The sequence below is a fragment of the Amblyomma maculatum genome, chromosome 8, assembly GCF_055883805.1.
Source record: "Amblyomma maculatum isolate TAMU_Amacu chromosome 8, ASM5588380v1, whole genome shotgun sequence".
Classification (NCBI taxonomy): Eukaryota; Metazoa; Arthropoda; class Arachnida; order Ixodida; family Ixodidae; genus Amblyomma; species Amblyomma maculatum.
The window spans coordinates 8,206,340-8,278,428 of NC_139351.1; the positions used below are offsets into that span (position 1 = coordinate 8,206,340).

At 46.5% G+C, this 72,089-nt stretch overlaps 1 long non-coding RNA gene across 1 annotated transcript; it reads right to left on the reverse strand.

Moving 5' to 3' along the window:
- Positions 1-27,136: 27,136 nt before the first annotated feature.
- LOC146180496 (uncharacterized) lies at positions 27,137-46,551 on the reverse strand. Its single transcript, XR_014700367.1, has 3 exons — positions 46,431-46,551; positions 42,380-42,497; positions 27,137-27,336 (listed from the first exon to the last, which is right to left on the reverse strand). It is a non-coding gene; the product is annotated as an uncharacterized LOC146180496 (long non-coding RNA).
- Between the last annotated feature and the right edge of the window lie 25,538 nt (positions 46,552-72,089).

Below are 72,089 nucleotides of genomic sequence, written 5' to 3' on the forward strand. Positions count from 1 at the left end.
CTTTGGGACAGTAAGGTGTATTGGGATCACTTCTCACAAGAGACTGTTGTACAGAGGTGTACTATGCAAGACAACCAATAGAAGTATGTGCACATTTCATATGTAATGCCCTACTATATGATTTATTGGTGTGCACTGTCTGTACGTACCTGTCTGTTCTCCGTTATGACCGTCTGAAGTGCGGTCAGCACCTGTTGTTGAAACTGAGCCTCCTGCTGAGTCCTGGCCTCGGTGAGGGAAGCCGATCGCTCGGCTTCCCTCAGCAGCTGGTCCAGGATCTCGGCGTCATCAACTGGGCTCGGGTGTGGAGGGGCCGCAACGGTCGGCTGCTCCTCGGCTAACATAGAGGAAAGTGCACTTATCATACAATGCAATCAGCAAACTGTTTGTTGTAATATCTTTGATATTTAGTGAAGTGCGTAGGGACAGTAGCAACACACAGACACAATTAATGGCGAAACAATAGTGCAATTCTTCTAGAATGTTCATTGTGGCAATTCATTGAACCATTTCGACACATCACTAACGCTACTGCAAGAGAAAAAACTGGAACACGGTGCAAATGCCAGGGATGAATAGTTTCATGGCCACTGTAAACTGCTTGTCACTCTACTGTCCCTCTTTGAAATGTTTTTATATTCTTTTTGCACCTTGCAAAAGAGTGAAGCGGAGCATAGGTAATCAAATGCACACTCACGGGTCGCGCCACTGGCACTCTCCTGTAGCTCCTCCTGCTCCTCACTGAAGGGGCTTCCGATAGAGGGGCTCGTCAGGGTGTCCTCTGGATGAAATTATTTCACAGGACATGACTACTTAGATAACTGCAATAAGTATGCATTACAGCAGGATTATACGTAACAGACAATGTAAAGAGAACCATCACGGCTATTACTTGGCAACAAAAGGGGATGTACACATTGTCAGGGAGCATTCCTTCACCTTACAAATAAAACCATAAACGAACATAACAAAGTGTACAAGTTTTAAGACACACAAATCGCCTGGTTAAATGGTCTACCTACCCGCTGCCGAGCTCGCCTCCATCTGAGTTCCACTTGGCCCAGGAACTGCTGCTGGTCCGGGCTGCTGTGATGGGCCAGCTTGCTCTAGCGGGCCAGGCTGGGACACAGTGACACAGCGCAGGGCGCTCATTATAGATCTGTTCATTTTTTGCATGAAGGAATATTTTCAACTACCTACAACGCGACCACAGTGTATAAATGGCAATGTGTACCCACCTCCTGGCGGGTCCTCGGAAAGAATTCCGTGGGCCCCACGCCAGTCGCGCTGGCTGCCCCAAGCAGAGCCACGACCCTGCCAGACAGCCCGGACAGCTCGCCACCGCCGGTCCCCCTGCGACAGAATAAAAAGCAGCATGAATAATTTGCACTATACGGTCACATACTGAAAGACTAACCTCGCCTCGGCTCTGAGGCGCGCCGCCTCGGCTCTTTTCCGGCTACACATCATATGCCAAGTGTGGCGCCACTTCTCCTCTGTTTTTACTGCCGGTCCTTCTCTGTTGAGAGCTGCGGCAAGCTGCTGCCACAGCTCTCGTTTCTTGGCCGCTGTCTGCTGCGGCGTCAGCTCCGTAGAGGCCCGCGCCAAGATGGGGTGCTGTTCCATGAACTGGACCAGCATCTCCTCTTGGGCGCGGGACATGCGGGGTGCCTTGCCAGACATTGTTTTGACCGAATAACTGATTTGTCCGTTATTTTCCTCATATTTATAGCAGATTTGAAACTGCATCAGGGAACTACAGGGAATTAGGTCTAATAACGGGGATTTATAGGAGTTGATTTCACTAGGTTGGGCTCTGGCTGGTTGGTACACCATAAGGAGGTGCATAGGCATTCGTTGCACTGAAGGAGATTACAGTTAGGACCGAATAAGAATGATAAAGACTGTTGCCAATGTGTATTTCTTTTCTGCTCGTCCTAGTTTCTTCACGCGATACTTAGTTCCTAACTACCCAGCTGCATAGGAACTCGTACATACAAACAAGAAGTGAGTACGCGTTCACACTTCTTACACACGCTGCATGCTTTACGGTCCTCTTTTATTTCCTTAAGGTAAGCTAGCAAAGCCACAGTCACGCTCTAATATGAGTTCTTTTCTTTCAATAGTAAGCGACAATGAAAAACACTCACCTCCACAAGTTGTCTTCGTCCATTTATGTGTCAAGCGCTCCATGAAATTTTATCACTGTAGGTCCAGAACTTCGGCTACTTTCTATTAGATATTTAGCATGCTTATGGCACTCGCGCAGTTCTTCGATTTCAGACGACGCTAAAAAAAATACAGCACCTTGCTTGGGAATCAGCTGTTTTCTGCAGGCCGCCATGTGCACGCCATGACGCCTCCGGCGCACCCTCGCGGCAACAAAAGTTACCTAATAGCAAGTATAACTACAAAACTAAGAACGCTTCAACTTGAGCTCAATGTTAATCAATACTAAAAATAGTATCTTGCCAAAATAAAGCTTTGTTTGTTTTATTCATTGCCTATTAGTTGCGTCGTGCCAGAAAAAGTTAGGAGACGGTCCCTGCTCAGTTTTGTGCCACACTGTGGCATCAACGTTTGCCGAGGATTCGGGACTACCGGGGCGGAGCCACGCTAAACGTCGCTGGTAATTGGACGATTTCGCATACTCGTCACGATTGACGTCTCAAGGCTGCGTCACAGCTTCGTAATTTTGACGTCACGCTCACAAACTTGTGAGCGGAGTCCGTAATTCGGCCCCAGGACAGGCTGGAACATTGTAGAAAGATACATGAGTGACCGGAATCTTCGGGATAGATCTCGGTGCATCTTGCGCTACAACGAAACCTGATAAAGGTGTGACTCGCGACATCGAGCATTAACAAACAAAGAATACGGAACTGCTACGCGATCCAGAATCAGAGTGATAAGGCCGTATGCCGGCGGCTGTTAAGAGCAACAAATACAGTTTTGAAGATTTCGCGGCATTACTCCCCCCTTAAAAAAACATCGCCTCGATGTTCCAAAACAAAGCAACTTAAACATAAACACTGCGAAGTTTAAACACCACGACTAACGAGCGCGCTTGCTGCTATCGCCGGCACCAACTCATTTGCTGTAGGTGTCAGCGACGCAAAACGCTTCCGATCAGACCAGCTGGACTACTGAACCCCATACGTCCCCCGACGATGCCTTTTCAACAAATTTGGATGGATTTGCTCGGCCCCTTTCCATAATCATTTATGGCTAGCAAATGGATCATCGTGGTCATTGACTGCCTTACCCCTTATGCCGAAGCTAAAACACTGCCCAATGCTGCCGTGGCAGTAGTCGCCAAGTTTTTTGTCGAAGAAATGTTTTTGCGATACGGCGCCCCAGAAGTACTCATCACGGACAGGAGGCGGCATTTACGGTGGAGCTGTCGAAAGCCAACCTGGAATACAATCATGCACGCCGTCGACGAACAGCTGCTACCAACCTCAGACAAACGGACTTACGAACCACCTGAGCAAAACGATTGCGGACATGATGGTCGTACACGTCGACGCCGAACACAAGACATGGAACACCATTATACGTTACGTCATCTTCGCTTATAACACCGCCGTCCAGGAGAAAACGAGGTCGATCCCATTCGACCTTGCGTACGGCATGGAGCCCACGACGGCGCTCGACGCGATTCTGCGGCACCTAACCGACGAGAACCTGCACAGACACCTGACGTCTCGCCCGGCTGTGCAATAGGATCAGCAAAGCACCGACGGCCGAAGATACAACTTGCGGCGACGCGACCGAGAGCACAGGCTCGGAGACCAAGTGTGGGTTTCGACGCCAATACGCCGCCTCGGACTAAGTGAAGATCCATTGCGGCGGTACTTCGGCCCACAGAGTGCCCTTGGAGCATCGGGCAGCTTGACTACGAGGGCATACCCGACGGCACAACCACATGCATGTGGCGCCGGGCGCGGCCAGGAATCGCACATGTTGTACGTCTGAAGGCGTACAAGGCGCATTAAAGTATACGTGATGTTTAAACTTTCTAAACTGTATGTTTAACTTTCTCTGCTTATTTTGGAACATTGAGCGGGTGTTTTTAATAATGAAGTAATGCCGCGAGCCATTCAAATCTCTGTGTGTTGTTTTTTAACAGCCGCAGGCATGGGTCCTTATCAATTATGCATACTATGTGTCTATTCATGCTCGTTGTCGCGAGACCTGGCTTCATCACTTTCTTTGTTGCGAAACATGTTTCGAGATGTATCTCGGAAGATTCTAGCCACGCGTGTGCTTCTACAATATTCCAGAATATGCTAGTTACCATTTGTGGTTTTATCTATATCTTTCTTCGCCGCCTCTAAATTGAGCTTGACGAAAGAAACGAGCTTCGTACTTCGACGAGAGCGCTTCCTGGTATTAAAGGGGTCGTGAACCGTTTTCCGGAAATTTTGCACGGCTTGGTTAAATGGAATCCTTGTCCGGCATCATATAATATACAGCGATTCGTTTCATCGCCCGCGTTGATTTAATAGCGACAAAAACAGTTCAGTTCAGTTCAGTCGTTCAGTTGTGTCCGACTCTTCGTGACCCTATGGACCATGTCACGCCACGCTTTCCGGTCTCTCACTATCTTCCTAACATCACATAACTTCATCTGCAGTGCCTCGAGGATGCCATCTAACCATCGCGTTCGCTGCCTACCCCTTCTCCGGTTACCCTCAACCTTTCCCAACATCAAATCTTTCTCCAGCGACTCCTCTCTTCTCATCAGATGACCTAAGTAGCTGAGCTTTAACTTTACAATTTGACCCTCCAATGAGCAGTCAGGGTTTATGGTCGACAATATCGACTGATTTGATCTTCTGGCAGTCCAATGAACTCTCAAGAGTCTTCGCCAGCACCACAATTCAAACGCGTCAATTCTTCAGCGGTCAGCCTTTTTCACAGTCCAACTCTCGCATCCATACATCACAACTGGAAAGACCATAGCACGAGTTATACGGATCTTGGTTGGCAGACTAATGTCTCTGCTCTTTACTAGGCGGTCAAGGCTAACCATTGCTCTCTTTCCCAGAAGCAGGCGTCTCCTAATTTCATGGCTGCAGTCTCCTTCTGAGGTAATCTTGGAGCCCAAGAACAGAAAATCTGTCACAACTTCCACTTCTTCTCCATTGATGATCTAGGCCCTGATAGGGCAAGATGCCATAATCTTTGTCTTTTTAATGTTCAGTTTAAGCCCAAACTTCTCACTCTCTTCTTGTACGCGCATCAGAAGTCTCTTGAGTTCCACTTCACTTTCTGCCATTAAAGTGGTATCATCCGCATATCTAAGGTTGTTGATACGTTTTCCAGCAATCTTCACTCCAGCTGAAGACTCGTCCAGACCGGCCTTCCTCATGATGCACTCTGCATATAGGTTAAATAGGCAGGGCGACAGTATGCAGCCTTGCCTCACTCTTTTCTCGATCGGAAACCAATCAGTAAGACCATGCCCAGTTCTGACAAAAACAGAATTTCGGTTTCCTAGCGCGCGTCCTCCTCAACTCAACAGATATGTCATAGCGCTAAGCCAATGAGAAGCTGTCATCGCTGGAGCCTGCTGAACTAAAGTTGACCGAGCTCGGTGTATTTTAGAGGTTCTAATTGTGCCCTACTGTACGCTCTCACAGGGTTTCTTTAATATGGCCGACGCCTAGGTTCCTCTGTGGGTTCCAGCGTCGCTGTGCTGCTATAGTGAACTAGAATATAGTCGCTACTGTTAAAACATGGTTACATCGTGGGCTTTGAGCCTTACGCCGACGCAACTTTTCGGGTGCCAGGTCGGCGAAGATGGAGCCTGCGAGCGACCGGTACAGTAACACTTGCGTCGAGAGGCCGCGGTAACCGCGGCACAACTCCGGCTTGCAGAAGCCCCAACCGTCAGCCTCCCGATCCCAGCCGTTTCGGAACTACGCATTGGTATGTATGTCCGAGTCTTGCAGCCTAGCCTACGTTTGACCGTTGCGAGAGTGCGCAATCGCTAACCGAAGCTTTCGAATAGGTGCAGCTGCGGGCGGTGCGTGCCGATACCGACTGCTCTTGAGAGCATCTGGCGAGATCCCGGCGGCGACTACGTAGTTGAAGCAGCCGTCTGGGTGTTACAGATCATCCGCATTTACTCCAAATGCTTCTTGATCATGGACTGCTAGTCGAGAACACAAGGTAAGAATCTTGAGCGAAAGGCGACATAACTTGAACAAGCGGCCACCTGTTTTTCATTTTCTCGAGCAAGAAATGCTGTAATGAAAGCTATTGCGGAAGGCAGTGTTAATAAAAGAAAGCTTCCCCTTTAACGTTACTTACTTGCGATCATCTACACTGTCTACAGTGTCGATATTGAAAGAAAGCTTCCCCTTTAACGTTACTTACTTGCGATCATCTACACTGTCTACAGTGTCGATATTGCGCCACGTTAGCGCGAACACAACATCGCTGGTTTTCATAATTTTCTTGTTTTCCTAGAAGGTGCGCATGAGCATGACGTTTCACCATGCAAATTACTGGTTTGCTTAATTCCATGCACGAGTGAATGAGAAAACACGCATCATCTGATAGTGTGAACTTGCTAAATGGAAAGGGCATGCACATTGATGTGAAGTAACGGCAAAAAAAAAAAAAAAAGCTCTGTCCGGACACATTTGCTTGTTTTATTAGCCACGTATGACCTTCAGCAAGTGCAGCACTTCAAAACATGAATACATCAGGAATGCCACAAGAAATGCAGTAAATAAGTACAAAAACAATCTAATTTCGGAGGACTCTGTGCTAAGTGAAATTGCATGCAGTGAAGTAGCCTGTCTCCTGCAGAAGCCGTGGGAAAATGCACTAAAAAACGACACAGAAGAGAAAAACACACAGAGCAGGACGTGCTTCTGCAGACGATCACTAACTTGCCCGACAACTCTTGTTATAGCCTGTCCCCACTTGCTGCCAGAACAATCACCATACCAGCACTCAAAGTTTTATTTGCTAGTTTTTTTTTACCCACTTACATTAGGTGAGTGTTGTATAGTGTGCAAATATAATTTAAAAAATTGTCCGACTTCACTGATACCATCATCAACACCTCCACACAGTAAACCCCTCCAAAATGTTTTGACACTGACATTTTACATGTGCTGGAATGTGACAACCAAAAAAAAAGAAAGACGGTCTTCCAAAGGCCAGTACACCGAAACTTCCACAGCCTGAGTAAGTGTTGGAAATTTTACAGTCAGCAAATGAAGTTATAGAGTAGTTTTGCGGCACTTGCAGAAAGTTTGGCACGTGGCGTGTTCTGGGAAAACAACTGAGAGCCGTGGACAGAAGTGGACTTATGCCTCCTTCGAATAGAATGACTCCATGCACAGAGCTGCCTAATGCATAAGTCGCATATTTAACATCTTCGTGCTATGCAGATGATATCAGCGTGGACATTGACATCGGCCACGGCACTAGTATAAAGGGTTTAAGACGACTACCAGGTTTTGTCAGTCAAACGCTGCATTGCCTTCAGGCATTATTTTGCTGCAGTAGCAAATTGTGATTGCACTGGAGTTCCAATATTGGGTGGGTCTCATTCTCTCTCAATCACCTGCAGCAGAATTCAAAGTTTGCCATACTTCCAGGGAGAATAAATTGACAGTGAAAGCTACACTGTTCAGCTTCTGTTAGACGGGAATTAATTGTACAGATGCATGAATAACTTTCAAATTTGTAAAAGACCTAAACCATATTTTCATTTTGCTATGCTGAAAAGTGAATATTTCTTTTTCTCTTGTCAACAGCAGGCACCGCTACATCTGCTACAGCCAGCTTGCGCACTGGCTTTGGGGATGCCTCGGCAGACATCACAGTAAAGCCCTCCCTATTTGTGATGCAAGCCAAATAAGGGAAAGGTTTCTATCTGACAGTTACACTGGTTTCCAGTTTGCACAAGGTTTGTAGAGTCATCACCTTATTCATTGTGAAACCTGCCAGAAAACATGAGAAGAGAGAATTGCAGGACAGCTGGACTAATAACTAGAAATTTACTAAGGGATAGAGGCAAAAGAAGACTTGCACAGAGATGCACATGTAAAAAAGGCTCCAAAAGACTGTTGACTGATTTCTTAGCCACACACACGTCCTTAGCCTTTGCAGTATAGTGTGCCTTTGGATTTGAATCTGTGGCTTCCCTTTTGTAACGAGTGGTTCTTGACCATAAGGAATTTGCTTTTTTTAGATGATTTTTTAGACCCTTTCTGCTTTCCACGCTTTCACTGCTTTGGGGGTTTTCCGTGCACGTGCATTTCTGTGCGAATCATCTTTTGCCTCTTTCCTTCAGTAACATTTCAGTTGTTAGCCAAACTTTGTCTTGCGCTCCTCTCACGTGTTTCGTCTTCTGGCTGGTTTTAAGATTTATCAGTACCAACTCATCCAGTTGTTAGTCTTGTTGATATCACTAGCCTGACTGCACCCACTGCTGGGTAAATGCCTCTCCCATATCTATCCGAATAACCCGATCCAGTGCCAGGTGCATGATTCTCGCAAACTTCCTAATTTCATTTGCTTGCCCGAGTTTCTGCCGCCCCCTGCTAAACTTGCCTTCCCTTGGAATCTAAAAGACATATATAGGCTCACTTAGAATGAATTTTGTGTACTCACTCCCTTCCTTTACCTTTGACGGGTAGAATTTTTCTTCTTTTGGAACTGACCGCAGATACATCATAATGGGGAAGGGATTATAATAGATGTCTCTCCCATATCCATTCAAATAAACTGATCCTCTGTCAGCTGCATTCATATGATCCCCGCAGACTTCCTAATCTCATCTGTCTGCCCGAATTTCTGCCGCCCCTGCTACGCTTGCCTTCCCTTGGAATCTACAAGACATATATAGGCTCACTTAGAATGAATTTTGTGTACTCACTCCCCACCTATACCTTTGATGGGTGGAATTTTTTTTAGCACTGACCGCAAATGCATCATAATTGTGCAGTTGTGTATATACCTGCTTGTATAGATGCCTCTCCCATATCTATCCAAATAACCCGATCCTGTGTCAGCTGCATCCATCTGATCCCCGCAAACTTTTTAGTCTCACCTGCCTGCCTGAGTTTCTGCTGCCCCCTGCTATACTTGCCTTCCCTTGGAATCTACAAGACATATATATTTTGGATTCCCATCCGGCACAGATTAACCGGGAAATCATTGAGGCCAGGCATATCATACGATTGGGTGCAAATTGCGTTAGTGAACCGTCAATCGCTTTGACAGATAATGAGGTTGAATTTCTTGAACATGGTGTGTGTGGGGGGTTATCATGATTCTCTTGTTTAAGTGCGGTTTGGTGTTCCTTGGCTGGGTTATATATCTGTGTTTTTTTTTTCAATAAACTTCAGTTGTGAGTTCAGCGCTTGTCCTGTCCGTTCTTCTCCTCCGTGCACGTCTTTTGCGCTGTTTTTCTATCATGACATATATAGGCTCACTTAGAATGAATTTTGTGTACTCAATCTCTAACTATACCTTTGTCGGATGCATTTTTTTGTGAAGCTATATATACACATTTGTATATTTAGGAGAGAGGAAGACAGCGAAGAAGCATGAATAAAAGATGTCTTGCTCTAGGTCAACTTCCTTCTAGCCTAAAAATTTTGTGTGCACTGATGAACCTGCGGCCAACCAATAAATTATTTTGAAAGCAACATGTCTCTCTTTAACACTCATTTGGTAACATTAGATTATGCCCAAATGTACTACAAAGTGGTGGTCCTTGTGGCACTAACAAACCTAGATTTTCTAGTTGCCGCGTTCACCTTTACACGGCCTCGAAAAATAGTGGCTAATGGGGAATAGAAAAATCAAACGGTTTTCTGCAAAAGCTGCTTTGAAAGGTGGCCACTGTTTCCAGCATTTTGCAGTCTCATTCAGAAGCAAGCCAACATAATCTGCAATCTGTAGACATGCATACAATAATATGTGTCTTATACTTTGAAATGTACCAGACTTTAACCAGTCATAAAACAGCGTGCTGAAAAGGTATGTATAGCAAAGTCTCCTTCGTTGATGATACCCATAGTTTGCATGGAAACATCTGCACTACAACCTGCATGACGTTGAGTTAACTGGCCTGCTGGTTGAATATGCCACCAAAATGCTGGTAATACAATGAACTTCGTCGGTGCTGGGGTCAAGTCTGGAAATATAAAGTTGGGATGATTTAATTGTGAAATCTTTTGCTGCTGAATACACTGCAGGCTAGAATGTAACAGGATTAAAGGGCAGCTGTAGACGTAAGGGCAGCCCACATTGTCACGGCATCTTATGCGTCCTAGTGCACATATCTACATACCGTGCATGTTTTGCTAGTAAACAATGTAACCACAGATTTGCGAAGCTCCAACAATGCTACACTGATGCTGTCTGAGTAGCTGCTTGTGTCGCTGAATATTGTGAAAGCCTTTTGATGGAACGAAAACTGCTTGGTGAATACTTATGCAGAGTGAGGTTGGTCAGGAGAGCAGGTGATATGTACACCTTCGCAATTTAACCATACGAGCACAGACCGTATGATACTCATACAAATTGAAAAATATAAGGGAAGGAATTGAACTGAGGACTTCGCGGTTCGACAGTCCAAACTTCTACTACATGTGCTTTGGGCTGTGTGTGCTAGCCCGCCTGCAATCTGATTGCCCGAGCCAGGAAAATGGTACACACCCATATGAGCACCACTCCCAGTACTCTTTAACATGTACATAGAAGTGCAGGGGCTTGGGATAAACCTTGGCTGCCGCAATGCACCTCAAACAATGGCATGCTAGCCAGAATAGCAGTTTGGGCTTGCTGGTTTTCCATCCTGAGGTAACAGCGCAAAATGTGGACTGGAGCACAAGATGAGAAGACGATGAGACATTGTGTCGTCTTCTCGTCTTGTGCTCCCATCCACGTTTTGCGCTGTTACCTCAGAATGTCACGTGCCTGCCCAATATCTACATAATTGTCACACGAACCACTTTGTGTGTATTTACGACTGCTTGCACAACACCGTTGCCACCTACTGATGACGAGCAGCTGAACAGCAGTTTTTCACGTACACTCCGCTGCCATTAATTACAAATGCTATCACGCTACGGCTTCCCATACCACCCCACCCAACCTCTGTGTGTAATGACTCAACCTTTGGTGCGTTTGCATGTTCTCGGGATACTGAAGAAATCCATGGTACCAATTAGTAGATTCAAGCAACTTAATCTGACATACATCTGGTGAGAATATTACAACTCTATCCATGTATACACAGATCTGTATCACCACAAGCGTCGCCTACAATTGTGGTGATGCCACTCAGAACATGACTCATTTTTTTTTAGGGCATAGTTCTCCACAAACCGCTGCTGAGCTTTTGGTCCCATGGTAAGAGGCTTTCCACATCTGTGGGAAACCACTTCAGAAGTGGTGTGCATTCACAGTTTCAAAACCTGCATTACAAATTTTTGCAAGTTTTCAACACCACACCCTTACCAGCCTTTGGCCTTTGGCACTACACATCACCGAGTTCCTTATATCTACTTGTGCTCAAGGCCACAAGGTAGTGCTTTAGTGGATCCATACCCTTTACCAATTATATGCCATTATGCATGCTTTCTCCATAGACTGCATCTAAATGTGGTTTCACACACAAATATTTATACTTAACTGGACAGGCGGACTGCCCAGAATGTTCCACATGTGACATTACGGAGACTGTGGAGCGTGTACTAGTGGTGCGTCCCAGTATATGCGTGCAAAACAATAACTCGAGTTACTTCTTTGAAGTGTTTTGGCAACAGGCCTCTCTCAGAGGACTTATTGGCCGGTTGGTCAGAAATGGAAAGCTCTACAGGCAGTGCAGGCTTTCTGCTGCTTCTTGCATGACACAAGACTTGACTCGTGACTGTGGTGCAAGTTACTATACCTGTATATATTTTAATCAAGTCACGACCCTCTTTATTCTTCTCTTTCTCTTTCCCTGTACAGAGTAGCAGGTCAGATATTAAACTTTTAAGCCAATCTATCCGCCTTTCCAATCAGTAACACTTGCGTGAATGCATTTCTCCTGGATGGTTGATCTGGTAATCACACCATCGTAATGCAAGGACATGGGGTGTATGAGCTTTTGAGGTGAGCAATTTTTACCCTAGAAATGTTTTTTGAATGATGTGAAGGATTCTGAGCTCTGCTCAATATGATCCTCCTCTTTGGAGTCTTCATCAGGTTCTATGGGACTAGATGAGTGCTGTGGAAAGAACGTGATCAAAGTGGAACCAAGGGGCCTGTTCTGGGTGTACGATATGCTGGTAGGGGCACCTGTTGTGCTGGCCTCACGGTATCGTTTAAAATAAAAAAAAATCCAAAATGCGCATATTTACTGCTATGAGGGCAGTCTGGCAGGAAACAATCAAATAGAACTGGTGGCTTCTGCGAGTCGAGTAGTTCTCAAATAGGCATATATGTAAGGCTACAAATCTCAACTACTTTTACTGCCTTTATCACGCGAGCTACACTTTTTTTGCCAATGCACTCGCCCAGCGGTTTTGCGTCGGTACGACGCATCGTTTGAGGTGAGCTTTCTTTGTGTCCGGTCCATGCCGAGGCTTCGAATGACGCCGAGGATCATTTAGGACTTCCAGTAGAAAGTAGTACGAACACATGAACCCAATCGGTGTGCGAAAACTTGTAAAAGCGAGAGTTACTTCCACTCGGAGAAGCCGTGCTGCAATCTCGCGACGTACACGGTTGGCATAGCGAGCACTCAAACCCGCAAAACACGCCTAAATCCAGAACCTAACGTTGTCAGGAAAAATAGGCGAAGTCTGAGCACTGTAGACGTTCTAGAAAGTATGTTTCCTCTTCTTTTTCTTTTTTTAACGGTTACGAAAGAGGCGTCGGGAAGGTGGGGGAGCAAAAGCTGCGACAACGCGTTGGGTGAAAGGGCCACCCAAGTACATTGTACCAACTTTTTTTTTTTTCTGTTTCCGGCTCTCCGTGTAGAGCCATAGTTCAGGTCATCCAGCCGAAATAAAGGAAGCGAAGCTCGACACGCTATTCTCAATGATGCAGCGCGGAGGCGAGCAATTAATATACGAGTACGCGCCGCGGCGCCCGCTCCTGAAACACTCCACCCACCACTCGGATTGAACACACTTGTCGATTTCTTTGACCTGAAACCGTATTTACATCGAATCTTTAATGACGCCAAGAATAAAAAAAAATTTACAGCAGCGGCCGCACAACCAAGTTGTACCGGTGGTATGAGACTGTTCAAGACGTGCTCCATCACGAATGTTCACAAAAAAAAGAAGAAGAAAAGAAAACAACGACAAATAAGATTGGAACCATTGTCATTTGGAGTACCCGGTGGAGCGAGGTATAGTCGTCGTTACGGAAAACCTGAACTTGAGCGTCACCTCTCGCCCTGTTCCAGAGCGCAGCGAGAAGCATAAGCAGACACCACCCGTCCTCCTCCGCCGCCGCCGACCGCGCGTCACGTGACAGTAACGAGGGGTTGCCCTGGTACAGATTGTTGAAGAAATGCGTTTGCGCGAGCGAATACTTGATAGACTATATTTTTATTTGCTAACTTTAACAGGAACCTATTACTTTATGGGAAATAATGACTATTTCTGCGTTTCCAAACGGCTAAACATGACGTAGGCGACTACTTCTAATTCCTGCTTACAGGGTCGCATGGTCGCTTCAGGAACGCAAAAATGCTGTGATTTCAGAATGGTAGTATTAAATGCAGAAGCAATATTTCGACGAGGTATTTTGAATCGGCATGCTTAATGTTTACTGAAGCAAGGGAAATTGCAACTGGGCAGCTACATTTTCGTTTCACGACCCCTTTAAGGTGGCAGTCTGTGCTTATGGGTAACACATGTCAACAAAATAGCGCAGATATAGAACAAAGACAAGCAAAAAGGACAAGGTGTGAAAATGTGCCTGTAAGCATTTATTTAAGTAGTCACTAAGAGGATATATGCGTCTTAAAAGGGGTGCTTCTGTCTTATCCACAATAATCAAGAATGCACATAGGTTTGGTTCACCCTAGTCGGTAATACATTGTAATAATACTCTCAGTCAGGTATTCGAGAGTTCATAACCACCTCTATGTGTAGCCTCCATACATTAAATGAAAGCATATATGACTGAGTTGAATGCTAAGATGTCATGCAGATATTGGTAACCAGAGTCCTACACAGTCATAAAACTGGTTTTCACAACACTTACGCATATGTGCAGTGCTTTGTCTGTTTGCTTTGTCACTACTACTCGTTCTAAATAAAAAAATTATAATTTTTGCTCCAAAAGGAATTTTAAACACATTCTACTGGGCATCTTCTTGGGTCTATACCAGCCGGCTCTACTATTAGGTAAATAATGTAAGGGGTTTTCCTTTCTTTCTGAACATAGACTAAACTTCAGCGAGAAATCAAATTTATTGGGGCTAGGAGCCGTCTTCAGGCAACCGGTAACTATACCCTGCCGTTCTGTTGCATTGGACACGATAGCTTCAATAACTCCAATCTCTATAAAAATGCGGTATTGTTGGTGTCGGCGTTACGAGCGAAAAATCAGGATCGTGACTGGTAGGCGATAGTTTGCTGGTACATGGCTGTGCGCTGGGTGGTCTCATAGTGTGGCGTTATACAGCAGAGCGTGGGACATAGCGGAGTTGGATTGTGCAGCCAGCTTGGGCGTTGTGTTTGAGATGTAGTGTTGAGAAGAATCTAGCTTTCCAGGAGCCTTTGAAGAAAGGAGAATTATGTATTTTGTTCTGTATTTCCTTCAGTGTGTCATGCTCGTGCTTCATTTATCCGACGTTGCTTTTCATTTTGACGTTTCTTCTCACGGTTTGTCTTATGCATTGTATCAACTGGCTGCGTAAATATTGTATTGCCAAAGGAGTCCTGCATTTGGAAGTTCTATTTTATCCGCGTGTGTAGTGCGCGTTTTAGCTTAATGCATTGATTTTTTCATTTCTGGTTTTCCTCTCATATGTCCTCTTTTCATGAGTACATCGCATCATCCACAAAAAATATTTAATGTGCCTGCGTTGTTTTCCTTTTCCCCCTTACATCAATGCCACAGTGGGGGGGGGGGGGGGGGGGGGGTCACTGTCCTCATGCCACGCAGGCACACTCATTTTGCTTTGTGAAAGCTGGCATTTATATCTATTGCGGGTGGTGTCTTGTGCACTGTGGTACCTCAAAACTGTTTGCTTCTGACGCTATAGGTGATGTAAAATCCTCAAGAGGAGCCATGCAACGACATCTAGTTGCTATGCCGTATTTCGTTGCAAAAGTGGAGCTGAAGCAACCGCGAAATTTCTTTACTATGTTGCTTACGATGAATCAGTAGTAACACGTTTTCCTTCCATTCGCAGCCACTGGTGTAAAGTTCCAGAATTGCTTTGAACAAAACGCTATGGTGAAACTCAATTGTTCGCGACTCTTGCTAGAGCATTCGGTTATGTGACAAGCTTTCTGCATTGCGATATGAACGGGAAATCAAGGATTTAATTGCGCAACTATGTAGATGCTGCAAACACTAACATACGAGTATCGCATTCGTAATCCATGGCCAATGACAACGCACTCATTTCGTATGTATTTACATTTACCAATCGAGGGTCGGTGCCAGCATCACCGCCTGCGAAGTTCACGCATGCGCAGTTGTGCCATTAGCGTTTTACTGGAAAATCATGTAACGTATATATATGAAGTGTAGAGCGCAGAGGGTCCGCCTCTTATACTCTTCTTGCGGCTTGTAATACATTTTAATTGTTACAAATGTTAATAGCAAAATATTTTTTCCTGCCCCCTTCAATGGGAAGGGCCTTCACTGATGCTAATCAACGCCACTACACGGTTCAGAAGCAGACCTCCTTGACTTTACATTTTTGACGAAGGCTGCACATGCCTTGCGGTTGGGTACCTAATAAGTAGAGGGCGCCGCCACTGCAAGCATGAGTGTTGTCGGAGTCGCTAGACAGACAGCATGAGGTGCCGCCTAATACTCCTTATAAGACTAACCCCAAGGTGATGTAGCTGTATAAAGCATCTTGGAAGACGACAAAAGAGAGAGTTTACACGATGCACGAAGGACACGTACTACTGCATTTTTAACGCCATTAATAGCCCCGTGTCGCAGACATGCCGGTGTCAGCGTTGCGGCTGTAACGCGAAAATCTGAAGAAAGTAAAGAGACAATAAAAGTTTTTCGGAAACCGGCAGACTCGAACACGGTTCCTTCGCAGTGCGAGGGTAGCACGCAGCCCCTCCGCTACAGAACTGCATTGCTTCTCTCCAAATGAAAGGGGACTTAATTGTATGCATTGCCTTAACACTGCCAGCTAATGTTTAGGTTATCATTACGAAGAAACTAATTACCAGAGTAATAGTTAAGCGAGTAGCAAATAACATTTACGCTTTTCTGACCTGCGACGCGGCGCTCACTGGAAACTTTCCTTCGATTGCACGGTGCTGCCGTTGCCGTGAAATGATTGTTGGGGTTTAAGGGCAGCGGAGCTACCGCGTTGAACACTTGAAGGGCCTACGAAAAGTTTTTTACTAAAATTATAAACCGGCACGAGCAATAGGTATTCCATCAATCCTCTCTGCAGGGCTACAATGTTATGCTATACCTTTATTCGCACCGAACATATGGGCGATCGATAATGATGCGTCTCCCCCTTAACTCAACCCATGCCACCGCGCAAGATAAAAAGAAGAAAACGAAGTCGAAACGGGTCTTCACCCATCCCCGTCCTGCCCACGTAACTTTGGACCGTCCAGTGAGTCCCACGGACGTCAGTGGGGAGGTTTGCGCGGGGAGATGTATTGCTCCAATAGGTTACCACTGCTCTCCAGGAGCACGTTTTAAGAATTATTTAGAAATTATCTGCTCAGCTCCACGCAAAGTTGTGAAATTTGGCTCGAATATTCCCAAAGACCGCCTCTGTGGATTTCTTGCATTAGAAGTTTACCACATGTAGTATTTCAGGGGTTTTTAAAGGCGAGGCTTAAACTTTCTCAAACTTTATTTCTGTCTTCGGAGCTGTGGGATAGGATACGACTTAAACATGAGATCCATCGGCAACAATGCACAGCATGCGTACTACTGCATTGGTTTCTTAGCTTCTCGTTTAGGTGCCCACAATTGTTTTATAACAAACGAGCCCATCTCAGATGTTAATGTTGTGCATAGTCACTCAGCATGGCCCTTATCTCTGGAACTAGGCACCAGCGCATTGGGGTTATGCGCTATTGAAGTCCTGGATGTGTGAAGTTGTGTTGGGCCAAAACAACGAAAACCTTTAAACTATTGAGACTGTTTAATTGCCGTTCCACACTAGCAGAATTACGGGCGGTGCGAATAAAGCAATTGGGACATTCTGCACGTCTATGAAGCCTTCACAGGAGGACTATTTGCAACGTTCAAAGCGCTTATTAAGTTTAGAAAATCTATTAATTGCAAGTTCCGCAGGTTTTCTTGCATGTTTCATTGATTTATGGTTGGTTAGCCAATTGATCGGGCTTTGTTAGTGATAATGAAGCACCTTTGAATGTAAAATATCTGCGCTTCAGCTTGGTCAGACCAAAGGTTGAGCCATACCTTTTCGTGAAAATGCTACACGCTTTCCTTTCGTGGACGCCATAAGATTTTTGGCCGTTGGCTTAAGCAATAGCTTCTGCAGCACATTTCGTGGGCCATTGTGTCCGGGTATGTTCCCCGTTAGTTGTGTGTCGTGCTTTTCGTTGTTCTGTAGTGTCGCAATGTTTACTAGCTTGCTTTCGCACTCATTGCTTCGCTAATTTGTTTTATTGATGGGATTTGTCTGGTGGATGAACTGAAGCGACAAAGGTAGGTGACGCTGAGGTTTAGCACCATTGTGTGCTTCACAATCTACGTGCTGGGCTCCTGATCTATAATTGGCGAGGAAGATGCTTGCCAGCACCTTTGAAAAAGTGATAACGCAATCTTGTGAATTTAGCATAAGGCCATCATCTACAAATCATAAGCGACCCCCAGACAGAGATATAACGCCCCGCTTTAACCAAGTCGTAAGAATGTGCAGATGTGCATGGCCAAGGAGTAAGGTGCCTAACCCGGATCCCAAGAACCCTGCAATATCAACTCCTACCGCATCGTCCCGCCAACAATGAGCAAAACAAGTTGTGGGTTTCTCCCAAATTTGTGGGAACATGTGGCATTGTTACATTACAGAACTCATCGACTCCCAATGTTTGGTTATTCATGTAGCTGCAACTTGACAAGTAACTTCAATGAAAAGTTGAAATCATACAGTCACAAGCATAGATTAAAGTTATGAGTCCTCACTAATGTTACTTCCATTTTGTTTTGATGGCATGCGCTTTAGGTTGGCTGAAGATCAAATGCCTGGTACGGCATGAAACTCGGCTTTTGCGTTAAGCTCAAAATGAGGAGAGGCTTAGCTGTGTTATAGAAACGGCGGTGTCCTGTTGTCACGAAATTGGCGCACATTTTCATCAAGCCAGCACGGCGCGAGGCCCGCGCGGCGTCGCGTCAAAAAAGGAAAACAGGTGAGCGGCTCGGGTAGGGTTGCCTCCTCCTCCCACCCCCCTTCTCCTCACGCTCGCTCGGCGGCCGACGCCGAGCTTCATAACCTGGTAGCTTCTCTCCGGGTCCAAAACGAGATGCTACTTGCCAAAATTGAAGCCCTAGAAACTAAATTTGATCCTCCCCCACAACCTGCCCCCCAAGCAGAAGCCATGGAGAGCGATGCGGCAGCACCGGTGACCTCGGACTCCTCCGTGGCCATTTTTGAGTCCCGCCTTAACGCGAAATTCGAAACCCTTATCGGGAAGGCAATGGAGCGTATCATTGCCAAAGTCATGGAGGCCCTTCCTACCATGATCGCTCAACATGTCGCGAATCTCGCCCGCACGTCTCGCCGGGCCGCTCCTCTCAAAAACGTATCCAGCCGGCCCTCAAAATTTTCACGTCGAGAAATTGACATCGAAAATGAGGAAGATAGCTGCCCCCTCCCAGGAGCTGATATTCAGCCCCGGGTTGATGGCTCCGGAGCATCTACCTTCCCTCCTCTAACCCCAAAACCTGAACATGGCGGGAAAACCTCGGTGTAAGCGTTCCCCCTTATCTAAATTGGCCTCCCCCATCACTGTAACTCAATGGAATTGCCGAGGGCTACGGTCTCGCACTAAGCGGGCCGACCTTCGGCTTTTCCTCTCAACTTTCGAGCATATGACCGCCGTGGTGGCCCTTCAGGAGCCAGGAAGAGGCGCCACCCTAACAAACTATGCGACGTTTCAGCAGGACCCCTCGTCTTGTCTATGCGTTCATAAAAATTACATAGCAAATATGGTCGACTTGAACCTTCAACTTGGCTATTCCCATGTAATGGTGACTCTCCTCCCCCTCCGCAAGCAGGACCCACCACTGCACATTCTAAATGTCTACTGCCCACCTAAACTGCCGAATGTATCATTCTCGGACCTTTCCAGCCGTGCGCTGAAAGCTGCGGGTCGGGACCCCCTCTTGATTGTGGGCGATTTTAACGCCCCCAGTCGAGGCTGGGGGTACCGCCGTGAAGAGAAACGGCGACGCAAGTTGGCGGAGTTTGCGTCTACGTTGGGCCTCACTCTTCACACAGACCCCGTCCACCCAACACGTATAGGTAACTCCGTGACTCGGGATACGTGTCCGGATTTAACCTTTACCCGCAACATTCAGTATGCTGACTGGGTCAACACTGAGGAAACACTCGGTAGCGACCACTGTATACTAAACACTACAATTCGGACAGACCATTAGCAAAACCCACAACACAGGCTCGACTCCCAGACTGGTCCAAATTTAGGAAAAATTACAACACAGCTACATTCTATACTCGAGCAAGGCTACCAGTCATGGTCCGAACAATTGGTTTCTAGCCTTCGCTCTACCGAAACTAAAATTCAGCTTTCCGAGGCGGTATCAGACGTGGATAACCACCTCCTCCACCTCTGGGAAGCGCGGCATTGCCTTGTCCGCCGGTGGCGCCGACAAAAGCATAACCGTAAACTTAAGGCTCGAATTTCCGAGCTCACCCAGCAGGCGGCCGAGTATGCGGCCCAGCTCGCAGACGCCAACTGGGTGGATCGTTGCAACACGGCGGCGCGGGAGATGTCCAGCAAGAACACCTGACGGCTCTTCCGCGCTCTTATCGACCCAACGCAGACACACACAGAAACTCAGAAACATTTACAACGTGCCATACACAGCTTTCAGGGCAACACAACTCAGCTAGCGCACAAGTTGCGGGACCAATACGTGTGCACTACCCAGGACCCCCTCGGACCGGCGCACTCTTATGCAGGTTCGGAGAACGCTGAGCTGGATCAGCCGTTCCAGCTCCACGATCTGCGGGCGGCCCTGGCGAAAATGAAACGTGGCACAGCCCCGGGTCGGGACAAAATTACAGTCAAATTACTAGCTAACTTACCCGACCCGGCCTACCAATCCTTATTGGATTACATCAATTCAATTTGGCTTGGGGACGCGCCACTCCCCATCGATTGGAAGACTGCTCTGGTAACTTTGATTCCAAAAGCTGGCAAGGCTATCAACACGGACAACCTTCGACCCATCTCTCTAACCTCATGTGCGGGCAAACTAATGGAGACGATAGTGCGTGACAGGTTGTCCGAGTTCATGGAAAATCAACACATCTTCGCAGACTCCATGTTCGGATTTCGCCCGTACAGGTCCGCACAGGATGTTTTGCTACAACTTAATCGGGACGTTCTTGACCCGGTCGAATGCTCTCTCAACGACAGGGTCATACTCGCCTTAGACTTGAAAGGAGCCTTCGACAATGTTACTCATGAGGTAATACTCACTCATCTTTCATAAACCGGTTGCGGACGCAACGCGTTCAGATACATTCGGCAATTTTTGACAGATCGTCAATCCTACATTAAAATCCAGGACACCGAACATGGCCCGGTCCAACTTGGAACCAGAGGAACACCACAGGGTGCAGTGCTGTCTCCTCTCTAATTCAATCTGGCTGTGATGCACCTGCCGGCCCAGTTGGGTGCTGTCGCTGGTGTGCAGCATGCGCTGTATGCCGATGACATCACCCTGTGGGCCACGCAAGGTTCTCTTGGAGATATTGAGGCCAACCTGCAGCAAGCGGCAACCATAGTGGACAGTTATGCTCGCCGCTGCGGCCTTCAATGCTCCCCTCAAAAATCTGAATTTGTACACATACGCCCCTCACCAAAGTGTACGGCCAAAATTGAGCTCTTTTTAGAGACAGGATCAATTCCTGAACGCACAGAAGTCCGGGTACTGGGGCGCTTTATTCATCAACATAGACGGTCGGACACTACCTTGGCGAAACTCCATAAGGTGGGGGACCAGGTGGGCCGCATGGTCCGCCGGGTTTCTAACAAACGTGGGGGGTTGCGGTGCAAAGACGCCTTGCGGCTGGCGCATGCATTCGTGACCAGTCGAATCTTGTATTCGACTCCTTACCTCCACCTTCGGAAACAAGACGAGGATGCACTCGAAGTCGTCCTGCGCAAAATTTTTAAGAGAGCCCTCGATCTCCCCGTGAACACCTCCAACCAGCGTCTACTGGGCCTGGGCATGGTGAATACGTTCCGGGAAATCCGAGAGGCTCACTTAACCAACCAATACACACGTCTTTCTAAGACACTGTCGGGTCGCCGCCTCCTTGCGCCCGGCTACACTCCAACATACCACCCTTATGGAAGATCGTGTACGCCTCCCTTTCGAGTGGAGATGCGCCCTCCACGTACGCCCTCTTCCTAAAAACATGACACGTGAAGACCACAATGGGCGGCGCCTGGCGCGGGCGGAAGCCCTGGGCCGCCATTATGGGTAGAAACCCGGCATTTACTACGTGGACGCCTCCGGCCCCCACCATGGGGGATGGTACACGGCCGCAGTGGTCCACCAGTCTAAAACGGTTGACGGGCTTACATTTCGCGCCCGTGACATAACCGACGCGGAGGAGGTCGCCATTGCGCTGGCAGCTACCCACACTGATTCTAAAACAATTATCTCCGACTCGCGAGGGGCCTGTCGGAACGTCGAGCAAGGCTGGGCGCCATACCTAGCCTACCGACTACTTCAAAACTGCACCTACACCGGCGACCCCGCTTACCGGAAAATAGTATGGGCTCCTGCTCATATGGGTCTCGAGGGGAATGAGGCAGCCGACGCCGCCGCCAGCGCGCTCTCTTTCCGGGCTTCCCATCTCGACCCCCTAGATCAGGATCTCGAATTCGAAACCGCGTATTCTTTTAAAGACATTGTTCTTTATTATCAATCTTGTCATAGCCTTTACCCTCGCCCACGTAAAGGTCCATCTAAGACGGAGGAGCGGCTTCTACTCCGTCTTTATACCAACACTCTGCTGTGCCCGGCAGCACTAAAACATTTTAATCCCTCCTTCAAGGGCAGTTGTCCGCACTGTGCGGAGATGGTGTGGGCTTGCCCATCCAACCCAGCTATTCCTCCTCACCCCAACCCCACTCGGGAGGACTGGGAGGCGACCCTGCTCGGCTGCTATGACCTGCAGGCCCAAAAGGCCTTGGTCGAGCACGCCCGGGCAGCGGCCGACGCCACTGGGGTCCCGTACTAGGGACCCCACCCAGTATCTGTAAGGGCTGGATGTTCATAGATCCGGCCGATGCATACATCTACCCCTTTTTGATTCAATAAACGTTTGTCACCACCACCACCATCGCGTGGAAAGCTCGAGGAAAACCTCCTTCCCCGCGCAAGCTCCTTTTATTCTCTTTCCACTTTCACTCCCACCTTACTCCCTTCCCTTACGGCGCGGTTGCGGTGTCCACAGAAATCAAGTGAGACAGTTACCGCGCCTTTCCCTTCCTATAAATAAATCAGTCGCCGTCGCCCTCTTTCTCATCACCCGGCGATGATGCGGAGTTATCAGCCTGGAATACGCTAGAAAAATCGAGAATCTTCTATGGGACCTGGCCAATGACGACGCGCGGCTCGACGGGAGGAGGAGAGAGCGCTATAACCAGCGAAGCTAAATGTGTGGGCGCGCTGGCTTAGACACGTGCTAACAGACAGACGCGGCGCGCCCTATTTAAAGAGACCGCGCCGCTTGTGGAGTCAGTCAGTCAGTCAGTCAGTGGTTGCAGCGTGTTCGCCAGTGCTCCGACTGGACTCCCGGGAATCACCCGCTGCTGGCAAGCCAACGGACCTGCAAGGGAGTGGCGCTCGTCTCGTATGGTGGCCACATCGTGACTCTTGAGGCGTCGGACTGCAACAGTGCGCGGTGAACAATTTGGTGTTTGTTTATGTAGATCTCTCGTGTTTCATCTGTGTTGTAAAGCCTCTATGTTATTCAATACCTCTGTAATTGCATGCTTGGGGTTTGTTAATTCTGTGAACCTCTCGTCTGTGCAATTTTAGTGTTTGTATATTCCTGTGTATCGTCTCTTGCTGTGTATAAAGTTTGTTTGTTTGTTACTTCTGGCTCCGACCCTTACTCTGTCTTGAACCGGGGAAAGCTGGGCACCAAACGACCACCCCCTTCTGTCACTACAAGATAGTTGAATTCCGGCTGAGCTTGCCACGCAGGTCGAGGGTATCTCCTTTGCGACCGGAACAGCTACCCCCACTCACTCTAAGGGTGTCTGGGAGTGTGCGCACCGTTAAGGGCGCATCGTTAATAATACCCTCTAATTATTAACGGGTGACAACTGTGTAGTTGTTTGACGTTTGATTTAGGGTAAAGGTAAACGTTTAATGAAAGTTCACGGTAACCTTAAATAATATATTATGACTTGTTATATGTAACTGATGAGTAGAGCAATAAAAGACTTCGGGATAAATCGCGCGAGGCTCCGTGGTTATGACGCCACTAAGCAGCTTAGCCAATCCCAGGCATGAAACGAGATGTTTGACGGTGTTCGATTCTCACCTCACACTGCCATAAGAAATAGCTTCCCAAACTAGAGCGCATTTAATATCGATCATGCCACTGGGTCGCGTGATGCGCCCAACTTGCCCACCAGTTGGTTCCTGGCCTTGTCACCTGCCAACTAGCACCTGCCAGGCTATTCTGGTTCTTGTACGCATATGTTATTTGCTGTCACGTAATTTCAATTCCATGAGTTTTGCCTTTAATATCTGACATTCTTCGCCATACATTCGTAACCTGCCCACATTATGTCAAAAACCGCCTGACATAATATAGTTTCTTTAACCATGCCATGCGAGCGGGTCTTCGTGACATGGGAGTTGCATGTCTTACTCGCAAGCCAAGGGTACACCAGAAGGTTGAATTCTCTTCCGCCTCCCATCTAAATTCAGGAGCCTGTGTCGCCCCTCCTGCGAACACAGCCATGTCAAGTACGTCACAGCACCCTACCATTAATCACTGCCCTGCCATGTCAACTCTCTGCGGTCATCTGCCGCAGCCAGGCCTCTAGTTTTTCGATCACAACGCCCACGCCGAATTTGGGGAAGAGAAAAATGAAGAACATGCCTGCGGGCTCATACACTTTTGAATTTAGGCGCCACAGAGCTGTCGCTGATGCCCTGACAATCCTATATGTTTCTCGTATTCTTACCGGTCAGGGCGCTAAAAAGACACCCTTTCAAAATGAAACGCCAAGCAACAATGTCATTCTGTCCCCTACGCTGCCTGGCGGAATAGCCGCCTTCTGTGATGTGCACAGCTGTCACCCTTTAATAATTAGGAGGTATTATTAACGATGCGCCCTTAACGGTGCGCACACTCCCAGACACCCTTTGAGTGAGTGGGGGTAGCTGTTCCGGTCGCTAAGGAGATGCCCTCGACCTGCGTGGCAAGCTCAGCCGGAATTCAACTACCTTGTAGTGACAGAAGGGGGTGGTCGTTTGGTGCCCAGCGGTCGCCGGTTCAAACCAGAGTAAGGATCGGAGTCAGAAGTAACAAACAAACACAATTTATGCACAGCAAGAGACGATACAAAGGAATACACAAGATCGCTTGAAATACACAGACGAGAGGTTCACAGAATACAAACGCTAAGCATGCAACTACAGAATGATTCAATAACACAGGCTTTACAACCTAAACCTTTCAAGTAATACAGTTTTCATTTTGTGATAGCTGCCTGCATCCTCAGGAGGAAGTCTTCCAAACACACTTAATGCTTCGCCGCTAAGACAAGTGCTCAAGATGGTAGCACATTCACTGTCTGTCCAATTTGCATTTAGGGCGATCCTTTCGAAACGCAAGAGGAACGCGTCGAGATCGTCTCTTCTCTCGTCGTATTTCGGGATCAATTTACTTGCGTCTATCCGCAAGCTGCTATGTCCTTCACTGGAGCTATGCACTTCAGTTAAACCGTTGTTGTTCCCTGTGTTTTGGAGCTGAAGTTTCATAGTAAGTAGTTCCTTTTCTCGCTGAAATTCCTCTTCACGCTCCTTTCGAGCCTTCTCTCTTTCTTCCTCGGCTTCTTTTCGAGCCCTCTCTCGTTCTTTCTCGGCTTCCTTTCGAGCCCTCTCTCGTTCCTCCTCGGCTTCCTTTCCAGCCCTCTCTCGTTCTTTTTCTGCTCTCTCTCTTTCTTCCTCGGCTTCCTTTCGAGCCCTCTCTCGTTCTTTTTCTGCTCTCTCTCTTTCTTCCTCGGCTTCCTTTCGAGCCCTCTCTCGTTCCTTTTCTTCTCTCTCTCTTTCTTCTTTTTCTCTCTGGCTAACCCATTTGCGCAGTTCGGCACCGGACAACCCCAGCTAAGTGCCAGCCTCAATCAACTCTTTCAGATTCATAAATGAAGCGCGAACTGTTAGGGTGTAGCTTTAAGTTTGCTTAGCGAACCTCGCCTAAACGCTTCCGCACGGCACAACCTCTCGCTATCGCTCTGCTGCTACACAGTTTACGAGCTCTTCGTAAGCTCTTCTAACTCTTTCTCCGTCCTCTGAGCTTGAGTGCACCAAACGTCCTGTCGCGGACGCCAGAATAATTGCCACCCGTTAATAATTATGAGGGGTTATCATTAACGATGCGCCCTTAACGGTGCGCACACTCCCAGACACGCTTAGAGTGAGTGGGGGTAGCTGTTCCGGTCGCAAAGGAGATGCCCTTGACTTGCGTGGCAAGCTCAGCCGGAATTCAACTACCTTGTAGTGACAGAAGGGGGTGGTCGTTTGGTGCCCAGCGGTCGCCGGTTCAAACCAGAGTAAGGATCGGAGTCAGAAGTAACAAACAAACACAATTTATGCACAGCAAGAGACGATACAAAGGAATACACAAGATCGCTTGAAATACACAGACGAGAGGTTCACAGAATACAAACGCTAAGCATGCAACTACAGAATGATTCAATAACACAGGCTTTACAACAGATCAAACACGAGATAGACATAAACAAACACCAAATTGTTCACCTGGCACTGTTGCAGTCCGACGCTTCAAGAGTCACGATGTGGCCGCCATACGAGACGAGCGCCGCTCCCTTGAAAGTCCGTGGGCTTGCCAGCAGCGGGTGATCCCCGGGAGTCCAGCCGAAACACAGGCGAGCACGTCGCAAAACACTGACGAACTGACTGACTGACTGACTCATCAGACGGCGCGGTCTCTTTAAATAGGGCGCGCCGCGTCTGTTTGTTAGCACGCGTCAAAGCTAGCGCGCACACACACTTAGCTTCGCTGGTTATAGCGCTCTCTCTTTCTCCCGTCGAGCCGCGCGTCGCCATTGGCCAGGTCCCATAGAACGTGCTGGAAATTTCTGGCTGATTCCAGTCCGATGAACCACCGTCCTCCCCGGGCAATGACAAAGAGGGTGACGGCAACGCGTACAAAGCTACGCGCTCTCCCGCGCGGGGAAGGAGCTTTTCTCTCCATGCCTTCCACGCGACGCCGTGCGGGCCTCGCGCCGTACCGGCTTGATGAAAATGGGCGCCGATTTCGTGACAACAGCGAAAACCTGCCGGTCTTATCCGGGACTCTTTTAAGTCACCTAAGAGTCACTGCGTAATATAAGAGGGGAGGAAACGCCAGGCAACTGTTGGCATGGATGTTTTATATTGTAGACACTAAGTTCCAAAACGCTTTATTGAGGATAAAAATCAGGTTGATTACAACCTTGTCAACAGTGTACTAATATCCGAAGTTACGAAGTCTTGCGTACTGCCTCCTCAGTTAGCTGCGCTAGGTTTATTTTTTGTCCATGTGAAATTTATGTGCATTCATATTTCGGGCAGCACCACGGGAAGACGTCTTGTTCACCGGGATTTTCTGTGCAGTTTCCACCTTGTGGAGCCTCCTGTTCAGGGCAGCTGTTGGAAATAACGCTGGTATTTAGTGCTAGATGCTTACGCGACCACTTATAGTGAGTGCGATAATACGCTTTAGATTTCCAATCTTTTGCAGGACGCTATAATCGCTCGCCCTGCTTTTTGAACTGTGTGAGCTTTCCTTCAAGCAACTGTCCTGCTTTGACTATTACGATTCATAGGTACACTGTCAATATTCGGCATTGTGAGAAAACAGTGCAATGATATACATGTTTGAGGATCTCTATTGAGGTTCAGATTTAAAATGAACAGCTAACAGTTAATAGCATTGCAGCTCTCGCTAACCTTAGCAATTGCGTTTCACGCTGGAAAACACTTAAAGAGACACAAGAAAAGTTAGACTCAAAGAGCGCTTATATAAGAGCACGAATCAGTTTACATTTCCATAAGCGCATAATTAATTACGTACACACTTTGTAGAATAATTCGCTCACACTTCATCTGGCCGAAGAAATGAGAAAGAGGCTAGGTAACCATTACGTAATCGGCTGTGACGTCAGGACCGGATGCGTCGTCCAATCCGATCATATGTAATAACCGGACGTGATAATGACGTCACATCGGGTCATGACGTCGTAACTGGTGATGACGTCACCAGGAGATTCACGCATATACGAAGAAGACCCGCCGGGCGTTCCATCCTGTTGTCCGTGCCGCGCCTTTCATTTGACGCTTCCTCGAACGTTGTTGTTGTGGCTGTAGGAAGAAATAAAAGAAAATGCATGGGCCTGCTACTGGCTCTGTAGTTGAGCCACTCCGCTGCCTCGCGCGGACAAAAGAGAGAAAATAGAGAGGAAAAAAAAAAATTGGCAGAGGCTCAGCTTGGTTAAGCCCGGTAGGTTGCGAAAGCAATACCCTTGGCTACTCTTTGATTGGCTTGTGGTGTACTTGGTGGTGCTCTTAGTAAAGCTTATGTTCATCGAAGTTTCGCCCATTGCTATATATGGCATTTTCATTATGCTGTACAATTGATTCAATCTGAAAACAACATAGTCACGGCTGCGGCGCGCAGCACAGGTGCGAAGCGCGGCGTTGTTACCCTGGCTGGGACCGCGCCGACGAGCCGAGCTGGGGGCCCTTTTTTTCGAAGCTGGTATGACGTCACCACAACGAGCGCCTCCTCGCGGCTGCGGCGTGCAGCAGATGGGCGGCGCGCCGTGGTTACCCTGGGAACGCGCCGACGAGTCGAGCTGGTCTCCAGTTTTTCCTCCGCTCCGTGTGATGCCACTACGGGGGTCGTCTAAAGGTCAAACGTGGTTATCTCCGGGACCACGCTGACGGCTCAAAACCTAGCGTAGTATTGCTTTCACAATAAAAGAAGAGGGACAGAAAGACGCGTGCCGAAACAGCCGTCGTCCACCACCTAAGCGGTGGCGGGTGCAAGGATGGCTTACAGCAGATAAAAATGCGGTGGCTGGCTAGCCCCACCGCAAACGGCGTTGACCCACCGTCCCAGCCCTGTAGGGCCAAGAACAGCCACCCTTCACCTCCTCTCGGCTCATACTCGCTCCACAGAGCGCATATAGAAATAAACGCAGTACAGCAGGAATCAGCGGCGTTTAAGACAGACAGCAAAGAAAAGGCGCAGTATCTGTCACAATTCTAGTCAATTACGAACGGTCTCTCAGTCAATGCCTAAGCGGCGCGGCGGAGAAGGCTTCCACTTTGAAGCACTAGAGTCAGCCAAAGTGCCCCTGAATTTTTTAGCGTGTAGCGTGTAATGCTACTGTACATGAACAGGAAACTTTAGGCGACATTTCTTGACTCTAAGGCCCAGATTAGTGTCTCAGAAGGAATAAACTATAGCCTATAACGATTTCGCTGAAGCAGAAAAGAGAAGAGAAACACTGGAACGGAAAAACCGGGAAGTTAATTAGGCGATGCCCAGTAGGCTACTGTACAAATTGTGAGGAGTACAAGGAGAGAACAAGGAAAGAAAGTGTTTATAAGAAATGCCTTTTTTCACGTGTCCGTAGGCAGTATGATAAGGTTTGGTTGGTTTGTGGGGTTTAGCGTCCCAAAGCAACTGGGGCTATGAGAGACGCCTTAGTGGAGGGCTCCAGAAATTTCGACCACCTGGGGTTTTTTAACGTGCACTGACATTGCACAGCACACGGGCGCCTTGCTTTTCACCTGGGATAGAGTGGACACAATCAAGAATTGTACTTTTAATTCCTTTGAGTCCTTTGACAAATTCGGGAGCACCAGCACTGCTTTCCTTTGTGTTGAAGGGTTTGCTCAAGTTTCCGGAATATTTACTTCTGTAAGAGGAGGAGAGTCCAAGCGGCGGAGTATAGCAGCCAGTAAAGTACTTTCTCGCTCCAACCGAGGGCAGTAACAGATTGTGCCCTACAGTTTCAATATAACCGCACTGCTTGCATGGTGGAAAGTCTGTTACTGCAATGTCATGGGAATAGGTGTTTGAAAATGCCACCTTCAGCAACAGGAGCTGCAACGGCGTAGGATAGTATCGGGGGAAGCTGAATAATATTTGCAATTCAAGTAAGCGGTTAGAGTGGTGCGATCAGGATGTCTGGCCTTCTGTGTAGACCACGATTCTGTAGTCAAGCTTCGGACTAGCATTTGTTGGTGCCTTGCTGCCTTGGCTCTTGTCAGAGGTGTCTCAATAAATTTGGTAGTATCGTGAGCCGATCGCACAGCATCGTCGCTAACTAGTTGCCAACAATGCAATCTAAGGCCTGGTAGCCACTAGAAGATAATCTCAAGACACTCTTTTACTGCCTTGTGGTGCAGATGTCGCTCATCTGCTGCAAGTTGCTCATGGTCAGCATGACTCAAGGAAGACTGAAGACATTGTAGGGCAGCTTTAGAGCCAATGCACAGAACCCATTTTAGAGGTTTTTGAATGAGGTATTCTTTACAGCCCATAAAGTCTGCCAAGTTTCGCCCAAGATAACGTCGCCCTAGTGAAATTGGGTGCTAAATTATAGCATCTCTTGCATCAATGACAAACCACTGCGCAATTAGGACTAGTAGAGGTTACTGAGTCATTCATATAGACGTAAGTAGGGCCGAGATAGTGAAAGCGCGGCATGGACAGTGTATACAATTGCTTGAGGGCTGCCGTTGTTACATTTGACTTCTTTGCTATGCCGGGAATGGGAAGGTGCATATATGGGAATAGCAGGCATAACAGTGAAGAGGGTGATCGTGGTGCCGGGGTTAACAGTTTCGAGACGGACGACTGTTGCGTTGCTATGACCTCTGCAAATGCTGAATGTTGTGTCTGCCGAAGCGCAAGCACAATATGATGCTGTAGAATTCTAGCAGCAGGACGTAGGTCAATCCGCTCCAGGATATTGCCACAAACCATTCAAATCTTTATTTGTTATTTTTTCGACAGCCGCCGGCATGCGGCCTTATCACTCTGATTCAAGCAAGCGGATCAATTCTGTATTCTTTGCTTGTTCATGCTCGTTTTCGCGGGAAGCAGCTTTGTCAGTTTCTTTGTCTCGAAAGGTGCACTGAGATATGTCTGAAAGATTACAACCACTTGTGTATGCTTCTGCAATCTTCTAGGTTGCGCTAATCACAGTTTGCGGCTTTATCTAGATGTTTCTTCGCAGCTTTTAAATTGAGTGTTGACATGTGTGACGCGCATTTTTGATTTGGCGACCAGCGAGCACGTTTGAGCTGCTATCGCCGCCGCCGAGTTTTGAGTTATTTCGAGGGTGCAAGTCAGCCCAATACTAAGTTAATTTTAGTGCTTCTACGCCTGTGTGTTCTTTTGTGATCACGGCACTGTCACAGCCACGTGACAATATGTTACAGTCCGCTAGAATTCGTAAGAAATGATGGGATTATCAGTAGGAATGATGTGAATTTACAAATTTCAGTGCTAATGCTACTAGCACGCATTTCCTGGAGCAACAATCATAAATTGATTCTGAAGATACGAATAAGCTTTTACTCCTATCCGTTGAAGTCTTGCACGCATCTCGAGACGCGCCACACAAGAGGCACAAGTGCGGATGTCATCGGCGCACATGAATATCTGGTCGGTGTTAGGCAGCTTCTCTGTGACGGCGATGAGTGCCAGAATAAATAAAGTAGGGTGAGGACAAACCCCGCGGCACGCCATGGCATGTGTAATGCGCACGTGCTGGGCAATGCTCACACTGAGTGCAATTTGATCTTTTGGTGAGATAGCTCTCTATCTATACAACCATCGGACCCCCGCCGGGGTGGCGCAGTGGTTACGGCGCTCGACTACTGTTCCCATGGACGCGGGATAAATCCCGGCCTCGGCAGCCGTTTTTTGATGGAGGCGAAAAGCAAGGCGCCCGTGTGCTGTGCGATGTCAGTGCACGTTTAAGAACCCCAGGTGGTCGAAATTTCCGGAATTCTCCACTACGGCGTCTCTCATAGCCTCAGTCGCTTTGGGACGTTAAACCCCACAAACCAACCAACAACTATCGGACCACTGAGGCCCAGTCTCCAGCACACCAAGCATGTCTTCACAGGCTAGACTGTCATACGGATCTTTCACATAAGAAAAAGAGTGCCATGGACAAGCTTTTGATTCATTTCACTTGTTGAACCATGGGTAGGAGATCAACGATGGTGTCAACAAAGTAACGACCCCCCCGGAAATTGCCATTGCTCCGGGATTGTACAGTTATATTAGATGAATAAATGTGCTTTCCCGGCTTGGATGGACGGGACGGGCGCTGCCGAGCATACGCCGGTTAGGCCGTGCTGTGCTCTTTTGAGCAAGGAAACAACACGTGTTGACAACGCACAGACATTTCATGAGCTAATAAATCTGGTCGTCGGCCTAACCAGCAAGATTACGGCGAATGTTTTCCCAAGCTGGGACAGGAGATATCTCTAAGGCCGGATGGGACGAGCAGGCGGGATGACTCCCACACATACTCGCCATGCCAGCGAGACGGAGCCGAAATTCCTAACGCCGAAGGCGTCTCCTTCCACTCGCGTGCGGAGTGACAAACCTGCTGGCGCTCGTGCTGCCGAAACACTGGTTCCATCTCTCGATAGTTTATGTTAAGTACTGACATTGGCACCATCGATTTGTAGCTAGAGTAACTACCGCAGGGGAAAGCGACATACAGGAGACGATGGAAGGTTGTTCCCCACAAGATACATTTTATAGTTTTCGAGGTATACCACTCAAATCGTGTCAAATCCCACTGTCCATAAGAATTTTCACGCAACTGAATCAAGCTACTGGCGTGTACGATGGGGTCTCCAGCGAAGATTTGCAAGCATTTAGTAGGGGTATCAGCCGAGCGGTCTTCTATTTCTTAAGAGCCACACCGCCGGGTCAAAAGTGGCTATGAGCTCTTCTGGTGCGTCGGGGCTAAGGTGGGACAGTGCAGATTGTGTAATTGCACCTGGACTGACTATGTGTCGCCTTTCTACTCTCTGTCGAAGAGAATGCAGACGTTCTAGTTTGGTATCAGTCACCGCGTACTTAACGGTGTGGTGTAAATTCTAGCAACGTTTATTGCACTAGGTATAATGTCTGGCATCATGCCAGTCATGGCATGTTTAAGCCTAAACCTGTAATGGACCATACTGTCGACGTTCGTTGGTTCGGTGCCACTAAATCTGCCAGTTAAATTATACGTCATAGCCCAAAACAAAAACTAATGTCGTCATAAAAATAAAAATCGGATTTCAACCGAGAATCGAACCTCCATCCCAAAGCGATGCCCCGTATGCAGCAGCAACTATTTTCTGCAGTATAGATTGCACAGTGCTCTCGAAATGTTTATTGCGAAAGCAATACTACTCCCATTTTCAGCGCGTCGCATAGCCACGGTCGGTAGGCACGTTTGATCTTTAAGGTGACTTTGACGTCATACCAACTGTGAGCGATGGGCTACCAAGTCGAGTTGTCGAGTGGTGGCGGTCGGTAGGCACGGGGCGCTGCAGCTGGAGCCCTGCTGCTACCGTGTGGAGGCGCTTCGGTCACCTGTTCTCTCGCACTTGAGAGGAGGAGCAGGAAAACGATGGGTATATAAATGCTCGCGCTTGCTCAGCTGAAGCACTCGCTAACCATCCTGATAAATAGAAAGAAAAGTAACGCAGTCTTGATGAAGGCAGGAATCGACTGCGGGCTACAGAGACACATGAAGAACGGGAACAGCCTGTCGGTCAACCGCTCGCTCAGGATGCAGCTAGACGAGCGCGTCACGCTTCTCTTGAATCGTCCTCAACCGGTGATGGCTCCGAATGGAATGTAATGGACGCTTTGAACAGTGAAGACTCCTACTCGACGTGCTCACGCTGCAGTCAAGAAAGTAGGAATGCAACTAGGCGGCAACGACACGTTCAGGAAACAGAAGAAGAACGGCAACAAAACTATAGCGTAGTCATGCTATTATTGCTTTCGCAAACTACCAGGCTTAACTAAAGCTAAGCCACAGCTAAGGTTTTTACGTCTCCCCCTTATGTTTAGAAATAGTTTTCACTCGATGTATACTAGGTTAGCTGGGGCGCCCTCATCAAGGAAATATTTTTCGGATAAGTAGGAATGTGGTCGCTGCCATTGGTCTTCACATCACAGAACCAGGGAACACGCCAGCGCAATGACTGCGAAACTGATGTCAGATCCGCCAAGTGCTCCAGGAAAACAGCGTAAATGGGACTGCCATCCATTAAATAGAGAACTTTGCACAACAATATTAGAAAGTGTAAAGATCACGGATTCTTTACCATACCTAATACGGCTTCAGGCGTACAACATGTACGATTTCTGGGCGCGCACGTCGCCGTTGGGAGGCTGTTGTACCATCGGCAATTACTTCATGGTCCAGTTGTCTGACTCAGCGATGGATTTTGTATCACCTGAAGTACCTGCGTAATACCTTTCACTTAGTCCGCGACGGAGGATCGGCGTTCATACCCAGACTAGGTCTCCCCGCTTGTACTGTGCCTTTAGTCGTCGCCAATTGTATCGTCGGGCGTCGGTCCGTTTGGTCTTTTATGTGCAGTCAGGCAAGTCGTCTTCCTCTGCACGCTGGAGGTAGTCGGCGACGTCGAGGTTGTCTTCTTTCACATGCGGCAGCATCACATCGAGCGTCGTCGTGGGCTCCCTACCGTACACAAGCTTGAACGGAGTTACTCTGGTTGTCTCCTGGACGGCTGTGTTATACGCTAAGATCAAGTTCGGTAGGATGGAATCCAACATCTTGTGTTTTGACGTCGGTGTACATGGCGAGCATGGCCACAATAGTTTTATTCAGACGCTCTGTAAGTACATTTATCAGCGGGTTGTAGGCGGACATCTTGTGGTGGCTTGTCTGGCTGCACTCCAAGATGGCTTGACTGAGCTGCTCAGTAAATGCTGTTCAGCTGTCCGTGATGAGCATTCCGTGGGCGCCGTGTCACAGGAGAATGCGCTGGACAAAAAACTTGACTTCTGCCGCGGTAACATTTGGCAGTGCTTTTCCGTCGACGTAGTGCGTGAGGTAGTGAGTGGCCACGATGATTCATTTTTAACCGCAGATGATGTCGGACAGGGGCCGAGCTGATCCATCCCAATTTGTTGAAAGGGTTTGCTCGGGGGCGGTATGGGGTTCTGCAGTCGAGCTGGTCTGATCGGGGGCGTCTTGGGCCGCTGGCACTCACGGCAGGTTTTCACGTAATGGGCAACATCGACAATTGCCCATGGCCAGTAATACATATATTGGATCCTATGCAACGTTCGCACCATCCTGAGGTGGCCTGCTGTAGGCTCGACGTGGATCGCATGCACAATTTTATTTCGAAGTTCCTTAGGTACGACATGGAGGTGTGTGGTCTTGTTGGGTGCGAAATTCTTCACAAGGACGACAGCTGGCGCCTGAAGACCGTAGGAGCAGCAACTGTCTTACCTTTTAGGTAATTCACCTGGTCTCTCAACAGAGGGTCTGAGCGCTGCTGCTGCGCAAAACAGCTGGTGCTTACCAGTCCCAAGAAGGTGTTGCCGTCGTCTTCCCTTCGGAGGCGCGTAAAAAAAGGGGCCCACGAAAAGCAGTCGGCGTCAGATTGCACCCGAGCTTGTCCTCTCTGCATATTGGCGATCCCTTTTGCGATGACTAGTCCTGGCTCCTAGAGCGACTGGCTATTTCCTTCGGCGACGCCTTGTGTGATATCGATGTCTGCTCTACCCATACAAACCACTACGCTTGATCGAGGCAGGATGGTAATTCTTCATCGAGAACATTTAGAGGGGCATGTTGCATCGAAATCGTAGTAGTAGGTATGGGTTTAGACGTCAAAAGCTTGATGAGCTTTGTTGAGCATCAATGATCGCTTTTACGTTCGCTGAGAAAATCTATATTCAATATCACGTCTTGGGAGCAGTTGTGTAATACTATGAAGCAGGCAGGATAAGTGGGACCATTTACTGTCACTCATGCGGTGCATCACACGGACGGAGTAATCAGATTACCACTAGCGGTGCGAATTAGCGGGCCATCCCAAGTAGTCGTAACTTTCTTGAGTTGGGCGTCGAACGGTCTACTGACGAGAGAATAATCAGCTATGGTGTTCACTAAGGTAGTAACCGTGTGACCATCGATAGCCACTTCAAGGTTACTTGTTTGTGCCTTACATTACGTGTTTGCCTTGGTGTTCGATCTCGGCTCCGTCGTGTACTGTGGGAGTTGCCAGTGTACACCTTTGTCAGTTCGTTAGGCGGTGGTATCGGATTCAACTCCAGTCGGTTGGTTGTCGATGTTGTGTGGTGCAACGGTGAAATGGCAGTGTCGTTGTAGTCGTCATTGGTGGCGAAGGCTCTTCGTATTTTTGCGGTTGAGTAACATCACTTGCAAAGATTGCTGCCTTTGGTTACCGCTACGGGGGCTAGGGGACCTTCCTCGCACACTGTCATCATAGTTGTGGCCTGGCGACGCAAATCGGCCACTGTGCGGAGATGGATAGCGGTACTGGTGACTCTGCTCTACGCTAGTAGTCCTCGATTTCTTCCAGTCGTTCGCCAGAACGGGGTCATGGGGCGTCGATGGCGAAGGCGCGCAGGACGATGCGTCTATAAGGGCAGTGGTTTAAGATGGGCCCGGCCTCACCGCAGTGGAAACATAGTGGTCAGTTATTAGACGTCCTCCAGGCGTCGCATTTTGTGGAGCTTGCTGGTCGTTGGCAGGGTTGGCTCGCGGGGGTCAAGGGGCGTTTTCGAGAATAGGATGGTAGCGACGAGAACCTGTAAGATCACATCTAGGAGCAGGACGACGTATTTCAGCAGCATAGGTTATCGCTGCTGCTGCTTTTTGCACTGGAGCAGTCAGAGCCGTTGCTTCAGGTACGCTCAGTGCCCGCTGGACTTTGTCCCCACCTGGGATTGTTGGGTCGATGGCAGCAACCTTCGATATTGTAATAAGGGAGTGATTACTCATTGCATTCACCCAAGTGCAGCCATACAGCTACAAAGGAAAGCTATACAGCTCGGCTCTCCTCCTTGGGGGATTCCCCTAAATAATTTACCAACCTTCGATATTCCTCTCGCGAGATCTCGCGAATGAGGTCCTGAAAGTTCTCTCCCCTCGAAGATGCGCTGCTGTAGGCGCTTGCACAGATCGGTTGGAGTGGTCTATTGTAGTGGCGCATTCGGGTGCCCATCGTGTTTTCGATGGTCGACGCTTTTCATTCAAATTCCACCGCGTTTTTGGTGGAATTCTGGCGTGTTGAAAAAAGCGACTCTTTAATGCCTCGCACGAAAAATTTTACTCTCTCTTCTTCGGTCATGTTAGGGTCGTCGCGGTGAAAGAGGCGCTTTATCTCCATAATGTAAGCTAGGACAGGCTCATTCCGGAGTTGAAGTCTTGATTGAAATAGGGTCAGGGCTCTTTCCTTCCGGACGACACGTGCAAAGGCAGTCAAAACCTCTTTCTCGAAAACCTCCTAATATTTCAAAGCTGCTTCGTGATTTTCAACCCATATACGGGCAGATCCTAAAAGAGTAACACAGACTTGCCTTAGCTTCGCTACGTCGCTCCTGGATTGAACGTCGCCATGCGTTCTTATAGGTCGAGCCAGCCTTCCACATCGTCATTCGAGTATCCTTGGAAGCAGGGGGGCTCGCAGGGGGGAAAGACGAAATCCAAGAGTGCTTTCTGCTCGACGGGTGCCATCTTCGGGGTATGACATGGTTTTGGGATTCACAACCTCCACCTGATGTCACGTAGTGCTGGCAAGGCCATAGGCACCAAGAGAGGACACAGGCGTAATAGTAGTGAAACTAACTCATTATTCGGCTGACTTGCGCCCTCAAAATGACTGAACAACTCGCGGTGGTGATCGCAGCAAACGTGCTTGCTGGTCGTTGAATTACGAATACCCGTCCCACACGTGAATGATCAATTTAAAGGCGGCGCCGAAACATCTAGATAAAGTCGCAAGAACTGACTAGTGCGACGTAGAATATTATAGAAACATACGCGAGTGGCCAGAATCTTCGGGACTCATTTCTGCGCGTCTTTCGCGCCACAGTAACTGATAAAGCTGCGTCTAACGACAACATGCATGAGCAAAAAAGAATACCGAATTGTTCTGAGCGCTACAATTGAACTGATAAGGCTGCATGCAAGCGGCGGTAACAAATACAGATTTGAATGGCATCGACATGGCCTACATAAAATGCGGTGAAATGCTGCCGGCTTTGAAAATGATATTCATGCACTGTTATTTACAAAGACATGAAGCAGGGAGATTCATTATGCCCTTCGTTGTTGGCTTCACAATTATGGGCCGACCATCTTTCGGTATAGCCTTGTCGACTTTGTATGTGACGCCGGTAGAATACGCGTCGTGAGCAGGATAACTATCCGGACTGATGTTTCTCCTGTTCAATGATGAACCACAGTAACACGAGCGTAGGCACACGCCGAACATCAACCGCAACTACACGTTTGCGCCTGCTGACCCGAACGTCTCTAATTTCGTTAGACACTAGGGCGTCTAGTTTCAAAGACACCGTACCTATTAGGTTGCCTGATTCGGGTTAGTCAATGCACAGGCAGAATGAAAATTGTGTGTTTCCGTCTTTGACCATTTGTCTTCATCGTAGACTGATTTGATAATGAACCGGCTCCTAATAGTAATCGTTTAGATATTCGGTAGATGTGCTTCTGAAAATCGCCTTCACTACGTCATCATATGGTACCTTCGCTATAGGGCTTTTTCGAAAATACTCAGGGAGGTCGCCCACAGTGTGTTGGAATGCCACACAGAATCAAGATCCATCACCGCATGACGTTGGATTGCGTCGAAATACGCAGACAAAAACCCTGAAAAACGATGGAGATGGACATGCGCTCCTGTACAGTCTGCTAAAAATGTATAGCCCAGGTAGTCTGCTTCTGAGCCGCTTCCTGCGGCTTGTAATGCATTTCCAATGTTCCAAATTACTTGAGAGTGATTTTTTGCCCAATCATTTCCAATCGGAAGGACCTTCTCGAATGATAAACCAGCGCCACTACACGCCTCAGAAGTAGACCCCCCAGGCTCTACACTTTCGAAAAAGACTGTTCATCGTCGTCTTCTAATGTTTACACAGATGACAAATTTTGAGAGGCGCCCATTTACATGTATGGCCAGTCCCCCTCATGAGCATGTGGCATTATCCAAGTGCACAACTGCAACTTGTCTCAAGTTCTGCTGGAACTTAAGTCTGCCTAAGTGCAGTAGCGCGAATGCATACAGAGTTCTATAACGCTGCCTGGTGGATTCGCCCGACTATGCGCTAGCGGACCTTGGCCGCACTCTACCAGACAGCATATTTGGCGCGTTTAAATTGGTAAAATGAAGAAGCGGCAAAGGACTTAAAGAGATGGCAATGTTCACTGCAAAGCAGGAGTGTATTTCGCTTTTGGAACTTGGTGAATTCGACAATCTTAACTGCAAAGTGCGAGAGTGTTTTTCAGTGTTTCGTAAGGCTTGATCGGCCAGCTCATTTAAATATAACATAATTTTAGTGTAATAAGTTGCATGTCTAAAAGAAGTGCCGCCGTAGAGTTTTCGGCTCATGCACGCCGAACACAAAAACTGTGATCAGCATCTGTTAACAGAAAACGTTGTTCGCACTGGTAGCTGTGCTCTAAGCGAACTAATATATCCCGGAAGTATAGTCAGGGTCGGCGGAGGCAGAGCCTTTATACTCTTTCACTAGCTGTCCCATATATGTCGTATTGTTCTTCGTTTTTAAGCTGAGATCGGTGAGATGCGATTTTTTTTTTGCTCCCTTCGTACCATTGTTTGTACCCAGCATTACTGCTCATTGCGGGCTGATATCGCTGCGAAAACCACGTGAAAGTATTTCTAAGGACATATGTTTGTAACAGCGTATTTTCTCCTACGTGGCCTGCGCTCGATAGGCTGAAGAATTGTTCAGGTGACATGGCAAAACCTTCTGTTCATGTTATGAATAGCCATTAGAGCTTTGGAGGCAAGGCCTGCGTTTCTGGTTCTCACAAGATATATATATGCTGATATTGAGGAGGGTGCAGCTTTATATGCTTATAGATTAAGCTTGGTGGACTACTCACCCCGTCGTATGAATTCCCGCAAACCATACGGGTGGAGGACGACCACTGCCGCTTCACATAGGATTCATTGGCCTCCCGTGGTGAGTTCATGTACCTAGCATTATCTAGTAAACTGGAACGTTCAGTATTTTCTTCCTTTTCGCTAGCTCGGCCAAGATGCACATACAGGCGGCGTGCGGTGAGGAAAATGAATCATCATTTCTGTGTGTGTACCAAAGGCACTTAGTTTAATGCGAAGTATAATATGCTATACACACTACAGCGCTCTAAATTTTCCTCCATGCTTATGATTTGGTTTTACCAGTCATCACTTGGACTCACGTGCGTTCAAAAATCTAAGCCCTGTGGTATAGGGTAAATGTGGCGTGTATCATATATAAACAAAGGTTTTCAGCCGTTGTATGCCAAAACTTTTTATATAGAGGAGCTCGCTTAGAATAAAGTACCAGGATACCAGGCTTCATGATATGGTGCACATAAAAGCTGTTCTGTAGCATCAAAAATATGGTTCAATATCATCGCAAATACAACAAGTATTGGCGAATTTATTATACTTTCTTGTTCAATGTGTTTGGGGTAAGGAAGGCGGACTATCTGTGTCCGTTCTCGAATGATACTTACAAATAAAGGCATATAATTGAAGATACAGAGGTCGCCGGTTCAAATCCCTATCGCAAAATGGCCTCCAACATGAATACAAGATTGATGCTTCATAAAGAGCGAAATATTATCACACCTGCCTGAACGCTGCGCAATAAACGGTTGCGTCATATTTGTGATACGAAATTATGTCCCTGAAACCGAGTTCGATCTCATGGGTCTGTAAATTTTTTTGTTCCGTTGCTTCTGGCTGATGTTCGCGGTAAAGGCTCGGCAAGCCCTACACCAGCTTTTTTGCGGCATGGGGACCTTATGCAATGGCGTAAAATAACGTCGTATCAGAACTTCAGTATGGAGCCACATTTAATGGTTACTAGTGATGCTTTTGAAAGGTTTTGAAAATACTAAAGTTTTTTGGCGCCTGTCGCATAAATTTTTGGTTCTGCTATGTGTAATAATAATAATAATAATAATAATAATAATAATAATAATAATAATAATAATAATAATAATAATAATAATAATAATAATAATAATAATAATAATAATACTAATAATTGGTTCACAGGAAAGCAAAGGCAGAGTATCTGTCACACTTGATCTTTGCACACCTGAACCGCGCCGCAAGGGAATGTAGGAAGGTGGGAGGGAAAGGGGAAAAGGAGAAAGAGGAGCCGTAGTGGAGGGCTACGGAGTAATTTCGACCACCTGGGGATCTTTAACGCATGCTGACATCACACAGCACACGGACGCCTCTCCGTTTCGCCTTCATCGAAACGCAGCCGCCGGCGGTCGAGATTGAACCCGGGTACTCCAGCACAGTAGTACCCGGGTTTGACCACGAACGCCGGAAGCTGCGTTTCGACATGTGTTCTGTTCATCATTTTTCTCTGATTTTAGGATTTTTTAGCTTGCAGTTGCTAAAACATTTCTGTAAATTGACAGATGTGGCCTTTCATACTTCGTTTTTTGTTTTATGCGTTTCTGCCATTCAGAGGCCTTTTCTTGCTGCAGTTTATAGAATAACGTGTAATTTTAGCTCGATCCTTCTCCTATTCGCGTTTTTAGTGTAAAAACCTATAGCGCAAAGCTCAACTTTCTGTAAAATAACAGTAATCTTAAGATGAAAGATTTCATAACAGCATTATATGAAAATATATTTGTAGGAACTGGCAATACTCGATTGCATTGATAAAGCTGGCCTAGTACTGTTCTTTGTCTAGCCAACGAAACAGTGAGTGCAATGATAGCATTCATAATAGATACCAATGTAGCAGGGTGTAACTATTCATTCTCATTTGGCCTACTATATGCTCATAGTAAACAATAATAGACCTCTATGTGGCCCCAATCATTATCCCTTTTCTTATCAAAACTGTTACGCACCCCTTCTTCGGGTAGCGATTTCGTGGGTGGAATGCCATTGCGCTTACAGTTAATGATGCATCTAATATTCAAGTAAGAATCCGAGAGAAAATTGAGCTAATGAAATTTGTGCGCCGAGTTGTTTGCCTGGCAGCCAAGGTTTGATCTCGTAATTATGAAACCAGGTTTTTTTCCTGAATTCATTCCGATCAGTCTTGTACAACCAATATTTTTTTTTTATTGGAACTGAAACCTTCTTTAAAAGTACCTCTTATTTCATACACGTTTCTTACAGTGTGTGCACACATGAAAAAAGCTGTACATATTGTGTGGCACCTGAAAACTAAAATAAAGAAGTGATGTAAGGGATTGCATGAATGTGGTTATGCTCACGAAGATCAGAATGTGAGCATTAAAATATCTATGATGAAGCAGAAAAACTTATGAATAGTAACCTAATAACACAAAATATAAGCAGAAGATTTACCAAAAAAAATGTTTGTGTACACATTTTGTTATTTAACACTTACGTAATTTGAAAAACCGCGGCTTTGCCGTTCACCAGCATGCATATAGCTTGTACGCAGGGATCCTGTAGATAAGTTGGAATACGCTGCGCGAGAGTCTTGTTGTGAAAGATGCACATACCTGCAATTCATTAGGTTCAAAATAGTTTTAATTATAAGCCTCGTGTAAATTTGTAAATATAAATAAATTTTGTTACTGGATGAAATAAATTGTAGAATGAAGCTTTTGTAGCTGTTTTATATTACTGAAGTTAGTGTAATTCCTCTCAACGTTGTTCCATAATGAGCCAATGGAGTACTCTTGTGAAATAACTGCCAACAGATAAGAGCAGAATAGATATAAATGAAATACTGGCATAAAAAGCCAAATTTCCTCCTCTGCCGCAACTCATCGCGGGAACTATAAATAAATATTCGTCGGTAGAATTTGCATTCACAAAAACCATTTTTTTATTACTCTAGAAATAATTTTTAAAAATAAAATTCTTAACAAGTGAAATGACTTTAAATGACGTCTTCTGAGCACTCATCTTTCCATTTATGAAGGCTTCTGATACTTCATATTTCATTGATCTGAACTATGGATAGCTAAAGAAGATCCTTAACCAAGCGGTGAAGAAAAAACGTGCTTTGAGTCATGCTTTAAGGCGAAAACCTTTTTGGTTCATTGTGAAACTTTCACATGCGAGCGATCTGTTCGCGATATTTGTCCGCGAGATTCCGCGAGATGTGTTTTCATTGTCTAGCGTTCCTACCGTCTTCATGCCAGCGTAGGGCGTGACGACGAGCAACGCTGCATCGCCAAACCCACACTTTCAGGAGCACAACAACGAGTAGGGTTGATGTTACATTATTTGGAGCTTGAAGTTCAGCGCTGGTGTGCCCTCGTGTTTCGATTGGTGCATAGCGCTAAAAAGACAAGGACACAGCGAGACACACAGGACGGGCGCTAACTTACAACTGAATTTTTATTGCAAGACCAGGCAATATAAGCACTTTCTTGACAAAGAAGAGGGGGAGACATAAAAGCGTTAAAATATAGGAAGCAATCAAACAGCGTTATCGTCAAACACGTTCACAGGTTAGCAGACAGGTATTGCATTTCTTTGTCAGATAAAAACACTGAGGCAGCACTGATGCACATATCTTTTTGCAATGAAATATTGAACGCCTCTATGATTTCCCTTGTAAGCTGATCTTTGTGGCAATCAATGACGTCCGACCTTTTAAAATCGGGATAACAACTGGGACATTTCTTGGTTTTTCCATCTATTTCTTTTTCATTAATGTGGCAGGCAAGATGCCCTTTGACACCATTCCTGACATCATTATTATGTTCGTGTAACCTGTCATTAAGGCATCTGCCGGTCTGCCCTATATATTTCCGGCCGCATTTCAGTGGTATAGAATAAATTACATTATTTTTACAGGAGACATATTGGTTCTTATGATTCTTTCCACATTTTTTGGCTATATTAGCACGAGGGTTCACGCGGTTACATAGGTTTGATAATTTGTCAGGAGCGGAGAACACCACCCGCACTTTGGCTCGGCTCATTGCCCTCTTTAGATTGTGGGAAAGGGTGTGGCAATATGGGATAACTGTAACTTTCTGTTGGTTTTTCTTTTCATTCTGTGGAATAAGTTCATTAGGATCAGCCTTTCCCAAATGAGATAGTGTATGGTTCAGCAATTTCTGAGCGACGGATACCAGAAGATAGGGCGGGTAACCTGCTTCTTTTAGCCTATTGCACTGTTTAAGAAAACTAAACTCAGTATGGTGTGTACAAGTCTTTTTGAGCGCGTTGGAGAGGCATAGATTAGCAATGGCACGTTTCACCGTTTTTGAATGAGCAGAATGGAACGGAAGGACCGGCTTTTTGCTTCGTGGTTCATAGGACCAGCAGGTGTGACGTGCTTGTAGGTGCAGTTTTATGTCCAGAAATTGAATAGAAGGATCATCAGGCATCTCATGAGTAATAATGGTTAAGGGAGATAAGGCGATGTTAAAGCATTTTAAGATTTGTTGTGCGGTGGCGTGACCGTCCGGTCTGCCTACACTCGTCAAAACCAAATAGTCGTCTACGTAACGAAAAATTTTTATGACAGGAAAACCATCCAGAATCTGATCTAACTGTCTGTCCACTGATGCCAGAAAGATATCGCTTAAAATTGGTGCGATGCAAGGGCCTATAGGAACTCCCGTTTTTTGAAGATAAACGGTACTATTCCAGGAACAAAACGTTGAGGAAAGGTACATCGTTAAGAGTTCTAGGAACCCTTGCACCGACACCCCTGAGGTGTTTTGAAAAGCTGTGGCGCCATGATGGTCAATGCACTCTTCAACGCATGAAAGTAGCTTGTCTTGGGGTATAGAATAATACAAGTCTTTGACGTCAATAGAAAAGGCACTTAACCCACCACTTGCAATACCTGTCTGCTAATCTGTGAACGTGTTTGACGATAACGCTGTTTGATTGCTTCCTATATTTTAACGCTTTTATGTCTCCCCCTCTTCTTTGTCAAGAAAGTGCTTATATTGCCTGGTCTTGCAATAAAAATTCAGTTGTAAGTTAGCGCCCGTCCTATGTGTCTCGCTGTGTCCTTGTCTTTTTAGCGCTATGCACCAATCGAACCATCACCAACTCGCCCACGCTTCCACTCTCGTGTTTAAGTCTTATCGTTTACTGTCTTGATGATGATGGTTAATTTTAATGGTGCAAGGGCGACTCAGGCCAAAGAGTGCCAGTTTGCTGTCTTGCGCTGATATTAGTAGATACTAGATACTGCAATTAGCACGGGAAAAGCAAAGGAAATTTCTGCTCTGCGGCAGGAGCCCTGGCCTTGCTAGAAAAAAGCTAAAAAAGCTATACAAAGGGCTCGCAATGTACCGTGTGCAGGACCAACACTCAGACTTCCGCATTTCTTCAGTACAGATTCAGAAGTGCTTTTGGTGTTTGAGTCAAGCTTTTAGAAAGGTATAGCAGTGCATTTATGCACAGGCGTACCCGACGCTATTAAATTCATTAAAAATGCGCAGGATGGTTAACAGTGCAATGTCTATAGAACGATACAGTGCATTTACAACTGGCATGGTACATCTGAACCATGCAGAGAGCAGTGCAAGTTGGCACCGAATCTGAACAAAGTTTCCACTACAGTAAAACATTCATATCATATTAAACATACTATACGAAATGTGAGTCAAGTCCGCTCATTTTAGAAGAGGTGGAAAGGGTCTGAGGCACGCGTCCAATGTAACACCTTTTCATGCAGAATGATAGTTATGCGTGTGAAGCTTGGGTTTTTTTGCAGACAATATTGGAGGAAAAAATCAGCGCTGTTATGTGAGGCACTTGATAGAGGCATAGTTAAGACTGTTGTATAGTGCTAGGTGACTCAAATGGTGCATCGAGGTGCGCCGTATTTATGATTCCTAATATAGATATATTTTCTGCATGAAACCGAATATTGAATTTAACTTAAGATTGAGCCCTTAAGTGGAATGCAGGCATGTCTGCTCTCAAAACCAATACTCCCCTCCACTGTGGCATGGTGGCTTGGCCACTAAACTGCTGAAGCCAAGGTCTCGAGATCAATTCTCGGCCACAGAAGCAGCTTTTGAATAGATCCGAAAACCAAAGCGCCCGTGTGTTGTGCGCTTAGTCCACGGTAATCAACCAGACGTGGTCGCAATTTTCGGAACCCTCCACTGCATCTTCCCTCGAAGCCTAGTTGCTTTCCACGACAAGCTTTAAAAGCCAAACTCAACCCAAACACAGATACATATGTTAACAAATGTGACCAAGAGCGAACGAGAAAGGTTATTTGTCTTTTACAGAAAGCCACTCATGGAATATTTCTATACGAAAATATCACTAAGGCCCTTCCGTGTTCCAGACGTACTTTTTTCATCACGTAAATGGGGAAAATTACTTAGGTGATAAATTAGTAGCAGAGCCCCACCAACCAATGCCATACCTGTAATAATATAAAAATACAACAAAACACTTTAAAAACAACCTCATGCGCCTCGCATTGTGATTGCACGTACCATTCTTAGACTCAACGAATTCCGCTTGAAAATTTTCAGCCTTGCATCGAAGCGTCAAACATGCAATGAAAATATAGAGGCAGAAAAAGTAATGAGGACCTGCAACGAAAATAAGCATGTCGCAAAGAGGAAAGCAGATAAACTAACTAGATGCGCACGAAAACCGGCTTTTAAGACGCGAAGAAGACAGCTGCAGCGTAAAAAAGGCATTGCCAAAAGACTAAAAATATGAACGGTGACCATTACTGAAGCAAGAAAATACCAATCACTCTGTGCTGCGTAAGTAAGGACATACATGATTTTCCAGCTTCAAAGTAGCCTACAAAGTATCAGTCACTAAAGCCCACAGGCTGATCCGACGAGTCCGATGAAGTATAGTAAAGGACTGATGCTCTTCTGTAAACATAATCTGCGTCTGTTTGGAAATACCCGTATATGTATTTCCAGCTGTGAAACGCAGCGGGGGCCTCGAGCTTGTTCACACAGCGTCATTGTCGGCGGCGCAACGGGAGACTGTAGTGGGAATGCACAGCGGCAGAAAAGATGGCTTTTACGTGACATTTCTTAACCAGACCCTTCGCTGAAAAGGTTGTGGAATTAAGTATTTGCCAAACTATTTTCAAAGCTTGGAAAAAAAGGTTCTTATGGCAAGAAAAACATTAACATTTCTCGGCAAAAGGTATAAGGAACAGTAAACATTGAAATAAAAGGGCGCATAGCGTCATATTTTCTATTTAGTTTTCATCAATTCCACAATATTGCACTCTATATAAGCTAGAATGGCTGAAAGAGTGGATGAGGTGTTTGTGATCTCAAAATACGTACAGTGATTCTCAATAATATGCTCTGTATCACGGACAGAAACGTTTAGGGACATTGTTTAGGTGTGTAAACAACTGCAATGGCGAGAGCAAAAAAAAGAAAAACATTTGAGACTATCAGTTATATTTCTACCGCACACGACATGTATACTGACACTCTCAGCTCAGCAAGATTGCCATTCTTTTCTGGTTTAAGAAGCGGACACTCCATGCTTCCTCAGAGAGATATACTCGCAATTCTTAGATGCGGTGAGGATTCAAGTGGGTGAAACAAGGCTTCCTTGTGTCGTATTTGGAAGGCGCGCGTTTTGGTGGCTCCTTTAAACTTGCCCTAGCTTACTTGCCTCATACATAACATAGCCCACTGAATGATCCAAGGTTCGGCGACTTCCACAAGCGAAGAGAAACGTCAGCGAACGCACCATTCTACCTCCTACTTAGCACGGTCCGGCTATGTCATGTGAAAAGCACCAACCACCTGAGAAATTCTCGTAACTTTTCTAGACTACGAGTCTTGATGCTTAAGTGCAAGGGGCCATGCACTTTTCACCTGTACTGTCCACTATTGCAGGTATTCTTGTGATTTTGCAAGGCTACACAGTATATAGTTGCGGGACCTTATCGTCGAGAGAACAAAGCTAAGCACAACTGGATACTGTGCTAGAACGAGAACGTGATGATAACTACCACATTTACTGCACAGCAAGAATGTTCGTTGCAGCTTCACGAGAAAGAATAGACCTTGGAGACTGATCTGTTCATTCTGGCGCCGCTATAAACCCAATACGTCCAATGTTTTAGAGCGTCTACTGTATTCACATGAGACATTTGCGTTATTCTTGGACATATTGTCACGACGCAAGTCACAGGGAACCGTGGAGATACACGTAGTCGAGGACCCGAGAATAAGGTCGACTTGTAGTTCTGATCAGAGTCTAGCACCAGCGCGCCGCTCGTGCCAACAACCGCTTCGTCGCCGTCGGCACGAAGCACGGCTGTCGCGCGGCGCTAGGCACGTGGCATTATACCCCCCCCCCCCCGCCTGTGAAAGAAAACATCGTCCCGATGACTAGGTGAGAGGAGAAAAAAATTAGGTGTGAGGTGAACTGTACAATAACCCAAGGTCTCACTTGCAGGAAGTGCTCAGTCATGCGAAAAGTACGGCTTTAAGCGCACGACATGCACAATTTCAGGCCGCTGGTGCCGAACACTGACGGTCGCAGTTCCATCTGGAATAACTTCGTAACTGTTTAAGCGGCGCAGGACTTTATAGGGTCCGAAATAGCGGTGGAGCAGTTTCTCGCTCCAGCCTTTGTGGCGCACGGGGGACCACACCCACACTTGGTCCCCTGGTTCGTAGCGGACTTATAGTGTCGGGCGTCGGTGGCATGCTGCTCCTTGATGGGCAAGCGGGCCAGCTGACGGGCTTGCTCGGCCTGTTCTGCGAAATGGGCGGCATAGGGTTCAACCACTTCATCCCCGCACGGGAGCATCGCGTCCAACATCGTGCGGGCCTCCCTGCCATATACGAGACGGAACGGTGTAAACTTCGTGGTTTCCTGCGGCACCGTATTGTAGGCGAAGGTGACATACGGCAGGATCTCGTCCCACATTTTATGTTCAACGTCGATGTACATTGAGATCATGTCCGCCAAAGTTTTCTTTAGTCGTTCCGTTAATTTATTTGTCTAAGGGTGATACGCTGTTGTTGTGCGATGCTCAGTATGGCTGAGAGTTAAGGTGTCCCGCAGTAGCCGAGCTGTAAACGCCTTTCCTCGGTCAGTAATGATGGTCGACGGTGCACCGTGCCTGAGCACAATGTCGTTCATAAAGAATCGAGCAACTTCGCCGGCAGTACCTCGGGCATTGGCCTTCGTTTCAGCGTAGCGTGTTAAGTAGTCTCTGGCGACTACGATCCACTTGTGTCCGTTCGAGGATAAAGGAAATGGGCTTAAAAGGTCCATGCCCACTTGCTCGAAGGGTGTGAGGGGTGGTTCAATAAATTGTAACGTACCGGATGACTTGAGCGTGTGTTTTTTTCGCCGCTGGCATTGTCGACAAGTCTGTACGTAACGTCTTACGGTCGGAGAAAGATGTGGCCAGTAATAGTTCTCCCGGACTCGGTTTAGGGTGCGTGTAAAGCCAAGATTCCCTGAAGTTCGTTCGTCGTGGCAGGCCAGGAGGATTTCGTGCCTTAGATCAGCCGGTATGACTAGCAGGTATGTTTTTGCACTCGACGTAGAATTCTTCTTATAAAGCACCCCATTGCGGAGGCAATACGACGACAACCCCCGAGCAAGATACCGAAGTATTGTAGGATGTTGTCACCCGTTAATAATTAAGGGGGTATTATTAACGATGCGCCCTTAACGGTGCGCACACTCCCAGACACCCTTAGAGTGAGTGGGGGTAGCTGTTCCGGTCGCAAAGGAGATGCCCTCGACTTGCGTGGCAAGCTCAGCCGGAATTCAACTACCTTGTAGTGACAGAAGGGGGGTGGTCGTTTGGTGCCCAGCGGTCGCCGGTTCAAACCAGAGTAAGGATCGGAGTCAGAGGTAACAAACAAAACAGAATTTATGCACAGCAAGAGACGATACAAAGGAATACACAAGATCACTTGAAATACAACAGACGAGAGGTTCACAGAATACAAACGCTAAGCATGCAATTACACAGGTATCCAATAACATAGAGGCTTTACAATAGATCAAACACGAGAGAGTTACATAAACAAACACCAAATTGTTCACCGGGCACTGTTGCAGTCCGACGCCTCAAGAGTCACGATGTGGCCGCCATACGAGACGAGCGCCGCTCCCTTGAAAGTCCGTGGGCTTGCCAGCAGCGGGTGATCCCCGGGAGTCCAGCCGAAGCGCGAGCACGTCGCAAAACACTTGACGAACTGAATGACTGGCTGACTGGCTGACTGGCTGACTCATCAAGCGGCGCGGTCTCTTTAAATAGGACGCGCCGCGTCTGTTTGTTAGCACGTGTCAAAGCTAGCGCGCACACACACATAGCTTCGCTGGTTATAGCTCCCTCTTCTCCTCCCGTCGAGCCGCGCGTCGTCATTGGCCAGGTCCCATAGAACCTTCTCGAAAGGCCTGGCACATTCTAGGCCGATGAACCACCGTCCTCCCCGGCAATGGGAAAGAGGGTGACGGCAACGCGTACAAAGCTACGCGCTCTCCCGCGCGGGAAGGGGGCTTTTCTCTACATGCTTTCCACGCGACGCCGCGTGGGCCTCGCGCCGTGCCGACTTGATGAATATGTGCGCCGATTTCGTGACACTGCCCCTCCCTTAAAGAATATTGTCCCACAATATTCACAATAACCACGAACATCGCGCGCACATGCATGCGCTCACAAATATATGGGGCAAATGACCATATCACACACATTGCACAAATTTCACAAACTGTAATAACGCCTTACGAAATTCACACATCAATGCCATGAAATTCACAAACATAGCAACATACTGTTGTTGGATACATGCCAAGTATCAGTAACATAGAAACACACAAATATTCAAATGTGCAGCACCCAAACCTAAGCCATGCTTTCGCCTATATTTCCACACTCGGGATGCACCTTCTTGGAACGTATCGGTTCCTCTCCAACTTTCAGATACGCCAGTTTTCTTTCTTACGAAGCACTGGTACTTCTTTCTCACGCGTGTCCTGCTTTTCTTCCTCATTCGCGCTTCGATCTTCCTTATATTGTCTATTTGCCGATCAGAAGTAGTTTGGCCCTTGTATCTGGGGGCCCTAACACTACGCTCGCGGAGAGAAATGTTGTCTGCAGGCCTAATATTATTCCGTGCCGGCCGCCCAGTTTCTTCTCTGTTTGAGCTGTTCTCCTTGCGCTTCAAGTCCTTCAGTAAGTTCTTCCTTTTCTTTCTTCTTGACTTTTCCGGCTCCATTTCACCTGACTTGGCAGGTCTGAAGTTGTTTCTTTTCATTTTCACTTTTATTCGCACCTTTGTCCGAGGAACGTTTGATCCGGTTTTACCCGCATAATCAGAACATTGCTGTCTGAAAGGAGCGTCTTTTTGAGAACTTTGTTCTCCCTCAATCCTTTTCCTTTTCTTTCTTTTCTTTGCGATCTTAAGTCGTACCTTCTCAAAGCAGGACTCATTTTCAACTAGGGACTCATTATCCTCACTTTTGGTTACCTCCTGTTCCTTAAAATGTTTCTTGAAACTTTTCATTGCAGTGCAGTCTTCGCTTTCTTCCATTTCTGAATCCTCAAGGTTAGAATCTGCACTGCCACCTTCATCCCAGCTTTCGTGCTCACTGCAATTTGAAGTCTCCTCATCCCGGTCACTCATGCACTCAGCCATGGTGTCATTTAATGAGGAGCTACAATCCTGCCCTTCTTCATCTTCAGGCTTTGAAAACACCGAGGTTTCTGGCTCGACATCTGCCGTTGCAGCTTCTCTGCAACCTGTCGTCTCGGAGGGCACAATCTCTTTTTTCTGAGAATTATGAACTTCAGTTCGGTCATCTGAAGTTTCTGTTGCAGGAACACGCTGATCCACAACCTCATTCTGGCTGCTGGAGCCAGTTTCTACAGTACCGCTTGGTTCACTGTACTTTCTAATATAAGGAAAGGTAACCTCCGGAGGCTCGGTAATACCTTTCAAACGCCGAATTTCAGTCAGCTTTTTCAGAAGGATGTCTCTCTCCTTTAAGAATTCCTTTTCTTTTTCTGCCTGCTTCCTGAGCCATTCTTTCTCTCTTTCTGCTCGTTTCCTGAGCCATTCTTTCTCTCTTTCTTCTTCTTGTCTCTTTGCCTCTGCTTGTTTCCTTTGCCATTCTTTCTCTCGTTCTTCTCTTTGCCTCTCTCTTTCTTTCTTAGCCTGTTCTAGAACCTCCCTTTCTTTTCGGTCCACCCATTCCCGCAGTTCAGCTCCTTTCAGACCTTTCTCTAGGCCCAACGCAATAATCTCCTTTAGATTCATCTCCAATCTGAACTGCTTAATGCTAATACATAGCACTCTCAATGGACCTTACACAGCCGCTTCAGCGCGGTACCTCTTGCTATCGCTCTGCTGCTACACCGTTTACGACCTCTTCGTAAACTCTTCCAACTCGTTCTCCGTCCTCTGAGTTTGAGTGCACCAAACGTCCTGTCGCGGACGCCAGATTAATTGTCACCCGTTAATAATTAAGGGGGTATTATTAACGATGCGCCCTTAACGGTGCGCACACTCCCAGACACCCTTAGAGTGAGTGGGGGTAGCTGTTCCGGTCGCAAAGGAGATGCCCTCGACTTGCGTGGCAAGCTCAGCCGGAATTCAACTACCTTGTAGTGACAGAAGGGGGGTGGTCGTTTGGTGCCCAGCGGTCGCCGGTTCAAACCAGAGTAAGGATCGGAGTCAGAGGTAACAAACAAAACAGAATTTATGCACAGCAAGAGACGATACAAAGGAATACACAAGATCACTTGAAATACAACAGACGAGAGGTTCACAGAATACAAACGCTAAGCATGCAATTACACAGGTATCCAATAACATAGAGGCTTTACAATAGATCAAACACGAGAGAGTTACATAAACAAACACCAAATTGTTCACCGGGCACTGTTGCAGTCCGACGCCTCAAGAGTCACGATGTGGCCGCCATACGAGACGAGCGCCGCTCCCTTGAAAGTCCGTGGGCTTGCCAGCAGCGGGTGATCCCCGGGAGTCCAGCCGAAGCGCGAGCACGTCGCAAAACACTTGACGAACTGAATGACTGGCTGACTGGCTGACTGGCTGACTCATCAAGCGGCGCGGTCTCTTTAAATAGGACGCGCCGCGTCTGTTTGTTAGCACGTGTCAAAGCTAGCGCGCACACACACATAGCTTCGCTGGTTATAGCTCCCTCTTCTCCTCCCGTCGAGCCGCGCGTCGTCATTGGCCAGGTCCCATAGAACCTTCTCGAAAGGCCTGGCACATTCTAGGCCGATGAACCACCGTCCTCCCCGGCAATGGGAAAGAGGGTGACGGCAACGCGTACAAAGCTACGCGCTCTCCCGCGCGGGAAGGGGGCTTTTCTCTACATGCTTTCCACGCGACGCCGCGTGGGCCTCGCGCCGTGCCGACTTGATGAATATGTGCGCCGATTTCGTGACAGATGTCCACCTTCAAGATGGTCAATAATCAGTCGCAGCTCGTCGTCGGCACGCTGTTTGGAAACGAGATCGGACGTAGTGACTGCTCCGAGGAAGCTATCGTCGTCAGTGGCATCTGACGAAAGAGGGCCGACGGGTGCGCGGGACAAGCTATCAGCATCGGTGTGCTTCCGGCCAGACTTATAACATCGAAATCGAATTCCTGCAGGCGTGCTAAGCGGCCACTAGGATCCTTTAAGTTTTTCAGCCAACACGAGTGATGGTCAGTGATGACACGAAACGGTCGGCCGTAAAGGTACGGGCGGAACTTGGCAGCGGCCCATACTACCGCCAGACATTCTTTTTCAGTGGTGGAATAGTTGCACTCAGCACGGTAAAGTGAACGGCTGGCGTAGGCAATTAATTTCTCGACCCCGTCTTGATGCTGAACTAGAACGGCTCCAAGGCTGACGTTGCTCGCATCCGTGTGTAACTCTGTGTCGGCATCGTCGAAATGTGCCAGGATCGGGGGTGACTGGAGCCGGCGTCGTAACTCGTCTAAAGCCATCTGCTCCTCGGCGCCTCAGGAAACTGATGCGTCATCTCGAGTCAGGAGAGTCGGAGGGCTGGCCATCTGTGCAAAGTTTTTGATATAGCGACGATAATAGGAGCAAAGCCCCAAAAACTGTCGGACTGCTTTTTTGTGGGCGGGGACGGGAAAGGCAGCAACGGCAGCAAGTTTCTCAAGGTCAGCTCGGATGCCATCAGCACTCACGATGTGCCCAAGAAACTTCAATTCGGTGAACCCGAAGTGGCACTTTTGAGGCTTGAGAGAAAGGTTGGCAGACCGGACGGCTTCAAGAACAGTTCTCAGGCGGCGCAGGTGTTCCGTGAACGTCGGTGAAAAAATTATCACGTCGTCGAGATAAACAAGACATGTCTGCCACTTAAGACCTGTGAGCACAGTGTCCATCATCCGCTGGAAGGTGGCAGGAGCACAGCAGAGCCCGAATGGGAGAACGCGGAATTCATAAAGTCCATCTGGTGTTACGAAGGCAGTTTTTTCACGGTCCCTCTCATCAACTTCAATTTGCCAATACCTGCTCCTGAGGTCAATGGAGGATAAGTACACGGCTCGGCGAAGTCGGCCGAGAGAGTTGTCAATCCGTGGCAGCGGATAGACGTCCTTCTTTGTGATACTGTTAAGTGTCCGATAGTCAGCGGAGAAACGAAGTGTTCCGTCTTTCTTTTTAACGAGGACTACAGGCGACGACCATGGGCTGTTTGAAGGTTGAATGACGTCATCGGCGAGCATCTCCTTGACTTCCTGTTGGATAGCGTCTCTCTCCCGAGGAGACACACGATAGGGCTGCTGATGGATGGGTCGAGTGCCTTCATGCGTGATAATCCGGTTTTTAATGACCGACGTTTGCTGGACTTTAGATGAAGACGTGAAGCACGCACGAAACTCCAGCGATAGATCGTGGAGTTGCCTCTTTTCAGCGGAGGAAATGCTAGAATTGATGTCGACAGCGTGTACGGCATCATCCGGTTCAGTGGTGTACGGCATCATCCGGTTCAGTGCTAGGCGTAGCTTCCTCGGAAGCAAAACATTCGGCGTCTTCCTGCAGATGGTCAACGTAGGCAATGACAGCACGGAACAGATGTCGATGTTCATTAGAGAAAATGGTGACAAGCACCTCCGTCTCTCTGCCACGAAGGAAACAAAGACCTCTTGCCACAGAAACACCCAAGGCGAGTGAGAGGGAGACATTAGGCTCAACAACCCGGAGACCATGATGTGGCTCGTCACAGGTAACTGACGAGGATGCTGGCGCGTGGTGGCACTGTGAGGCTATCATCGGCGACTCGCAGCGTGGAGTGGGACCCACGGTACTCATGCTTTTCAGTGGCCAGTTTGGCGGAAAACGTCACCAAGCGGTCCGGTAGATCTATAGTGGCGCCGTGCTCACGAAGGAAGTCGATGCTAAGAATAACATCACGAGAGCATTCGCGTAGAACAAGAAAAGTTAGAGTTGGAGTTGGAGTTAAAGTTTATTTCTTTCTTTTACAAGAAAGGGGAAACCAATGCAAAAGGCGGCAGGCCTGACTGGGCCTTGGCTCCCAAAACAGATAACAACAGACAACAGCACACACCCATAGTCTATATAAAATAAAATAAAAACATTATGCAACACGTACGATATGTAAAAGATATGAATACATGCAGTATTCATTGGATATACAAATCAACAGATCACGCTGTCAATAACATAAATATTTACACTAAAAGCAAAAACTATTTACACAAAAAAGGTTACATATGAGAAAAATACAGTTACTACCACCATTGAAATTATAGGGGATATTCATTTAAATATTGTTTTACGTTCTTTTTAAATACCCTATGTGCCAATGAAAATTCCACATTTGGTGTGTTTTGATTAGGGATGGCACCTGAAAAGTTAATTTCTGTTTTCTATAGTTGGTTCGAGTAATAGGTACAAGTTTTTTTTCGTGTTCGCAGGTCATACGTTACTGTAGATCTATCAGGTAGAGTAGTATACAGCCTATTATAGTGAATGTACTCTAGAAGACGAAAGTTGTAAATCTGATTAGCGGCTAATATGGCATATTTTTTCGCAACAAGTGTGCAGCCTCGCACCGTAACCCGGGCTGTACACATACCCAGTGGCTCAACCACATGTCCGCCTGCCGTCCGTATGTCTGGTCCATTCCATGGCGTCATCACTTTTTTCAGTGTCCTTGTAAGCCGCCCGCTAAGGATAGAATAATCGGCTCCCGTATCAACTAAAGCGCTGACCTCCTTCGTGTCGACGATAACAGGGATGTCCAGGGAGACCCGGCCAAGACCAGGGCCTGTCGACGTCGGTTCGGAGTGAAGTGAGCGGTGTGGCGGCGGAAGCTGGACGGAAGTTGGGTGGTCGGCGTCGGGACAATTAAATGTCGACGGCAGGTCGGAGTGAAGCGAGCGGTGCAGCGGCGGAAGCTGGGCGGCAGTTGTGTGGTCTGCGTCGCGGCGATTAAAGCGACACGGCGGTGATAACTGGTCGGTGATGCGGACGACGTCGGGGCGAGCTGGTCTGTGCGGCGAAAAATGGACAGGAATTCGGCGTTCGACGTCGGGGCGAATCGAGCGGTGCGGCGGTGGAAGCTTTGCGGCGAATCGGTGTGCGGCGGCCTCGCCCCCAAAAGTCGCCGGAGCTAGTTGTCCCGATGAGGGCTCGAGGAACCATGGCGTCGAGCGGTGTACCGTGGATCAGAGGGCGAAGACCGACGGCGAAGGCGAGCGCGACTCGCGACGAGGAGAATGAGGCAGACTATGCTGGCGGGTAACGTACTCGGCGATGTCCTGAGGCCGCTGACCAGGCCGTGGACGAAGGCTGTCGGGGGAAAATCCTCTAAGGCCCATCTGACGATAAGGGCACTGCCGGTAGAGGTGACCTGCCTCGCCACAGTGGTAGCAGAGAGGGCGGTTATCTGGAGCGCGTCAGAGATCAGTCTTCCGGGGCGCCTGGCGCCGATCTGCCCAAAGGGGCAGCGGTTCCGCAGCGTGCACAGCGACCTGAGGTGGCGTGTAAGACGAAGGGGTAGGCAGCAGGGCTGGGCGGCGTGTGACATTAGCATAAGTCATCCGCTGGGTGAGGCCCTGGGGTGGTGGTGGAACGACTGTACTTATATCGGTGGCGTGAGTGCGTTCTGGACCTCCTGACGGATGATGCTGGCCAGGGAAGCCGCGCCAGGAGCAAATTGATCCATGAAGTTGCTGGAGCTCCTGGCGAACCACGGTGCGAATGAGGTCGCGAAGTGAGCTCATATATGCCCCGGGATTGCAGTCGGTTCGGTCAGACGGCGGTAGTGTGGAGATGGAAGTCAGCGGCCGAGCGTACTGGCTGCATCAGGTACGGGGGTCGATACCCTGCACCTCCACCAGTGTAACGACTCAAGTCACAGGGAGCCGTGAAGGTACACGTAGCCGAGGACCCGAGAATATGGTCGACTTGTAGTTCCGATCACAGAGTCAAGCACCAGCGCGCCGCTCGTGCCAACAACCGCTTCGTCGTCGTCGGCACCAAGCACAGCTGTCGCGCGGCGCTAGGCACGTGGCAATACTATCTCATGCGCTCCATAGCTGTCTCCACGTATCGTGCACCGCATATTGTATCATCTCGCGCTATGCAACACACATCGTCGTATTCACTGACTTTTCGAGGCAGGAGAGCCATGTGCTGTAGCTGCAGCCGATCACGGCTCGTGTAAAACAGCCTCCCGCCCACTCTGGCGGTGTGCAGTGCATATCATCGTCTTCATCATATTCCAAACGCAATACACTCACGCTGTGAATCGAACGCTGTGAATATGTCATACATATACGGCATATCGCTAAATAGAGCGACAAAAGCCGTGACAGACAGGCTGCCGCGACCATCGATCAACGGAAAGTATTAATATACTTTCCGTTGCCGATAAGCGCACCAAGATTGGGAGTGAGCAAAGATGGGCGCGGCAGGAGGGATTTGGGTTGCGGCCGATGGCTAATGCTCATGAAAATCGATTGAAGGACATCTAAACTTATTAATTTTTTTGTATATTGAGCGCTGCTGCATGCATGCTCTGTCCACAGATCCTGTTACACATGCTGTTCGCAAAACATTTTAACGCCACTCATGAGCTAAAAAATTCTTTCGTATTAAACATATGCCGAACCATGCCAAACAGTGCTTATGCGCGTCCTGATTGGTTTAAGTTGGATCAGAGCCCGGCTAATTTTACGCGATATCATATGCTGCTCTTTCCGCCGATGAGAGCAGCATGCCCTGGCATCGCACCAATAGTCGGGAAGCATGTCGGAAAGCCAGATCGCTACCCGATCGACTTTTACGCGGTGCCTAAGCGCCTCGCAATTTTTTTATCTGCATTGTAAGCAAATATCGCTAAGAATACTTTATAATTATACACTAGCCATCACGCACGAAAGAAATTCCCTAGGCATTGTTTGGTGCCAATGGCTAATGGCTCAATGTAAGTATCTCACACTGAGCTTCTCATTTTCCCAAGGCTTGCTTGCTGGCCGACCTACCAAAGGATACGTGGTCTTGTATAAGAAAACGTTAATCATCAACGAATAAAAGTGCTTAAAAGGTTGGGATAGGCCACCTAGGGATTACCATAATTAAAAAAATACATGTGAAACCAGCATTGCATACTTTACAAGAGCAGGGTCAAACATCGTTTCGCTTTTGAAAAACTTGGGCATGTGTAGAAAACGAGACGAAATAATAAGGTCGATTTATTCCTCTGATAACGTTTTCCAAACGACTAAGTTGTAGAGATAACAATCTACACGTAATCCGTGTAGCGTGTGAATTCCCTCTCACATCTGCGTGGATGACAACAGTGAGGAAAAGGCCTTGTTTCATCTCCACCGGACCAGCTGCAATGTGCCATAAGGTTGCTCTTGGAACATCTGTTTTATAAACAAAAACCAAGGATGTAGATTAGAACACTAAAATATAACATACATTATTAATGAGTCAGCCATTCTTCTTACCAACTCTCAAAAACGGGGCCTGAGCTACACTTCACTGCTTCTAAATATATGCATCAGTAGCCACACTGAAAATACGTTATTTATTTATTTATCTATTTATTTATTTATTTATCTATTTATTTATTTATTTATTTATTTATTTATTTATTTATTTATTTATTAGTACCTCACAGGCCCCGAAGAGCATTGGGTGAGGGGGGCAAATCGGTACAAGAATATCGTACAAGAACGCGGTACAAGCCAAATACAAGAAAGGAACACGAAATTTATACAAAACCTTGTTAAAATAACATCAGACACGAGACACGAAAAACAACGTTAAGAACAAATGAAACTGTTGTACATTTCGAACATCACTATGGCAATAGATGTATACATAGATGTTTTTTAAACTCACCAGGATCAATGAAAGAGATTATGTTGTCAGGAAGATCATTCCAGAGTTTTATTGCTCTAGGTAATGCAGAGCAATTAAACGACAGGGTCTTCCCATATATCCGGTTGAAGCTGAGTTGATTGTGTAAGCGTTGTGAAGAGCGGAAAGGTGATGCCAGAGGTAACCACGAAGGACGGGTGTGAACATATTTATGGAATAAACACAGAAGTGAAATGGAGCGACGAATTTCAAGTATCTGTATGTCATTAAGGTTTTTAAGCTGGGATACACTTGCGAGGGGACTATAATTGCTAAAAATGTACCGGGCAGCTCTGCTTTGAATGGACTCGAGCATATCTATGAGATATTTCTGATGGGGAGACCATATAGGTGAGATAAATTCCAGCTGTGGGCGAACAAATGTGAAATATGCAAGTTTTCGAACGGAGCTAGGTGAGTTTTGAAGGTTCCGGCGTATGAAACCCAATGTCCTCGACGCTTTGTTGCAGACTGCAGAAATATGAGAAGACCATGAAAGATTTGGTGTGAACTGAATTCCAAGGTATTTGTACGACGTAACTCTTGATAGAGAGGTATTATTTATAGAGTATATGAAGTTAGAAACAACATGCTTGCGGCTAAAAGTCATTGATTTACATTTATTAGGGTTAAGAATCATTTGCCAGTTTTGACAGCAATCAACAATAGTGTCAAGGTCATTTTGAAGGGTCAGGTGGTCAGTCTCAGAAGCGATCTTACGGTAAACAATACAGTCGTCTGCGAAAAGGCGTAAACGGGATGAAATGTTAGTGGGAAGGTCGTTAATGTAGATTAGAAAAAGTTAGGTTCGAAGTACGCTTCCCTGTGGTACGCCTGAGGTTACGTCACATAGGGATGAGGAAGAGCCGTTGACAACTGTGAATTGCTGACGTAATGAGAGAAAGTTTCGAAGCCAAGATAATGTGAGGGAATCAAGGGAAAGGGTAGATAATTTTGTAAAAAGCCGGCCATGTGCACCTCTGTCAAATGCTTTTGAGAAATCTAAAAAAATGCAATCTGTTTGCTGGTTATCATCCATGTTGAAATGCAGGTCAGTAGTAAATTCAAATATCTGGGTATCACATGAGTAGCCTTTCCTAAAACCATGCTGATTTGAAAAGAAGAAGTCATTTCGTTCCAGATGGTTGTAAATGTGAGAAGCGATAATATGCTCAAGTAATTTACAGCATATGCATGTTAACCGAAATAGGCCGATAGTTATCAGGAGAGGTTTTGTTACCCGTTTTGAAGACAGGGATGACTTTGGCTTTTTTTCCAGTCAGTGGGCAGTTCTCCGGACTATAGTGATTGCTGAAATATATGACACAAAATCTGGCTGGAAATTGAAATGGTGTTTTTAAGTATCTTCCAGTTAATATTGTCCACTCCGGCAGATGATGATAACTTTAGATTTTTAATTAGTGATGCGATACCCTCAGCACTAATGGTGATGGGCTCCATGAATGGGTAGTCAGACTCGAGAACAATTGGCATACTGGAATAATCTTCCTTAGTAAACACTGATGCAAAAAATCTGTTGAACGCGGTTGGACATTCAGTGTCAGCTAGCGGCAAGCCATCAGTATTGTGTAGTTGTATGAGGTCATGTTTACTTTCGGGAGATATAGTCTGTCAAAACTTCTTAGGATTAGTCTGCAAAAGTGACGGCAGATCATGAGTGAAGTATTTGTTTTTGGCAGCGGTAACAGCAGAACAGTACGCTTTCAAACACAGTTTATATCTTTCCAACGAGGTTGAAGAAGGAGCAGATCCAGCTATTCTGTATAGGCGCATCTTTTTATTCCGTAATCGACGGAGGGTCTTGTTGAACCATGGATTTTTTATGTCATTAGCTATTGTAATCAGAGGAACATGTTTCTCTATCAGTGCAGATAGTTTGTGTTTGAAGAGCAACCAGTTTTCTTCGGTAGATCGTTCGTTCCTTAACGGGAAAAACACCTCATTGAAAAATGAGGCAAGTTCCGTGTTAATTTCATCATATCGTGCTTTACTATAATCTCTAATTTTTTTAGTTGTAATACCTGCAAACAAGCTCGGAACTAGAATATTAAACTGCAACATCTTATGATCGCTAAATCCGTCAAGATACATAACCGGCCCTATGGTATCGGGAGCAGTGGATAGAGCTAAATCAAGAATGTTAGAACCACGCGTATTCTGGCTAATCACTTGAAATAAATTGAAATCTAGTGTTAGGTTGATGAATTCTGTTGCAGCATGACTAGTTGAAGACAAAGAAGGCCAATCTATTTCAGGAAAATTAAAATCACCCAACAAGTAGATGTTGCTAGGTGAACTGTGTTCGACAGCGGCAGCAATGCTAGACCGAAGATCATGAATGAAAGAAGTCACGCAATCGGGCGGACGGTAACACACTCCAAAAAGTAAATTCGAAGATATAGTTTTGCAGGCAGCCCAAACTATTTCGAGGTCTGAGTTAGAATTGATAGCAGTGGATGGTAACGTTTTTTTAATACCAAGAAGCACCCCACCCCCTCTTTTATCTGCACGGTCATGTCTGTAGATATTGTAAGCATGGGCGTCTGGAAAGATTTCATTGTCTTTGATACCGGTGTGCAACCAAGTTTCAGTTAAAGCAGCTATATCAGATTCACTGTCTTGCAAAAAAGAGCACAGATGATCACGTTTAGGCATCAAGCTTCGGATATTAGAAAATGAAAGGGACAGCGTCGGAGCCTGGGGGCATGACGTGGACTGAGGACAATCACGCAATTTAGGTGCATTGCCTAGCTATGGTGATACTAATATGACCGAATCAGTGGTTCGGTCATACGCATATGTTTGTTTGTCCATTCTAAGTTTATCAAATGCCAGTTTATAAGACTTGGATTGTGACTTTGCAAATTTGGTCAACTTGCTTCTAGCCTCACGAGTTGTAGCGGAAAAATCCTCACGGATTGCAAAACTGGAGTCCTTCAATTTGTGGCCATTCGAAAGGATGTTCTGCTTGTCTTTAAAGAAGGTCATCTTGGCAATGATTGGTCTGTGCCTATCAGTTTTGAATTTGCCTAATCTATGAACCCTTTCAAACTGTGAAACAGTCATAGATAAATCTAGGTGCTCTGAACAAAATGCAATGACTTTCTCTTCAGAATCTGCCCAGCTTTCATCTTCCACATCGTCGATGCCAAAGAAAAGCAAGTTATTTCGGCGCAATCTATTTTCAGCATCATCACACCTTGAGTAAATACTAGAAAGCTGGGAAGAAATGGCTTGTATGGCATTGTCAGTTTCAAGAGAATCAGGCCTATCAAGTGAGGTTGCCGTTGCCTCGAGGGCTGCCACTCTCAACGTCAGCTGCTTGACTTCTTTATCGGTAGCATCCTGCCTTTCTTTAACACCTTTGATTTCATTAAGTATTACAGCTTGGCCAGCTTCAATTCTTTGGACAGTCAGCAAGAGGGCTTCCAATGTTTCTTTTTCAGTTGCATTCATAGGCCCAGGATTGCTTTCGATGTCACCCGACAGTGAGAGCAGCATACCATAAAAAAATAGGTAAAGGTGAGAAGGCAAAGACAATACACGCTTCAGTACATCAATACACTCTCCAGGGCACGACACCGTAAATAGACAGTAATCACTGCTCTTCACACAGGCAGCGCCTTCCAAATAACTAACCTGCAAAATCCGCAGCGGTAAGATTACCATGGCGTTCACGGTGCCGTGCCCGAGGTGGGTGTTTCCGGGCTTGCTCTTATATGCGTCGTCGATGTCGGAGATAGTAGCTGAAGATCCATGTTGCCAGATGAAAAATCGGTCGCCAACTACGTATGGCCAAAAAGCAGGCGAGAGCGAAGGTCGCTCAGCGGCAGCGGATGGCGATGAAGCAGCGGGATCCGGGAAACAGCAGGAACCACATAGGAACGCGGCCTGCAAAATCCGCAGCGGTAAGATTTCCATGGCGTTCACGGTGCCGTGCCCGAGGTGGGTGTTTCCGGGCTTGCTCTTATATGCGTCGTCGATGTCGGAGATAGTAGCTGAAGATCCATGTTGCCAGATGAAAAATCGGTCGCCAACTACGTATGGCCAAAAAGCAGGCGAGAGCGAAGGTCGCTCAGCGGCAGCGGATGGCGATGAAGCAGCGGGATCCGGGAAACAGCAGGAACCACATAGGAACGCGGCCTGCAAAATTCGCAGCGGTAAGATTTCCATGGCGTTCACGGTGCCGTGCCCTATATATATATATATATATATATATATATATATATATATAGCCAAAAAGGTCCCCCGCTCGGATTTGTGCCTCTGATTCGTGTGTATATATATATATATATATATATATATATATATATATATATATATATATATATATATATATATATATACGGACAGACCAGACGGCAAGGAGGCGGGAAGGTATGGGACACAGTTGGTGACTGCTTCGGGACAGACAGATCAAAAAGTGTGACAAGACCCAGTAGCCAAGCTGTTACTGGAAACGATAAAAACTCGAAGGACGATTAAAAAGAGAGCGCCATCAGGCAGTAAAAGTGTAACAACTGTGCGACAAGAATATGAAATCAAAATGTAATAAAAGGCAACAGGCCGTTAAAAGGAGCATGGAAATTGAAAGCGATAAAAAAGCCATAAGGTTTTAGAAGTAGAAGACCGAAAATAACCAAAGCCAAACGGTGAATAAGAGGTAAAGAATGTTCTCGGGGATCCTGAAGATTAAAATTACTCTGTTATTGGCTCAAATATTGTAAATAGCTGTTTTGTTAGAGCTATCAAGAGTGTGCTAACTCAATCTTCTCCTAGCTTTAGAATTCTACTAGCGTTCTTCTTTTTTTCCCATAGCTCTTTCCTAGCCGTAATAGTTTCTCACTTCGCACAATTCATGTTTTTTCTGTAGATATTAAGCCTTGCGACCTCTTCAGACTCATGGCGAAAAACTCGCGTTCGTGAGATATCCGCGAGATTTTGATATAATTACCCCTTTCGGGAATTCGGGCCTTCATTCTAGAATGGGTGTCCTGAGATGCCTATTTCGCCGACGACCAATCCAAATTAAAGAAGACAGAATTGAAATGAAAACAAGCTCAAAAATTCGTAAGGTGGAGGTAAAGGGATATAGACCGATGAAGTAGAGGAAAGAGGCAGAAGATAAGGAGGAGGACATGCTTTCGCCAGTAGGCTCTCAAGCGAAGCTAAAAGCAATGATGTTTTTGTAATCGCCTTAGAAAGCATGTAATTTTTGTTACCTAAATAGTTACCGGCGACCCTGTCATATCGCATGTTTTAGCTTGACGTGCTGCAGCGGAGCAGGGACGCCAATGAAAGCAGTTCCGAGTAAACGTTTTACATATGTAAACAATGAATCAAACGTCCTCCGATAAGAGGCTATCTGTCTACATTTTGATGGTCAGCAAAGTGCTTAAGATATGCTCGAGCATACTTTTATTGTCGCTAAAGTAACGCTGCGTTCTTCCATTATATTTCTCCTTGAGGGCTGTTCCTCAGTCGCAGAGTGGAAGATAATCAGCAGTTCGGATGAGTAGCATCGATTGCTGGTACTAATAAACTCGTGTACTAGTTGGGAGGAACACGCACAAGAGATATGATTTGCATATGCATTCGCTTGTGTAAATATTCATGGCTTCATAGCTTTGGTTTTAGCGAAACAACGCGTGCCACATAGATACATAAGTCAACGCGTACCACTCAGATACATACATGTTAACTTATATTGTGTATTGTTTAAAAGCTTATTTAGCGGGCTGACATGGTCCTGCGTGGTCATTCTTGTTGAGCTTCATCGATGTGGGTCTTGAGTTAGGAAAGGTAAATATTCTGTGTCTTATCAGTTCCATAAAGGACGGGTTTGTCCTGTTTGAGATGAACCAGAGATCGTCTTTTTGGTATATGAGCTCCATAAGGATCTGTCCATCCGATTTTGAATCCATACCGAGAGTAATGTCCTATTTCAGGTGCATAACGAAATTCGTCAATCCGGTATTAGCTCCATTGCGGACATGTCTATCTGGTATCAGCTCCATACCGGGCCAATGCGTTCGAATTGAGATCAATACCGTACATTGTCTGACCGGTTCGACTTGCATGCCAGACATGCCTTGTACGAAGCTTCTTCCGGACTGGACTCTCCGATTCGAGCTTTACACCAGTGCAGTATATACCTGTCTAGACTGCATACAGATAGCTCATAGCTGCATGGGATTCATACAATTCAATACAGGTAATGTTATACCGTATTGGGCGAAATCCGGGATGTAAAATACCAATTTCAAATTCTCCGCTCTCCATCCTAGCGCAGTGACTGCACTTCGGGAGGATGAAGCAATTATTACCCATGGTGTATTGAGAAAAAAAAAATATTTTAATGCCTTATCCGGAAATTTCTCAAGGACGTGCCAACATAAACTACAAAATATTTTAATTATAAAATTGCGCGTCATCTATTGGTTTTGTGTGTACGCCTCAGCACAATGTTCGGCTCTCCAATGTCATTTTACTCTTCGTCGTTTTAGGAAAATAGCATTGTCGTACTCGTATATTATGCGCTCTCTAATCCTCTCAATATCTTAAGAACCGGCACTCCCACTAATAATTTCAAGTCTTCATGCCACCTACTTGAAAGCCCAATGCATGATAGCGGAACCGTTGCCACCTGTTTCTGACGGGAGCAGTTTGCCGCAAAACGTGGGACGTCACGCGCACCTCCACCTACGAACGTGGTGTTGGGGGCGCGCTCACAAAAGCTAGAAAATAAAACTATGTGCACAAAAAACGCGCTGCTTAAATGATCACAAATTTTGAAGATAATTTCATGACATCCCGGAAATCGCAATTTTTTTCCACGGTGCCTTTAAAGGCTGGCCGAATTTATATACCGGCATGTTAAGTTTCCAGTTTGCTTAGGCTATCTGCTGAAAGCATGTGTAGGTAAAAGACAAGGCATTTCACTGTATACAAACACGAAGAGTTTAATGTTTTTTCTTATGCAACTTTCAAGTGTGTAAAGCAGGCTACTGCATATGGGTGCAGAATTTCATAATATTATAATAGAACTCATGTCATCGCGGATTTTTCACAGCGCTGTCTTTCCACATGAAAATGAATACTCGTTATCAGGCAGCGTCAAACAACCAACAAGAAACTGCAACAAAATACTCCCATCCTTACTGATCCCTGAAACCACATCTTTAACAACTGCAGAACTGTTCAATTTTTTGCTTATTTTGTTTTTGTTACTCCCCGCTGACCGCGGCGTTATCGCTTAGTGCTTAGTACAAAGTTCAGACTGATGACACATTGCAAAATCCTTTTTCAGGTCTTCTCGTTACTCCAAAGCCACGTGTCTGTAATGTTACGTACATTAAAAATGCCTCCTGCTTCATCATCATCATCATCATCATCAGCAGCCTGATTATACCCACTGCAGGGCGAAGGCCTCTCCCATATTTCTCCACTTAACTCGGTTCTGTGCTAGCTGCATCCACTTGACCCCTGCGAACTTCTTAATCTCATCCGCCCACCTAACTTTCTGCCGCCCTCTGCTACGCTTTCCTTCCCTTGGAATCCAGTTTGTTACCCTCAGCCCTCAGCTGCTTGGTGTGCCGTTTTCTCTTAAGCCATTATCTGAAGACAACTCCAATCTATGACATGAAGTGTGACAGTATATGTGCTAATTGCGGTATCCTCATATTTTGGAAACACTTGCCGCGGTTATCAGTCCACGTGATAAATAAGTTGCTTCTTATGACTAATTAGCATCAATTCTGATTAGAAAAATTCGTGCCAGCTTCAAATCCTTCAAAGCTTTTTAAGGCGAAACCCATTATTGCCTTATCGTTGTCGTCAGCAAAAGTGTCACGCTTTTGCAGCGGCTCTGATTGGTCGAAACGGGATGACGTCATTTAGGCCTCGACCAATCAGAGAGCACCACCACAGTATTTGCGAATGCGTGCCTTATATAGTCATATGCCAATGATCAAGTATAATTAATGACTAATAAATCTTTACTAATGAATGAGTAATAAATAACAATTTATAATTAGTGACATTTGCGAAATTAGTTAATAATTTGCTAATAAATGCCTCTTATATGGCAAGATATAAATCAATGATCAATTATCGCGTAGCAGAATGCAGCACTCATGCTTTCGCATTTTATAACTTTAGTCGCCTAAGTGTCCTCGAATTTTTTCTTCTGTACAGCCTCCGCTTTACACACTACTTTGAGGTCTATCTACGAGCGGATACCATTCTCCAAAATCAAGGTCAACGTGCGACGGAAAAAGCTACGGCAATTTAAAGGACGCCCCGCGTGGTGCTGGAAAAGCTAACGAAAGGAGCTTTTCAAGACTGCTTTCAAAAGCGGATCAATCGCCTTCAAAATTGCACTTATATAATTGGGGCTTATATCGAGCAGCGAAGTAGAATAAATATTATTTCAGATGGATTAGTCGTTCAGTTTCAGGGTTCCACTATTTGATTCCCACTGCCGGCTGAGGAACTTTGAGTTACTTCAAATATAAAACGCCACAGAACAACGAAGCTGGTTGGTGGTCATCCAAAGCCGACTTCGAAACAGTGACAACTTGGTAAGGTGTTTCTGCAGCAGGACATTTTTTCTGCCATGAAGAAATCTGCAAAAAGGCCTCGACAAAATTTCATCCCCGAAAATCAGTGTAAAAGGAAAGACGAAATGAAATGTGTGAAGTATTCGACTGGAGAGGTTATTGAAATACCAAGTTTTTCTTTGAAAAATTTTATGCGAGCTAAATTTGCTGACGTGAAATTTCTTGTTTAGGTTAGCGCGCACATGCCTAAGAGCTAGATGACAAGCGCACATATTTGATTGCGCTTGTTTTATGTTTTAATAACATGCGGCCTAGATCGAAGGGACAGATAGTTGAGAACGGTGCAGCCTAGGCGGCATAGAATAGTTTTAAAATGTACACAAAATGACCAGAAAGGTTGCTTAGCTTGCCGACTTTGACTGTTTGTGGCTGTTATTTGTCTGGTATTGGCATCAGGGGACCACATAATGAGGCCGAGGCCGCAGAGCTGCGAAATACTCTCAGGTTGGATTATGAGATGCAAAGCGCTGTATAATTAAGCGCTACTCTAAGACTACACAAGCCCGTTTGTAGGACCTGAATGAAGCAGAACATTTTTTGTGCGTCTAGCAGTCTTTTGCATGATATGTTTGGTTGTGCGTGTTTGCTGTTAAGCATGCGCCAGATATCCGAAGCAGATATTCAGAGCATATATCCTTTAACCGAAACCAATAATGCATCTGTGAGAGCAAGATTTCCCGAAACCATCGTAAGACACGTGGGCCTATCACGTAGTTTCGTAACCTCAAATGTTAACCCTAATTGCCCCTCGTGCGGTTTTCTTTGCGAGAGAAATGATACTACATTAATCTTGAATTTTTTTACCAGCTACAAAAGCTTGTTATACTATGCTCGCTGACGAATATTGCAATTTAACTCAAAACGTTGCATGAGCTTTCAGTTGAGCGCTTTCAACTGCACCGATGATTCCACTTTTCGGCAGCTTCCGAGAACATTTGTAGCTACCATCAAATCCAAGTATTCAGTTATTTGTGAGGGAAAATGCCACCAAAAGTTCCTTTAGTATAATTTTCAGTGCCTTGCGAGCAGCTTGTCTGCAGTGACTAATACAAGGAGACTGGCAGGAGTACTGAGCTACGTTACAGCTATGCTTCTGGCAGGAACGCGCATTTTTTCCTCTGCCTCTTTTTCTTTCTTTCTATTATCTTCTTTCCGCACGAAACAGCTGAGGTGGCTTAGCTGCAGAGCCAGTAGCAGGCCTATGAATTTTCCTTTGCTTCTTCCTTCAGTAGCAACAACGAAGTCAAACCAGCTGATTTCCTTCATGTATTACTCACCTGTTCCACATATACACATTCTCCCTCCCTGGAGGTGGAGGTGGCAATCGCACACTGGGATGAGATCATGTCTATCTCATCGCTACAAGATCAGCGACTGATAACCACCAGTGCCACTTACAGGTTGGCTCTTCAGGGCTGGCACACCATTCGTAAGGGAGAACCCGTTACCCGAGTCCCTTCCATGGGCCATGAGGGGGCTCTGCCCGTACCTGCATTTTAGTGGACAATAAAAAATTACACCGCATCCACCATCCCCGTATCGAACACAACCAGCGCTCCGTTGAACACATCAAAGTTCACTGGCGGTATATAACTATTTTACAAGAAAGAAAAGCCGCATTATCTCTCACGTGAAATCCCGCTGACACATCTCGCGAATAACTCTGCAGCACCTGGGTAGCTGCCTCTGTCATGCGTGCCCAAGTGCCACTAGCTCCACAGTATATACATATCCTGTCCTCCACCTTGTGCTGATTTTATATACCTAGGATTTGAGGCGATAAGTAGGTGTTCGTTTGTATCTTCCTCCCGGCTATTGCTTCCTTTACGGACAGTGAATTATCTGGGGGCGGTAGTTTCCTTCGGCTGAGTCTGCAGCCTTCCGTGATTTCTTTGTATGTAGTCGGTGCTTCTCTTAGGCCTTTGCATACTGGTTGATCCCCTGTTACTCGGAAGTAAGTTGTTCGGGTAAGAATGTGAGCTGCTTCATTCCCTCTGACGTTTTCATCGGCCCATGACCAAATTAAAATTCTGGGTTTCTCCCGATGCCTTATATCTTCTTAGAGATACGGCCTTTGCTTTTGTTGCGTAGTACTCTTTTGCTCTCGCTGATCACCTCTCGTTGGCGAGTTCGTCTACATGCTACGCCTCTGCAACTTGCACGATTTCGAAATCTTGGGTGTTGACAGACGCGGTGTGACTGAATTGCCCTCCTCGTCTACGATCGCCGTTACAAAGCTCCGCCCTTGCCCACCATGGCAACGACGTAGCAACGTCTCCTGCCGGCATTTACACTAATCTTTTTTCCAGGTCTCTGGCCCTTTTATTCTGTCTTTCCTTTTAGGTTCTGTGTGCAGGTTTTTAGCTATAGTGAGGATCCTGAGCAATTCCCTTCTCTGGAGTCAAGGCTCACATTCTAGGTTTCTCCAACCCGTAATAGACCCACCATTCTTAGGATGGACATGCCTGCTTCGGTGTCAACCCAAGCGGTCAGCCTATGGTCGGCCCTCGCTCGGCCCATGCCAATATGGCCAGTTAAATCTCATCTGGCCGAGCTCAACCGCCTAGCTAGGCCTGAGGTAGGGGATTGACAATGGCCTTAGAACGGCCGATCACTGACACACGACCTCGGATCGACAGTATGACGGAGGTAACCACCCTACTGCCGCGGTAAAGTCATGCATGGGCCATGGCTTACCGACGCAGCCATGACCGCATTTTGGCCACGACAGCGGTGCTCGCTACCCATTGGTTTATCGAAGCCTGGTCAGCGGCCTACTCGTTCATGGCCCGTGGTTTAACCGTACAATGTCTGCAGTTCGATTCTGCATATAATTTGCTGCTCCAGCAATATTTTTAGATTCAATCTTTTGCTCCAAGCGGGCTATAACTTTGTGGCATCGACAATATTTAATTGCGATGATGTTCGAATAGGTTAAAAGCACCTCATACTTGTGCAGCTTAGAAAAGCCCGCCCATCGCCAAAGATAGGCTTTAAAAGCACTTTTATTAGCTTTTATTAAATAAACGAAACAGGCCCATAACCACTATAATAAAAAGTAGCATTTCTCCTAAAACTTATCGTTTGTGAGGGTCCACAGCAATTTATTCTGTCATTCAGCTTCTAGGCTGAGTTGAATATATGACTTTCCTTTCTTATTTGCCAGCCGTCCCAATCTTTAGCAATTACGAGCCATTGCTTGACTGATGTCGCGGCCTTCCCGGATAGGACTTCACTCAGAGACACGCTGTCCTTCTTCAGGCATCCTAGAAAATATACGAAAAAAAAAACCACTTTCCATTACGTATGGTTCCAGCCTGTTAAACGCGATAAAAAGCTCTCGCTTATGCAAATATCATAAACGATTTTCGGTGTGAGCAGTGGTGAGGCTTGGTGTTGTAATCATCAGAGACATCTAAGGCAGTTCAAATATATGAGTGTATTATTTTTACACAAATACTGCATGTCCCAGCTAATCTGATCCAAGGGCTAAAAAATGTCATTTAAGAACCAGGCGAAGGAAGCCAGTTACGCATTGCCGGCACCTACCTTGAGTGCCAGAGAAAAGTTTTTGTTCGCAAGTTTTTTTTGAGAACTAAATTAATAATATATTATTAATATAAAGGCAGAAACCCTGAAGATACAAAAATCTAATGGCCAAGGAATGCGATTTTGACATTGGTTTGACGGGCCAGTGCAGTGATAGATCTATAAGCTGTCGATGGTTCCTTCGCTCTCATCAATCGAGCCATTCAACGCGACAATATTTGATTTTTAATTGGTTACAGCTGACAAATATAGTTTCACTCATTTATATCCTTTCTGTTTGTAGTGTTCACCGCTGTCGCAAAGTGTGGCGCGCTCGCTATAAGTTGCGCCTTCATGCGCGCAAAAGGGCAAAACAGCGTGAAGCAACTATTGTCAGTATACCACCCTTACTCTCCAAGGAAGCCACTCATCATGGCGGCAGGTTGTTTCGTTCGCTCAAATTATGGTTAGAGCAGCCCAACTGCGGGACGTGAATGGGCCGGTAAAAGATTTATACGTACATTTCGCGGACTTTCTCTGTAGATGAGGAAAAAGGTACAAGTGAGGTTTCCTTACCGC